At 44.2% G+C, this 72,089-nt stretch overlaps 3 protein-coding genes across 5 annotated transcripts in view; 2 read left to right on the plus strand and 1 right to left on the minus strand.

Annotated features, from left to right (window-relative positions):
* Positions 1 to 30,693: 30,693 nt before the first annotated feature.
* Positions 30,694 to 52,042, plus strand: eif5 (eukaryotic translation initiation factor 5). Its single transcript, XM_060917644.1, has 13 exons — positions 30,694 to 30,781; positions 31,031 to 31,238; positions 37,383 to 37,431; positions 37,526 to 37,662; positions 37,756 to 37,837; positions 37,947 to 38,119; positions 45,079 to 45,190; positions 47,146 to 47,267; positions 47,379 to 47,540; positions 47,709 to 47,870; positions 47,984 to 48,148; positions 48,259 to 48,399; positions 51,707 to 52,042. The coding sequence occupies exons 4-13, from the start codon at positions 37,591 to 37,593 to the stop codon at positions 51,803 to 51,805; spliced, it is 1,290 nt and encodes a 429-aa protein (XP_060773627.1). The 5' UTR covers positions 30,694 to 30,781; positions 31,031 to 31,238; positions 37,383 to 37,431; positions 37,526 to 37,590; the 3' UTR covers positions 51,806 to 52,042.
* Positions 52,043 to 52,405: 363 nt separating this feature from the next.
* enpp5 (ectonucleotide pyrophosphatase/phosphodiesterase 5) lies at positions 52,406 to 58,783 on the minus strand. 2 transcript variants are annotated; one of them, XM_060917641.1, is made up of 4 exons: positions 58,763 to 58,783; positions 55,215 to 56,074; positions 54,799 to 54,975; positions 52,406 to 54,640 (listed from the first exon to the last, which is right to left on the minus strand). In XM_060917641.1, exons 2-4 carry the CDS (start codon positions 56,047 to 56,049, stop codon positions 54,240 to 54,242), a joined length of 1,413 nt encoding a protein of 470 aa, XP_060773624.1. In that variant the 5' UTR covers positions 56,050 to 56,074; positions 58,763 to 58,783; the 3' UTR covers positions 52,406 to 54,239. The 2 variants fall into 2 exon arrangements, with proteins under 2 accessions (XP_060773624.1, XP_060773626.1); XM_060917643.1 differs by lacking the exon at positions 58,763 to 58,783 and adding an exon at positions 58,389 to 58,416.
* Positions 58,784 to 70,976: 12,193 nt separating this feature from the next.
* The window catches only part of fam167ab (family with sequence similarity 167 member Ab), a 14,464-nt gene continuing 13,351 nt past the window's right edge, over positions 70,977 to 72,089 (plus strand). Inside the window, exon 1 of one of the 2 annotated variants that reach the window (XM_060917646.1) lies at positions 70,977 to 71,065. The gene's annotated coding sequence lies outside the window, so the exon portion shown is untranslated. The remainder of the gene's footprint in view (positions 71,066 to 72,089) is intronic. The other variant, XM_060917645.1, reaches the window with a different exon arrangement.

Consider the following 72,089-nt stretch of genomic DNA (forward strand, 5'->3'; position numbering starts at 1 on the left):
CACGCTCCATCCTTCCCTCACTCGTGAACAAGATCCCAAGATACTTAAACTCCTCCACTTGAGGCAGGACTTCTCCACCAACCTGGAGAGGGCAAGCCACCCTTTTCCGGTCGAGAACCATGGCCTTGGACTTGGAGGTGCTGATTCTCATCCCAGCCACTTCACACTCAACTGCAAACCGCCCCAGTGCATGCTGAAGGTCCTGGTTTGAAGAAGCCAACAGGACAACATCATCCACAAAAAGCAGAGATGAAATCCTGTGGTTCCCAAACAGGATTCCTTCCAGTCCCTGGCTGCGCCTAGAAATTCTGTCCATAAAAATTATGAACAGAACCGGTGACAAAGGGCAGCCCTGCCGGAGTCCAACATGCACTGGGAACAGGTCTGACTTACTGCCGGCAATGCAAACCAGACTCCTGCTCCGTTCGTACAGGGACCGGACAGCCCTTAGCAAAGAGCCCCGAACCCCATACTCCCGAAGCACCCCCCACAGAATACCACGGGGGACACGGTCAAATGCCTTCTCCAGATCCACAAAGCACATGTGGACTGGTTGGGCAAACTCCCATGAACCCTCGAGCACCCTATGAAGGGTATAGAGCTGGTCCAGTGTTCCGCGACCAGAACGAAAACCACATTGTTCCTCCTGGATCCGAGGTTCGACTATTGGTCGAATTCTCCTCTCCAGTACCCTGGAGTAAACCTTCCCTGGGAGGCTGAGAAGTGTGATTCCCCTATAATTGGAGCACACTCTCTGGTCCCCTTTCTTAAAAAGAGGGACCACCACCCCAGTCTGCCACTCCAGAGGCACTGTCCCCGACCGCCATGTGATGTTGCAGAGGTGTGTCAACCAAGACAGCCCCACAACATCCAGAGACTTGAGATACTCAGGGCGGATCTCATCCACCCCCGGTGCCTTGCCACCGAGGAGCTTGCAAACCACCTCAGTGACTTCGGCTTGGGTAATGGACGAGTCCACCTCTGAGTCATCAGCCTCAGTCTCCTCAGTGGAAGACACGATGGTGGGATTGAGGAGATCCTCAAAGTATTCCTTCCACCGCCCGACAATGTCCCCAGTCGAGGTCAACAGCTCCCCACCCACACTGTGAACAGTGTTGGCAGAGTACTGCTTCCCCCTCCTGAGGAGCCGGACGGTTTGCCAGAATTTCTTCGAGGCCGACCAATAGTCCTTCTCCATGGCCTCCCCGAACTCCTCCCAGTTCTGAGTTTTTGCCTCCGCAACTGCCCGAGCTGCAGCACGCCTGGCCTGCCGATACCCATCAGCTGCCTCAGGAGTCCTGGAGGTCAACATGGCCCGATAGGACTCCTTCGTCAGCTTGACAGCATCCCTTACTTCCGGTGTCCACCACTGGGTTCGGGGATTGCCGCCACGACAGGCACCGGAGACCTTGCGGCCACAGCTCCGAACAGCTGCGTCCACAATGGAGGTAGAGAACATGGTCCACTCAGACTCAATGTCCCCCACCTCCCTCAGAAGCTGGGAAAAGCTCTCCCGGAGGTGGGAGTTAAAGACCTCCCCAACAGAGTGCTCGGCCAGACGTTCCCAGCAGACCCTCACCATACGTTTGGGCCTGCCAGGTCTGTCCAGCTTCCTCCTCCGCCAGCAGATCCAACTCACCACCAGGTGGTGATCAGTTGACAGCTCAGCCCCTCTCTTCACCCGAGTGTCCAAGACATAGGGCCGGAGATCAGATGAAACGACTACAAAGTCGATCATCGACCTCCGACCTAAGGTGTCCTGGTGCCACGTGCACTTATGGACACCCCTATGCTCGAACATGGTGTTCGTTATGGACAAACTGTGACTAGCACAGAAGTCCAATAACAAAACACCACTCGGGTTCAGATCGGGGAGGCCGTTCCTCCTAACCACGCCCCTCCGGGTGTCACTGTCATCGCCCATGTGAGCATTGAAGTCCCCCAGTAGCACAATGGAGTCCCCAGTCTGAGCACCCCTCAGTACCTCTCCCAGGGACTCCAAGAAGGCCAGATACTCTATACTGCTATTTGGCCCGTAGGCACAAACAACAGCAAGAGCCCTCTCCCCAATCCGAAGGCGCAGAGAGGCGACCCTCTCGTTCACTGGGGTAAACTCCAACACATGGCGGCTGAGCTGGGGATCTATAAGCAAGCCCACACCAGCCCGCCGCCTCTCACCACGGGCGACTCCAGAGAAGTGGAGAGTACAGCCCCTCTCAAGGAGCTGGGTTCCAGAGCCCAAGCTGTGCGTGGAAGTGAGCCCGACTATCTCTAGCCGGTACCTCTCAACCTCCCGCACAAGCTCAGGCTCTTTCCCCCCCAGTGAAGTGACATTCCATGTCCCAACAGCCAGCCGCTGTGTCCGGGGATCAGGTCGTCGAGGCCCCTGCCTTCGACTGCCACCCAATCCACAGTGCACCAATCCCCTACTGCTACCTCTGTGGGTGGTGAACCCACAGGAGGTCGGGCCCATGTCACCTCTTCGGGCTGAGCCCGGCCGGGCCCCATGGGCAAAGGCCTGGCCACCAAGCGCTCACATACGAGCCCCAACCCCGGGCCTGGCTCCAGGGTGGGGCCCGGCTGCGTCATACCGGGCAACGTCACGGTCCTTGATTTTTTCTCCATAGGGGTTTTGGTGAACTGCTCTTGGTCTGGCCTGTCACCTAGGACCTGTCTGCCTTGGGAAACCCTGACAGGGGCATAATGCCCCCAACAACATAGCTCCTAGGATCATTCAAGCACACAAACCCCTCCACCGCAATAAGGTGGCAGTTCTAGGAGGGGAAACTGTGTGTATTTATTTGTTGTGCTTAATATACTCGAAGTCACCCAATCTCCCAAAGAATTCAGAAAGGTGCATATAAGTTATGTAATACTGTAAGTGATCATAATAATTTAAGTGATTCACTTTGAATCATTCACTTTGAATGATTCACTTTGAGTGGTTCACTTGAATGGTTCAGGGGCAGCACAGTGGTGTAGTGGTTAGCGCTGTCGCCTCACAGCAAGAAGGTCCTGGGTTCGAGCCCCGGGGCCGGCGAGGGCCTTTCTGTGTGGAGTTTGCATGTTCTCCCCATGTCCGCGTGGGTTTCCTCCGGGTGCTCCGGTTTCCCCCACAGTCCAAAGACATGCAGGTTAGGTTAACTGGTGACTCTAAATTGACCGTAGGTGTGAATGTGAGTGTGAATGGTTGTCTGTGTCTATGTGTCAGCCCTGTGATGACCTGGCGACTTGTCCAGGGTGTACCCCGCCTTTCGCCCGTAGTCAGCTGGGATAGGCTCCAGCTTGCCTGCAACCCTGTAGAAGGATAAAGCGGCTAGAGATAATGAGATGAATGAGACTTGAATGATTCACTTGAATGATTCAATTTAAATGATTCAATTTAAACGATTCAAATGAGACTTATTCAATTTAATTATTAACCTTCAAATTTAATATGAGACTGATTTAATGAGATTGATCACTCAATTACCCAAATGCACCCACAGAGGGCTGGAGATTGTTCTGTCCCAGAAGGTGGAGGGTGAGGAATGTTCAGTGCTGTGCATCAGCTGCAAACTCTCACTGAGAGAAAATAAGTACAGCACCATCAAGAAAGTGTGCCTGGCCATCAAATGGGCAGTCCTCACCCTCCAGTACTACCTGCTGGGGCACCCTTTCACCCTCTGTTCAGATCACACCCCACTCCAGTGGCTCCACCACATGAAAGATGCCAATGCGCAGGACACCCATTGGTATCTAGCCCTTCAGCTTTTCAAATTTGAGGTGGTCCACAAGCTGGGGGTGCAGATGGTGGTGGCAAACTTTCTGTCCTGTCAGGGGGAGGAGTCCGCTGCAGGCCAGATGGCTCCCCAGCCTGAGTCAGGTGGTGGGGGTATGTGGCAGAGAGGGCATGGCCAAGCATCAGTTTGTGAATTGAGGGTGGGGCCAGAAAAGGTGAGTGGCAAAGTCATTACACCTGTTGTCAATTAATGTTTTGTGTGTGTGTATCTGTTGCAGTGATGACGAAGCAAGACAATTCTGTGGAATAACAGAATTCTTCAACATAACCTCAAACCATCAGAAACTTGGACACAGTTGGGTGTTTCAACAGGACAATGACCCCAAACCTACATCAAAGCTGGTTTTGGAATGGATAAAGGAGGTGAAGTCCTGACCGCAACCCAATCGAAAAATATGTGGACTGTACTCAAAAGTCAGATCCATACCATGAAACACACAAGTTGAATATATATATATATATATATATATATATATATACACAAACAACCCCGATTCCAAAAAAGTTGGGACAAAGTACAAATTGTAAATAAAAACGGAATGCAATGATGTGGAAATTTCAAAATTCCATATTTTATTCAGAATAGAACATAGCTGACATATCAAATGTTTAAACTGAGAAAATGTATAATTTAAAGAGAAAAATTAGGTGATTTTAAATTTCATGACAACAACACATCTCAAAAAAGTTGGGACAAGGCCATGTTTACCACTGCGAGACATCCCCTTTTCTCTTTACAACAGTCTGTAAACGTCTGGGGACTGAGGAGACAAGTTGCTCAAGTTTAGGGATAGGAATGTTAACCCGTTCTTGTCTAATGTAGGATTCTAGTTGCTCAACTGCCTTAGGTCTTTTTTGTCGTATCTTCCGTTTTATGATGCGCCAAATGTTTTCTATGGGTGAAAGATCTGGACTACAGGCTGGCCAGTTCAGTACCCGGACCCTTCTTCTACGCAGCCATGATGCTGTAATTGATGTAGTATGTGGTTTGGCATTGTCATGTTGGAAAATGCAAGGTCTTCCCTGAAAGAGACATTGTCTGGATGGGAGCATATGTTGCTCTAGAACCTGGATATACCTTTCAGCATTGATGGTGTCTTTCCAGATGTGTAAGCTGCCCATGCCACACACACTAATGCAACCCCATACCATCAGAGACGCAGGCTTCTGAACTGAGCGCTGATAACAACTTGGGTCGTCCTTCTCCTCTTTAGTCCGAATGACACGGCGTCCCTGATTTCCATAAAGAACTTCAAATTTTGATTCATCTGACCACAGAACAGTTTTCCACTTTGCCACAGTCCATTTTAAATGAGCCTTGGCCCAGAGAAGACGTCTGTGCTTCTGGATCATGTTTAGATACGGCTTCTTCTTTGAACTATAGAGTTTTAGCTGGCAACGGCGGATGGCACGGTGAATTGTGTTCACAGATAATGTTCTCTGGAAATATTCCTGAGCCCATTTTGTGATTTCCAATACAGAAGCATGCCTGTATGTGATGCAGTGCCGTCTAAGGGCCCGAAGATCACGGGCACCCAGTATGGTTTTCCGGCCTTGACCCTTACGCACAGAGATTCTTCCAGATTCTCTGAATCTTTTGATGATATTATGCAGTGTAGATGATGATATGTTCAAACTCTTTGCAATTTTACACTGTCGAACTCCTTTCTGATATTGCTCCACTATTTGTCGGCGCAGAATTAGAGGGATTGGTGATCCTCTTCCCATCTTTACTTCTGAGAGCTGCTACCACTCCAAGATGCTCTTTTTATACCCAGTCATATTAATGACCTATTGCCAATTGACCTAATGAGTTGCAATTTGGTCCTCCAGCTGTTCCTTTTTTGTACCTTTAACTTTTCCAGCCTCTTATTGCCCCTGTCCCAACTTTTTTGAGATGTGTTGCTGTCATGAAATTTCAAATGAGCCAATATTTGGCATGAAATTTCAAAATGTCTCACTTTTGACATTTGATATGTTGTCTATGTTCTATTGTGAATACAATATCAGTTTTTGAGATTTGTAAATTATTGCATTCCGTTTTTATTTACAATTTGTACTTTGTCCCAACTTTTTTGGAATCGTGTGTGTGTGTGTGTGTGTGTGTGTGTGTGTGTGTGTGTGTGTGTGTGTTATTTATTTTAATAAAAAGATATTATTCTCTAACCTTGGCCCAGATTTTTGGTGGACCTGAGCTCTTCATTTATCTTTGGGCCTTTGGCTTGCTATCCCCCAAGTAGTAACAAAACCAGTAACCCTATTCATTTATTGATTACTGCTTTTACTAGCAATATAACATCATACATGTCTTCTTTTTCTTTTATGGCAGTTATGCTTTAAGGCTCTGTAATTCATAAAGTTCATGCTGACATATTTCTTTTAAACTGCACTGAAGGTCCCAGGGGTGTTAGTTCTCCTGGAGATCTTCATTTAACCTACCTGATTACTAAGACCTTCATGGGATGCATTTACAGTAGTGGGGGCAGAAAAGGAAAAACACAAATCCTTGTATGACTGCTGCCCTTTAGCACAGGAGTTTTGCCATCCTGTTTTAGACCTAAAATGCATGGCCTTTCACTAGTGGGCTATTGTCTATTGTGCTATTCACTGGCTCGGTCAATAGTAAGCCTTTTCAGCCCTTCTGATTCCACAGGCAATCCTGAGAGTCTATGCTGCCTGTTTGTCCATAGCATTCTTGTGTCACTGTCCTTTGTGGTGCTGGCATGAAGCTTTTGTTTGGCAGAAGGATGAAAACATGTCTAGATCTTTCACTCTGTATGCCATCCTCTGCACTGGTTAGCTGGGTATTTAGGTCATCACAAAAAGTGGAATGTGCACTAAAAGAGAAACATGATCTGAAAATGTCCCTATTCAGAAGATTTCTTCTAATATAATCGTTTGGATTCAGAGAATCCAAAGAAATCTCTGTACGCAATGTTCAAGGCCAAAAACCAATATTGGGCACCCATGATCTTCATACCCTCAGGCAACACTGCATTAAAAACAGACATGATTCTGAAGTGGAAATCACTGCATGGGCTCAGGAACACTTCAGAGAACCATCGTCTGTGAGCACAGTTCATCACTGCATCCACAAATGCAAGTTAAAACCACATACAAACAATATCATAAGAAACACTATTGCCTTCTCTGGGCCCAAGCTCATTTACGATGGACTGAGGTGAAGTGGAAAATTGTCCTGTGGTCTGACGAATTGAAATTTGAAATTCTTTTTGGAAATCATGGACACCACATCCTCCAGGCTAAAGAGGAGTGGGACCATCTGGCTTGTTCTTCTTATACAGTTCAAAAGCCAGCATCTGTGATGATATGGGGGGCATTAGTGCACATGGCACGGGTAGCTTGCACATCTGTGAAGGCACCATTGATGCTGAATGATATATACAGGTTTTAGAGCAACATGCTGCCATATTAGATGATATCGTTTTCAGGGAAGGCCTTGTTTATTTCAGCAAGACAATGCCAAATTGCTTTCTGCACATATTACAACTGCATGGCTCTGTAGTAAAAGAGTCCGGATGCTAAACTGGCCTGCCTGCAATCCAGACCTATCTCCCATTGAAAACATTTGCCACATTATGAAACAAAAAAAAATACAACAAAGGAGACCCCGAACTGTTGAGGAACTGAAATTGTATATCAGGCAAGAATGGGACAACATTTCACTTTCAAAACTACAGCAATTGGTTTCCCCAGTTCCCAAACATTTACAGAGTGTTGTTAAAAGTAGAGGTGATGCAACACAGTGGTAAACATGCCCCTGTCCCAACTTTTTTGAAATGTGCTGCTGGCGTCAAATTTAAAATGAGCGTATATTTAAAAAAAAAAATTTCTCAGCTTCAACATTTGATATGCTGTTTTTGTACTATTTTCAATGAAAAATAGGATTTCCACGATTCACAGATTATTGCATTCTGGTTTTATTTACATTTTACACAGTGTCCCAACTTTTTTGTAAATGGGGTTGTACACTAGACATGCACGGGTCCACTGCAATGTAGGTCAAAGCAATTAAATGCTTGTTACTTTCCTTCATTCCTATCATAATTTTGGTATATTTAGATTTCATTATTTTATGGGCATAACATTTAGACTCATGTAACAAAGATGTGTATGCTTTCACAAAAGCTTGCTTTGTGTGTAAAGAGTTTGGCCAAGTTTAATGTCATATTTAGAACCACTGAAGATGTATTCTCCAATATATGGTACAGTCCCTTAAGAAGATACCTACTTCTCTTATCTTAATAAACTTCATTAGAATAAATACGGAGATGATTACAGGAAATCACATGCACTGATTGGTTGAAAAATTCAGACTATCTTGGCAAAATGGTGGCCAATTCCTTCATCATAGTAAGTGAGGAAGAATTACAAGTTATGAAAGAAAATGTTGTTCCTAAAAACACTAAACATGCCACAAAGTTTGGTCTAAAAACTATTCAAAGGTAAGGTGGAACTGTGATTTATTTTATATGATGATGATGATGATAGTTTATTTCGAACATGTAAACAAACAATATATAAATAAATAGATAACAAGAAAAACAAAACAGCATTTGCAACAAGAACACGTAAAAAGCCACTAAATTAGAAAATAAACCTTAAATAATATAGGTATTAATAATATATCAAAACAAAAGAAAACAAGACAAAAATACAAACAAGGACACATTAAGCTGTTTTGAGTTTACATGTCTGAAAAGGAGTGGGCTGAAGTAAAAACTTATTTAATCCCACCCCTCTACTTTAGTCAATATAAATTGATTATCGAGCTTCCTTATATATATATATACACACACATATATACATACATACACTGTATATTACTTATTACTTCAACTATTCAGATATCAATTCTCTATGACTATATCATATAATTAATTAATTATATATGTATATCCATATGTCTACACATAAGTTTACTACAAATACCACGCTCACAATGGAGAACAAAATAAAAACAAAACAAATAGATGAAGACTCAAAAGAGAAAAAAGAAAAAATACACAATAAACAGCTAGTTATGATTAATCCCCTTCATCCTTATACCCTGTGAAAATCAAATTTCTGTACATCTTTTTAAACTGCTTCATGTGTGGACATCCCTTGAGCTCCTCATTTAAACTGTTCCACCGCTTCACCCCACAAACAGAAATACAAAAACTTTTCTTGGTTGTGCACACCCTATAATTTTTAAATTTAAATAAACCCCTTAAATTATAACTCCCTTCTCTTTCATTGAACAGTTTTTGAATATTATGTGGTAGTTGATTATTGTTTGCTTTGAATAATATTTGTGCTGTTTGATAGTCCATCAGATCTGCAAATTTCAGTATTTCTGACTGCAAGAATAATGTATTTGTATGATCCCAATAACCAGCCTTGTGTATAATCCTTATTGCTCTTTTTTGGAGAATGAATAATGAATGTATTGTATTTTTGTAATTATTGCCCCATACCTCTGCGCAGTAACTTAAATAAGGTGAAACCAGGGAACAGTAAAGAATCCGGAGTGACTTGTGATCTAGAAACTGTTTGACTTTGTTTAATATTGCAATACGTCTTGATACTTTGGATTGTATGTTTTTTATATGTGGTTTCCAGCTGAGTTTTTCATCAGTAGTTGTTCCAAGAAATTTGATTTCCTTATCTCTTTCTATAATAACCCCATCTATTTGAATATTTATTTGTGTGTTTGTTTTGTTGTTAACAAATTATATTACTTTGTATTTGTTCAAGTTTAATGATAATTTGTTACTGTTGAACCATGTTATTAATTTACTTATTTCTGTTGTGATCTCCTGCAATAGTTCCATTAAATTATCACCAGAAAAGAGGATATTTGTATCGTCCACAAACAAGACAAGCTTCATTACTTTAGATACACTACATATGTCGTTGATATATAGTATAAAAAACTTTGGTCCTAACACTGACCCCTGGGGAACACCACAAGTTATGTCCAAACATGAGGAAGAACAATCTCCCAGCTTCACAAACTGTCTCCTGTTACTTAAGTAGCTTTTAACCCAGTTTAAAACTATACCCCTGATGCCATATTGTTCCAGTTTTTTTTATCAATGTCATGATTTATTGTATCAAATGCTTTTTTAAATCAATGAATATTCCAACTGCATGTTTTTTTCTGCTCTATGGAATTGGTGATTTCTTCAACTAATTCTATTAAAGCCAGTGATGTTGATCTATAAGCTCTAAATCCATATTGACTGTCACTAAGTAGTTTGTTTGTCAATAAATTTATCCAATCGGTTATTGAAAAGTTTTTCGAGAATTTTGGAGAATTGCGAAAGTAGTGAGACAAGTCTGTAGTTTGTGAAGTGGTGTTTGCTCCCAGTTTTGTACAGAGGAATGACTTTTGCTGTTTTCATTCTGTTTGGAAATGTATCAGTTAGAAATGACAAATTGCATTATGTGAATGGCTTGGATATTCCATCAATAACATTTTTCAATATCATCATGTCAATGTCATCACAGTCGGTAGATTTTTTGTTCATACATTTCCCAACAATATCAACAATTTCTTTTTCTTCCACTGCTATAAGGAACATTGAAAAAGAATTATTATCTATCAAATTGCCCAGATTTTCAACAGATGTTCCTGGATCCGGGATTTGTTCTGCTAAGATTGGTCCTACGTTTACAAAGTAATGGTTGAAACTATTAACTACCACATCCATATTATATTCATCTTTGTCATTATTAAGAAAGTACCTTGGATAATTTATATATCTTGACCCATTTTTTATAATACTGTTCAAAGTGCTCCAAATTACTTTGATATTATTTCTGTTATCGTTTAATAATTTCTTATAATATTCTTTCTTAGCAGCCCTTATAATATTAGTTAATTTATTTTTATATTTTTTATATCTATCCTCTGCCTCTTTAGTTTTCTGCTTTATGAACTCTCTATACAATGTATTTTTCTTTTTACAGGCATTTTGTAAACCCCTTGTAATCCATGGACATACTGTTTGACTTTTTTACTATATTGAACAATTGGGCAATTTTTATTATATAATGATATAAATATCCTCAAGAATTCCTCATATGCTTTATTTATGTATTTTAGTCAGTATATTTCATCCCAGTTTTGTGCCAGCAAGTCATTTCTAAAAGTATTAATTGATTCCTCTGATCTAAGTCGTCTGAAAAGTTTTCTGTTTTCTGGTTTATTATTCCCAAATTTTGTTTCATAAACTGAGAAAACTGGTAAATGATCACTGATATCATTTATCAATAGTCCACTTACTAAATTGTCATTAAAACTGTTAGTGAATATATTGTCTATGAGGGTGGCTCCGTGTGAGGTGATTCTGTTGGGTCTAGTAGTTTTAGGGGAAAAGGCCATACTGTACATTGTGTTGATAAAATTGTCTGTCATTTTGTGTTTATTTGGATTGAGCAGGTCAATATTGAAGTCTCCGCATATGAAGACTGTTTTGTGACTCACTTTTGAAAACATTTCCTCTATCCAGTTATTGAAGACCTCAATACTAGAATCTGGAGCTCTATATATACAACTAGCAATTACATTTTTTTGTTTCTCTCTTCAAATTTCAACTGTTATGCATTCCAGTGTGTTGTCAATTACTGCTGATATACTTTCCATCACATTGAATTTCAAGTCCCTATCCACCAATATGGCCACTCCCCCTCCACTCTTGTTTTGTCTATTTATGTAGTTGAATTCATAGCCCTCCAGCTCAAAGTCTGTGCCTTTGACATTATGTATCCAAGTTTCAGATATTGCTACGATGCTGAAAGGATGCGAAAACTGATGTAGATATTCCTTGATGAGATTGAAATTTGCATACATGCTTCTGCTATTGAAGTGGATAATTGAGAGTTTGCCATCTGCTTTAATGCTCCGATTGAACTGTTCATCAGTGTAATAATAGCAGTTGTTGTTAATAGCAGAGAAGAAATTATTGTCTGGGTCTATATCATATTCCAAATCCTGTGATTTGTGATCAGTGTACTCAAACGATTTTAGTTCCAGTAAATCCTGTTCTGTAATCCTCTGAGATGTGCAGCTTATGGTCCCACTCATGATGGTCACTGATACTTTTCCAGGTCCTCGATATTTTTAACAACCAATACTTTGGCCTCCTCAGGTGTACCGTTTAGCTTAATAAACACCTTGCAGTTTGTAGTCCAAGTGTTCTGAATTTTCCTCTGTTTCTTTAAGGCGCGTGCATTCCTGGCTATATCTGCATTTTGTTTGGTCAGATGCTCATTTATGTAGATGCTGGATCCCTTTATCTTGTACGCTTGCTTTAATAGTGTGGTCTTATGTTTCCTGTTGACAAACCTCATAATGATAGTCTGCTTGTCGCTGGTGTTCTTCCTTGGTAGCGGGTGGCAAGCCTCGATGTTATCGCAGTCCAGTTTTATATCTTTCAAAAGAAAGTATTTTATGAGATTCGGCATAGATACAGTGGTGCTTGAAAGTTTGTGAACCCTTTAGAATTTTCTATATTTCTGCATAAATATGACCTAAAACATCATCAGATTTTCACACAAGTCCTAAAATTAGATAAAGAGAACCCAGTTAAACAAATGAGACAAAAATATTATACTTGGTCATTTATTTATTGAGGAAAATGATCCAATATTAAATATCTGTGAGTGGCAAAAGTATGTGAACCTCTAGGGTTAGCAGTTAATTTGAAGGTGAAATTAGAGTCAGGTGTTTTCAATCAATGGGATGACAATCAGGTGTGAGTGGGCACCCTGTTTTATTTAAAGAACAGGGATCTATCAAAGTCTGATCTTCACAACACGTTTGTGGAAGTGTATCATGGCACGAACAAAGGAGATTTCTGAGGACCTCAGAAAAAGTGTTGTTGATGCTCATCAGGCTGGAAAAGGTTACAAAACCATCTCTAAAGAGTTTGGACTCCACCAATCCACAGTCAGACAGATTGTGTACAAATGGAGGAAATTCAAGACCATTGTTACCCTCCCCAGGAGTGGTCGACCAACAAAGATCATTCCAAGAGCAAGGCGTGTAATAGTCGGCGAGGTCACAAAGGACCCCAGGGTAACTTCTAAGCAACTGAAGGCCTCTCTCACATTGGCTAATGTTAATGTTCATGAGTCCACCATCAGGAGAACACTGAACAACAATGGTGTGCATGGCAGGGTTGCAAGGAGAAAGCCACTGCTCTCCAAAAAGAACATTGCTGCTCGTCTGCAGTTTGCTAAAGATCACGTGGACAAGCCAGAAGGCTATTGGAAAAATGCTTTGTGGACAGATGAGACCAAAATAGAACTTTTTGGTTTCAATGAGAAGCGTTATGTTTGGAGAAAGGAAAACACTGCATTCCAGCATAAGAACCTTATCCCATCTGTGAAACATGGTGGTGGTAGTGTCATGGTTTGGGCCTGTTTTGCTGCATCTGGGCCAGGACGGCTTGCCATCATTGATGGAACAGTGAATTCTGAATTATACCAGCGAATTCTAAAGGAAAATGTCAGGACATCTGTCCATGAACTGAATCTCAAGAGAAGGTGGGTCATGCAGCAAGACAATGACCCTAAGCACACAAGCCATCCTACCAAAGAATGGTTAAAGAAGAATGAAGTTAATGTTATGGAATGGCCAAGTCAAAGTCCTGACCTTAATCCAATTGAAATGTTGTGGAAGGACCTGAAGCGAGCAGTTCATGTGAGGAAACCCACCAACATCCCAGAGTTGAAGCTGTTCTGTACGGCGGAATGGGCTAAAATCCCTCCAAGCCGGTGTGCAGGACTGATCAACAGTTACCGGAAACGTTTAGTTGCAGTTATTGCTGCACAAGGGGGTCACACCAGATACTGAAAGCAAAGGTTCACATACTTTTGCCACTCACAGGTATGTAATATTGGATCATTTTCCCCAATAAATAAATGACCAAGTATAATATTTTTGTCTCATTTGTTTAACTGGGTTCTCTTTATCTACTTTTAGGATGTGTGTGAAAATCTGATGTTGTTTTAGGTCATATTTATGCAGAAATATAGAAATTTCTAAAGGGTTCACAAACTTTCAAGCACCACTGTAAGTGACAAGTCTGCATGCAGTACATTTGCATGCCACTTTTGAAGACTGAAATAAATAATTTTTTAAATATGATTTTTTTTTAAATAATCACCTGTATATTTATACCAAAACAATTATCCATCGCAGGCTCAGTGAATATCAGTGAATAACAGCCAAGACTTCATTTTGGTTATTATTAGCAATGCGGTGAGAGAAGCAAAATGACTGTACTCTGAGAAACTCCAACACCAGTTCTTTGCCACTCACTACGTTTACATGCACATAGAGAGAATCGAATTTCTGCCGTTGCTCGACTGAAATCGAAGTTCAAAATGCCATGTATACACCTTAATTCGGCTGAAATTGAACCGAACTTGATTTCTCGGAATCGAGCTACACGACCTAGTTTATGCGATTTCTGCCGAGCTACTTTGTGCATGTATACCCTATCGAGCTAGTTGTCGAGCTACTTCCGGGAGTGACGAGTGACGAGACCACAAGCGGGAAACACAACAGCCTCGGTCGGCATGACAACGAATCATGACAACGGCATGAATCTTTTCTTTTTGTGGCATTGTTTGCACTGTTAAAATTTAGCTCACTTACTGTATCACCAAATACATCTGTACAGCTGTTGCATAGCTGTGAATTGTGTACATAAACAAGTCATTGTATTCGTGTGTGTGTGTGTGTGTGTTTATACGTCCAACATCTGAAGAATGTCAATAAAAACAAAACAATTGAACTTTTTGTGTGTTTATTAAGACATAAGTTAAATTGTAAGCAAAAAAAAATTTTTTTGTAAGCAAAAAATGGACTTTAGAAAAATATTATTGTGCAAAATAAGTTGTCTTACAAAATAGTGGTCTGCGCCGGACAGTTTGTAGCCATAGTCTAAAAGGAAAAAAAAAGCCTAACAGCTTGAACACGGAACTGCTAGTGTTGCCAGATTGGGGGTTTTAAGTGCATTTTAGCGGATTTGAACATGTTTTGGGCTGGAAAACGTCAGCAGTATCTGGCAACACTATAAGCTCTTCTTCATGACGACAACCGGAAGTGTACCAACACGATGGGGCGTGTAGCGCCACGTGTGGCTCGGGTGCACAATGCAGCTTGCACAATAGCCCGATTTCACTTGTGCATGTAGGATTGGATTTCTCTGGCACCCCTGCTGGGACCCTTTGCTCGATTACCAACACCAGCTCGATTTGGACGTGCATGTAAACGTACTGAGTAATGACTGTATGTCTGCCTGGAAAGGGCTCAGACAGGTCACTAACTACAAACCTTCAGTCCTCCACTCTGTTAACGACTTGCGCCTGGCGAACCAACTGAATGAGTTCTACTGTGGCTTTGAAAGACAATGGGAATGTCCTGATAACATCCGCTGTGACTCCACACTCGAGCTTCAGCCCACCACCCCCACCTCCTCCATCTCTACTGCTGCCGGGGCCTCTCTATCCTTGACTTGCAAGTGACATCAAAGCAAAATAGAACCCTGGATGTCGGCCATGCTGGTGGATATACAAATGCGGGGTCAGACAACATTCGATACCAAACATAGTCACGCGTGCGCAACTCTCTTTGTTTTTCCACTGCTTTAAGCATTCTTTTAGCTATGCTATATCTTTGTGCTCTATATGGTTATGGTCACAACAGTACTCGTGACCGTGGCACGTTCCAATTTTTTAGAATTCCGTCCGTGATTCGGAAAGAGGGCGAAGAAACTCTGAGGCTTAGTACAGAGAGGAGACGAGGGGATCAGAACATTTCATCCAATGATCATTTCATCGAAAGCCTTTTTCAGACACACTATCAATTATTTTATATTTCAGGTATTCCAGTGTTCGCGAACGAAGCCCCTACGAGAGTGCTGCTCCACACCTAAAGATTTAATATGATCCAGCCGGCTTTAAAAATTAATAACTCAGCCAGGAGAGCTTGCAGCAAAGCCAGATTTTACAGGCACCCCCCTCTAAGCCTCCCTCTTTGAGAGAGCATGGTATTGGGTCGGTAGGACCGCGCCTTAACCTGGGATTCATGAACGAAGCCCCTATGAGAACATTGCTCCTCGCCTGAAGATTTCATATGATCCAGCCGGAAACATAGACATGCAAGCGAGCAGCATGCAATGACAAGGGAGTTAACTCATCCCAGGGTCAGCAAGTGGCACAGGCCAATGTGGTTACCCCCCTTAGTACACTCTTTAGTGTTAAAGCACATGTACTATGACACTCATTTGCTTTACAAAAATGTGTTTTGCTTCAGTCAAATTCCATTAAGAATTCCTCCTTTTTTCGAACAAACAAATACCTGAAATATAAAATAACTGATAGTGCGTATGAAAAAGGCTTTGGACGAAATGTCTTAACTATTGGACGAGAAGGCATTGGACGAAATGGTCATTGGACGAAATGGCCTGCATTTGTACTCGATGGTCAGTAGAAGCATCTTATCTTCAGAAAAGTCAGACTTTTTTAAATAATATGGGTCAAAACCACACATATCTATCTTCTCTTTGTATTGAATCTTTGCTCAATCGTTCAAATCATGGTAATACTGAGAAAATTCAGCATTGTTTACAGACACACTTTCAGCGGATGTCATCCTAATTGCTTTGTATATCCACCATCATGGCAGACGCTTATGACGTAGCACATTTTGATCACGTGGTTGCAAGTCATCTATAACTTCACACCTCAGAGGCCCATCCACCCACCACCACAGCCTCAACTCTCCCCATTCTGGAGAGGGATGTCAATAAGCTCTTTAAGAAGTTGAACCTCCACAAAGCAGAAGGTCTCACAATTTACCCTGAAGCACTGTGCTGATCAGCTGTCTCCGATGTTCACAGACATCTTCAACACCTCACTGGAGATGTGCCATGTGCCAGCCTGCTTCAAGGCCTCCACCATTATCCCTATCCCCAAAAAGCCAAGAATCACAGGATTAAATGACTACAGACCCATCACCCTGACTTCTGTGGTTATGAAATCCTTCGAGCACCTTGTGCTTTACCATCTTAAAGCCATCACTGACCCGCTCCTGGACTCCATGCAGTTCGCCTACAGATCCAATTGATCTGCAGATGATGCTGTCAGCATGGATCTTCACTTCATCCTCCAGCACCTGGACTCCCCAGGAACCTATGCTAGGATCTTGTTTGTGGATTTCAGTTCTGCCTTCAACACGATCATCCTGGCTTTTCTGCAGGACAAGCTCTCCTAGCTGAGCGTGCCTGACTCCATCTGCAGGTGGATGACTGACTTCCTGTCTGACAGGATGCAGCATGTGAAGCAGGGGAAACACATCTCTGACTCCTGAACCATCAGCATCGGATCCCCCCAAGGCTGCATCCTTTCTCCTCTACTCTTCTCCCTGTACACCAACAGCTGCATCTCCAGTCATCAGTCTGTCAAACTCCTGAAGTTTGCAGACGACACCACCCTCATTGGACTCATCTCTGATGAGGATGAGTCTGCCTACAGGTGGGAGATTGACCATCTAGTGTCCTGGTGCAGGCAGAACAACTTAGAGCTTAATGATCTAAAGACAGTGGAGATGATTGTAGACTTCAGAAGGAGCTCTGCCACACCCTATCCCATCACTCCGTTTGACTCCCCAGTAACTTCTGTGGAGTATTTCCGCTTCCTGGGCACTACAATCACCCAGAATCTTAAATGGGAGATAAATACCTGCTCTCTCACAAAGAAAGCACAGCAGAGGATGTACTTCCTGCAACAGTTGAAGAAGTTTGATCTGCCAAAGACAATGATGGTGCACTTTTACACCACCATCATTGAGTCCATCCTTACCTCCTCCATCACTGTCTAGTACGCTGTTGCCACTGCCAGGGACAAGGGCAGACTGCAGCACATCATTCACTCTGCTGAGAGGATGATTGGCTGCAACCTTCCATCTCTTCAGGACCTGTACAAGTCCAGGACCCTGAGAAGAGCAGAAAGGATTGTGGCCGACCCCTCTCACCCTAGACACAAACTTTTTGAATCACTCCTCTCTAGTAGGAGGCCATCATCCATTAGAACCAAAACCTCACACCATAAGGTCAGCTTTTTCCCCACTACAGCTGGCCTCATCAATAAGGTCAGAGACCCTCACTGACTCTAACCTCACATTTTAATCTGTAACATTAATGCACTTTGTCTCTGAACTGCGAATTTTGCACGTTCCAAGGTCATATCATACATCTTCATTCTATGAACCTTTATTGCACATTCCGGCACACACTGTACAACTTGGCTCTTTATTTAACCCACTGCATATATTCTCTTCCTCTCACACATTCATATCATGACTCTTCTCCATCTTCATCTCCATCATGTGACCGACACCACCGTGGTCGGCACGGTGGTGTAGTGGTTAGCACAGTTGCCTCACAGCAAGAAGGTTCTGGGTTCGCGACCGGCAGGGGCCTTTCTGTGCGGAGTTTGCATGTTCTCCCCATGTTTGCGTGGGTTTCCTCCAGGTGCTCCGGTTTCCCCCACAGTTCAAAGACATGTGGTTAGGTTAATATGGGACAGCCTTGAGCTGAGGTGCCCTTGAGTGAGGCATCTAACTCCCAAACATAGGCAATAAAGTTTTGTCTCTCTAAGTAGAATTGGGTATGGATGGTATGGACGTGTCCCTACCAATATCAAATGCCAGCTGATATGTCCCTACCAATATTTCTGATTGAAGAAAAAATAACTCACACTCCGTGTGCCGGTGGTGTAGTGGTTAGTGCTGTTGCCTCACAGCAAGAAGGTCCGGGTTCGAGCCCCGTGGCCAGCGAGGGCCTTTCTGTGAGGAGTTTGCATGTTGTCTGCGTGGGTTTCCTCCGGGTGCTCCGGTTTCCCCCACAGTCCAAAGACATGCAGGTTAGGTTAACTGGTGACTCTAAATTGACCGTAGGTGTGAATGGTTGTCTGTGTCTATGTGTCAGCCCTGTGATGACCTGGTGACTTGTCCAGGGTGTACCCCGCCTTTCGCCTGTAGTCAGCTGGGATAGGCTCCAGCTTGCCTGCGGCCCTGTAGAACAGGATAAAGCGGCTAGAGATAATGAGATGAGATGAGCCTCCGTCTTCTTGATCAGAAATCTTTGGTTACTCCCACCTATCTTTTGAAAAGGTCACTGTGGCAGCGGGGGCATGGTCAAGCACCGGTCTGTGACAGGAGGGCGGAGTCAGGGAAGGTAAGTGGCAGAATCACTTCACCTGAGAGCAATTAACCTGTGTTTGTGTGTCTTCCCACTGACCGCGCCCTATATGAGGAGGGAGAGCGAGAGCGGAAGTGGCTCATCCCTGAACCAGACGCCGGTTGTGTGTGTGTGTGTCTGTGCGAGAGCAATTATTGTTGTACTGAAAAGTGTGGCAATAAAGCCAAGTATTAAACCTGATCTCTGTCCTGCCGTCCTCTGTGCTCCACCCACACATAGGGAACTCCTACAGTGGTGCCGAAACCCGGGAAACGTGGAGCACCAACCCAGTAGCCCCATGGAATCCTCCCCGTTCGCCGACCTGGTCCACGCCCTCGCCACGGCTCAGCAAAGCCAGCACCAGGCGCTCGTCACACTCCGAAAGGAACAAGAGCGGCACTTCGAAGCCCTGGTGCTGGCCCAGCAGGAAGATCGCAAGGCGTTCCGGCATCTCCTCGCGTCGGCGGGGCCCACCAGTGCTCCGGCCGCGGGCCCATCTCCCCTCACTGTCACCAAGATGGGCCCGCAGGACGACCCCGAGGCGTTCCTCACGTTGTTCGAGCAGGTCGCCGAAGCCTCGGGGTGGCCGATGGAGCAGCGCGCGGCACGCCTCCTCCCCCTCCTGACGGGAGAGGCGCAGTTAGCCGCACTACAGCTCCCCGCCGACCGCCGGCTGGCCTACGCCGACCTTCGCCGGGCTGTCCTCCAGCGCGTGGGGCGCACGCCGGAGCAGCAGCGCCAGCGCTTCCGCGCGCTGCGGATGGAGGAAGTCGGCAGCCCGTTCGCATTCGGCCAGCAGCTCCAGGACGCCTGCTGGCGGTGGCTGAGGGCCGAAGATCGCGACACCGAGGGAATCATCGACCAGGTGGCGCTGGAACAGTTCATCGCCCGCCTACCCGCCGGAACCGCGGAGTGGGTCCAGTGCCACCGCCCGGAGTCGCTGGATCAGGCCGTAGGACTGGTGGAGGATCATCTGGCGGCTGTCCCGGTGGCAGGACAGCAGATGACATCATCTCTTCTCTCCTCTTCTCTCTCTCTCTCTCTCTCTCTCTCTCTCTCTCCCCCTCCTCCTGTGTCCCGTCCTCGCCCCATTCCCCCACCGCAGAGGCGGGGGCCGGCACCACCCCAGCCGGCCCGCCGCACCCATGGTGCCCTCCCGTTTCTCCCTTCTGTGTCTGTCTCTCCCCCACCTCAGGTGAGTGAGCCCCAGGTCACCGGTGCAAAGGGAAAGCCCGGGCCGGTTTGCTGGCGCTGCGGGGAACCGGGCCACCCTCAACAGCAGTGCACAGCAATGGAAGTGGGCACGGTGGTTCGGATCCCCGACGCGCCAGAGGCCGCCCTCGATCGGGCCGGAGCGTATCGCATACCGGTGAGTATCCAAGGGGCTACATATCAGGCGTTGGTGGATTCTGGTTGTAATCAGACCTCAATTCGCCAAAGCCTGGTTCAAAACGAGGCATTGGGGGGAGCACAAGGGGTGAAGGTGTTGTGTGTGCATGGGGATGTTCACTGCTACCCTTTGGTGTCGGTCCACATTATTTTCAGAGGGGAAAAATTTATAGTGAAGGCGGCGGTTAATCCTCGCCTTACCCACTCTTTAATTTTGGGGACTGATTGGCCGGGATTTCGGGGTTTAATGACGCGCCTAGTAGAGAGTGGGTCCTGCCAGTTGACAGGGGGAGGTCCCGGTGTCGCTTTGGCGGGAGCAGCTGTCACAGAGCCGTCTACGTCATCTCCGCGTCAGAGTGAGGAGCCGCCGGCTCCTTCTCTCTCTATTGGGGAATCCCTCGCGGATTTCCCATTAGAGCAGTCGCGAGACGAGACTCTGCGGCATGTGTTTGACCAAGTGAGAGTAATCGATGGTCAAACGCTCCCGCCGAACGCCACCCCGTCCTTCCCCTACTTCGCGATTATGAAGGATAGATTATACCGAGTGACGCAGGACACTCAAACTAAAGAGCGAGTCACGAAGCTTTTGATTCCAAAGAGCCGCCGGGAATTGGTATTCCAGGCGGCTCACTTTAATCCCATGGCTGGACACTTAGGGCAGGATAAAACACTAGCCCGAATAATGGCCCGATTCTATTGGCCGGGGATTCGCGGCGATGTCCGTAGGTGGTGTACGGCATGCCGCGAATGCCAGTTAGTAAATCCAGCGGCCATTCCAAAAGCGCCTTTGTGCCCTCTACCGTTAATCGAGACCCCGTTTGAGAGAATTGGGATGGATCTCGTCGGGCCATTAGATCAGTCAGCACGAGGGTACCGCTTTATATTAGTTCTGGTGGACTATGCAACGCGATACCCGGAAGCAGTGGCTCTGCGCAATATCTCAGCACGCAGTATTTCAGAGGCACTCTTCCGCGTCATCTCCCGAGTTGGAATCCCGAAAGAGATTCTGACTGACCAAGGCACTACGTTTATGTCACGAACACTGTGCGAACTGTATGGGTTATTGGGGATTAAGCCGATCCGCACCAGCGTATATCACCCACAAACGGACGGTTTAGTGGAATGGTTCAACCGCACCCTCAAAAATATTATTAAGAAATTCGTAAGTGAGGATGCACGTAATTGGGATAAGTGGCTCGAACCCTTGCTGTTCTTAGTGCGAGAGGTCCCCCAAGCCTCCACGGGGTTCTCCCCGTTCGAATTATTATATGGGCGTAAGCCGCGCAGCATCCTGGACGTGCTGCGGGAAAATTGGGAGGAGGGACCTTCACAAAGTAAGAACGAAATTCAGTACGTTATGGACCTGCGCGCAAAACTCCACACGCTCACCCACCTAACTCAGGAGAATTTGCGGCAGGCCCAGGAACGGCAAGCCCGCCTGTACAACAAGGGTACGCGCCTTAGAGAGTTCACACCGGGAGATAAAGTACTCGTACTGTTGCCCACGTCGAGCTCCAAATTGATCGCCAAGTGGCAAGGGCCCTTTGAGGTCACACGGCGAGTCGGGGACATCGACTATGAGGTGAGGCGAACAGACAGGGGTGGGGCGCTACAGATCTACCACCTCAATCTGCTGAAACTCTGGAACGAGGAGGTCCCTGTGGCGTTGGTGTCGGTAGTTCCGGAGAAGGCGGAGCTGGGGCTGGAGGTTCAAAAAGGGACATTGGCATCACGTACTTCTCTGATCCCCTGTGGAGACCACCTCTCCCCGACCCAACTCACGGAGGTCGCCCAGTTGCAGGCCGAGTTTTCGGATGTGTTCTCGCCCCTGCCCGGTCGCACTAACCTCATAGAACACCACATAGAGACGCCCCTGGGGGTGGTAGTGCGTAGCCGCCCTTACAGGCTACCCGAACACAAAAAAAAGGTGGTTCGGGAAGAACTTCAGGCCATGCTCGAAATGGGCATCGTCGAGGAGTCCCACAGTGACTGGAGCAGCCCGGTGGTCTTGGTTCCCAAGGCCGACGGCTCAGTCCAGTTCTGTGTGGACTATAGAAAAGTCAACACTGTGTCTAAATTCGACGCGTACCCAATGCCTCGTATTGATGAGCTGCTCGATCGACTAGGCACGGCTCGCTTTTACTCGACACTGGATTTGACGAAGGGATATTGGCAGATCCCCTTGACTCCATTATCCCGGGAGAAAACGGCCTTTTCCACACCGTTCGGCTTACACCAGTTCGTCACACTTCCGTTTGGGCTGTTTGGGGCGCCCGCTATGTTTCAGCGGCTGATGGACAGGGTCCTCCGGCCCCATGCCACCTATGCGGCCGCGTATTTAGACGATATTATCATTTATAGTAATGACTGGCAGCGGCACCTGCAACACCTGAGGGCCGTCCTTAGGTCGCTGAGGCGGGCGGGACTCACGGCCAACCCAAAGAAGTGTGCGATTGGGCGGGTGGAAGTACGGTATCTGGGCTTCCACTTGGGCAACGGGCAGGTGCGTCCCCAAATTAATAAGACAGCAGCGATTGCGGCCTGCCCGAGGCCCAAGACCAAAAAGGGGGTGAGACAGTTCCTGGGGCTGGCTGGCTACTATCGTAGGTTTATACCTAATTATTCGGACGTCACCAGCCCGCTGACTGACCTCACTAAAAAGGGGGCACCAAGTCCGGTCCAGTGGACGGAGCAGTGTCAGCGGGCTTTCTCTGAGGTAAAGGCTGCACTGTGTGGGGGGCCACTTTTGCACTCCCCTGACTTCTCTCTCCCTTTTATGTTACAGACGGATGCGTCGGACAGAGGGCTGGGGGCCGTTTTGTCCCAGCAGGTGGAGGGGGAGGACCGCCCGGTCCTTTACATCAGTCGGAAGCTGTCAGTGCGGGAGGGGCGCTACAGCACGATTGAGAAGGAGTGCCTGGTGATCAAGTGGGCGGTCCTCGCCCTCCGTTACTACCTGCTGGGGCGCCCTTTCACCCTCTGTTCGGACCACGCGCCCCTCCAGTGGCTCCACCGCATGAAGGATGCCAACGCGCGGATCACCCGTTGGTATCTGGCACTCCAACCCTTCAACTTCAAGGTGGTCCACAGGCCGGGGGTGCAGATGGTCGTGGCGGACTTCCTCTCCCGTCAAGGGGGGGGAGTCGGCTGCAGGCCGGACGGGCGCCCGGCCTGAGTTGGGCGGTGGGGGTATGTGGCAGCGGGGTCGTGGTCAAGCACCGGTCTGTGACAGGAGGGTGGAGTCAGGGAAGGTAAGTGGCAGAATCACTTCACCTGAGAGCAATTAACCTGTGTTTGTGTGTCTTCCCAGTGACCGCGCCCTATATGAGGAGGGAGAGCGAGAGCGGAAGTGGCTCATCCCTGAACCAGACGCCGGTTGTGTGTGTGTCTGTGCGAGAGCAATTATTGTTGTACTGAAAAGTGTGGCAATAAAGCCAAGTATTAAACCTGATCTCCGTCCTGCTGTCCTCTGTGCTCCACCCACACATAGGGAACTCCTACAGTCACATACCGAGTACACACGTATGCTGAACTGATTGGTTTTCAAGGGGGTTCATTTGAAAGCTGTAGGCGAGATGACAGGAGAGAAAAGAAAGCTGGACATTCGCAGCTATTTTTCAAAACAAACAACCAATCAGAATTCAAATACATTCTGTTGCCAAGTAAAATTGTAACCTTTCAACATGTCAAAAAAGTTCTAGAGCCCTCGTCCTGTTTTACCGTTAGATCAATCACATATCAGCTTAAATTAGCATTCTAAAACTAGTTAAAGATCACACAGAAGAGAGCCCACTCCCCCTGCCAGCCTAATGGAACGCAGTGTTTAAGGCTCTGTATGTGTTTTACTTCCATTTATGAGGGGAAAAGAACATACACCCTCCCGACAGTAAATGCGTTATTTGCTTATAAGACACATTTGCAAACTGGTAGAATGAGTTAATCATCACATGCAAGATTTGCAGTTAATCAAATGGATTGCATATTATTATTATTCATATTATTCATGAATTACTACAGTTCTGAACTTCAAATTTTAAAAGTCTGGACTTTGGAGAGATGATGAACTTTATTAATCACACGCTTGTGAAAGTCCTCTCTGCATTTGACCCATCTGAAGCAGTGAACATGCACACACACATACCCAGAGCAGTGGGCAGTCATGCTAACAGCACCCAGGGAGCATTTGGAAGCAAGGGCGTAGGTTGGTATTAACTTTTGGTGGAACACAACGGAGCAAAATATTGTGACCTTCTAATGTTGACCTGAAGTTGGCGCCACTGGGGGTTGGCATTGGATTTATGTCCCCACCAATGTTAATACCAAACCTACGCCCTTGTTCCCAAATGCTCCCCGGGTGCTGTTAGCATGACTGCCCACTGCTCTGGGTATGTGTGTGTGCGCATGTTCACTGCTTCAGATGAATCAAATGCAGAGAGGATTTTCACAAGCGTGTGATTAATAAAGTTCTTCTATTTTTGTACGTTCTGGGACATAGTGTACAGCTTGGACTTCAACAACTCATACACATACCCCTTAAATTTGTCCACTTTTCAAATGTGTGTATTTCATCCATCCATCCAGGGGTGCCGCCAGAAATTTTGGGCCCCATGAAAGATTAGAATTTTGGGCCCCCCAACTTTGCCCACCCTTGTCACAATTTTGATGCATTTAAATGAACTCCATGCTCAGTAGCCTTACAAATGTTACCCATAAAAGACAGGAAACATCTTATTATAAATTTATTTCAAAGTGGCATGGAGTGACATTTCAATTTGATCAATTACGTACGTATTTCTTCATATGTTGTAACCTCTATCCCTCTTTTATGTGTGCTGCGCTTTCTCCAGCTCCTCAATTTGAAACCAATGGTTTAGAACGTGTGAACATTCCACACACGTAACCATGTCAAACACTTGACTGGTGTCCGTTATTAGCAACACTTTAATCTACCAAACTGTATATGGCGCTCGCTCATTAAAAACTTCAATCCTAAAGCATTTATGGGTTGTATTGCTGCTTACCTCCTTCTCCAAAGGGGGGTTCAGTGGTTTGGTAGGGCGGAGGTCCCCCTGAGGCTGAATCTGTGCATATTTAGGGCACCCCATTAGTTATGAAACTGGTTATCAGCACTAGTTATTAGCACCAGCATAACGTAATATTTCATCTTGTTTATCACACAAGTCAGTTCAGTTATTAAAATGGAAAAAAATTTCACTGTACAAACTGTAAAAGTGTTCTCTTGATAGGCTAATCCAACCACGTTCATACTGTTCATTTACCATTCGCTAATATTTTGAACACACATGTGAGCGATAGCTACCTTTTTTTGGGAAAAACTGAGTGACCAGTTGCCTGCCTCTCCGGTCCCTCTCAACTTTCAGCTGCCTTTCTTTACGTTTTTGACAGCCACTCTTCATATTTAGTGATCATAGACTGTACGCACTCCACTGCTGGCTGGCTGCTGCGCCGCGACACAGCAGCAAGTAGCGTTGCACTCATAGATATAAACATAGAAGCCGCATTGAGCTGGTGGCCCCGTTGCTGGGATACGTCAGAGTATCCGCCATATTTGATGTGGCAAATCTTCCCCGTAAACCAATGCAAGTAAATGGACTGAACTTCATAAAGCCCCTTTCTACAATAATATTTAACTCGATGCCTTTTATTCACCCATTAAGACACACACGTATATATTTGGGAAACAAACAGGCATCAAAACAACATATATAACTTTTAATGTGATGGTTATAAATAGTGTGCGAAATACCCATCAATATTCTGTGGGAGGTGTGACCTAAATTTCCTCAACATGCAGCAGGCCTATACCGGAATCAAGCTATCGGAAACTTTTTTTTTTAAATTCCGCTGCTACTATCATAGGCTACTAATGATATCTACACATCAAGGCATGTTTTGGAGCTCAGCAGGGATCGTGTAGAATAATGTGCTGTGCTTACGCTGCTGAAGCCGTGCCGTGCCGTCTCCGCATCACTTTCATTAAATGCCGTGCAGATAGGCTATAAAATGTCTCCAAAACAATTTTTGCAATATACAGTGCTATATGGAAAAAAATTCAATTAAACCATATTACAATGGGATTGCTCCATGTGATTGCTTCACAGTCTGACATGCTTCCAATCTCTTCTATTTTTGAGTGTGCCATCACCATCTGACAGCTGGTGGTGAAATTGGTTGGGTGGGTTATGAAATAAATTATATTATATTCGTTGTTTGGAGACAGGTTTCACCGAGCGGCTATTATGCGCGAGACTTCATATTAGCCACAAAGTCAGAAAAATCTGTTCGTAAAATTATGTTATAATGACCAAATACAATGAAAAGTATTTTTCCAGTCTCACCTGTGAAAGGTAATCCCATGTGATCTCGTTTGGACGGTAAACCTGTTGGTACAGTTAAATGCAGCACATGAATGAGGCATCTTTATTCTCCACTTTGCCACATCCAATATGGCGGCGAGGATGACGTATGATTCTACGCGGAAGGCGGCGTCTATGTTTATATGTCTATGGTTGCACTGATCAGCACACAGATTTAACGCATCGCGCTTCTACCAGAACTGGACCGTACCATTTCGCAAAAGGGGGAGGGTTAAATGACAATATGTTGAAGAACTCAAGAAATAGATAACCTTGTTAAATTAGCTCATTTTACCAGATGGAATATTGCATTGTTGTTATTTCAAAAGTCTTATTAAAATCATTAAAAGCATATTATCAGCCCCTTAAAGGGCCCCATGGCAGTGCTGGGCCCCTAGAATTGTTCTAACCTTTCCCCCCCGGCGGTGCCCATGCATCCATCCATTATCTGCAGCCGCTTATCCTGTTCTACAAGGTCGCAGGCAAGCTGGAGCCTATCCCAGCTGACTATGGGTGAGGTACACCCTGGACAAGTTGCCAGGTTATCGCAGGGCCGACACATAGACACAAACAACCATTCGCACTCACACCTACGGTCAATTCTGGTGCCCTGTGTCTGGTTGGAGTCTCATCGCATCGCTCCTGTGGAGGGCGGCCCCATGTGGACAGTTGGGGGTCACGCCTGGAGGACGTTCTGGACTCTTGCAGTGGTGCTTTTGTGGCTGGGGACTGCAGTTGACTTGCTGACTTTAGGACTATAGTTGTCATGAACGGTTTTGCGCTCGGGTTTCCGTCGGTAGGGGGTTTATAGCATCAACAAAGCTGACTTTATGTTAGGACTGTTAATGTTATAGTCTTGTTGTCTGTTGTTGCCCAAATGAGGATGGGTTCCCTTTTGAGTCTGGTTCCTCTCGAGGTTTCTTCCTCATGTCGTCTGAGGGAGTTTTTCCTTGCCACCATCGCCACAGGCTTGCTCATTGGGGAAAGATTAGGGATAAAATCAGCTCATGTTTTGAGTCGTTCAAATTCTGTAAAGCTGCTTTGCGACAATGTTTATTGTTAAAAGCGCTATACAAATAAACTTGACTTCAGAGCCACCAATTAGCCGAACCTGCATGCCTTCAGACTATGAGGGAAACCAGAGCACCCGGACAGCATGCAACCTCCACACAGAAAGGAGGCCCTCATCGGCCGCTGGGCTCGAACGCAGGACCTTCTTGCTGTGAGGCGACAGTGCTAACCACTACACCACCCATGTGTGTTTCAGATTCTTCTCTTTTTTATTCTATGTACAGTATATAGCGGGGCGGTACGGTGGTGTAGTGGTTAGTGCTGTCGCCTCACAGCAAGAAGGTCCGGGTTCGAGCCCCGTGGCCGGCAAGGGCCTTTCTGTGCGGAGGTTGCATGTTGTCCACGTGGGTTTCCTCCGGGTGCTCCGGTTTCCCCCACAGTCCAAAGACATGCAGGTTAGGTTAACTGGTGACTAAATTGACCGTAGGTGTGAATGTGAGTGTGAATGGTTGTCTATGTGTCGGCCCTGTGATGACCTGGCGACTTGTCCAGGGTGAACCCCGCCTTTCGCCCGTAGTCAGCTGGGATAGGTTCCAGCTTGCCTGCGACCCTGTAGAACAGGATAAAGCGGCTAGAGAGAATGAGATGAGATGAGAAATTCCATAAAGCTGCTTTGCGACAATGTTTATTGTTAAAAGCGCTATACAAATAAACTTGACTTCAGAGCCACCAATTAGCCGAACCTGCATGCCTTCAGACTATGAGGGAAACCAGAGCACCCGGACAGCATGCAACCTCCACACAGAAAGGAGGCCCTCATCGGCCGCTGGGCTCGAACGCAGGACCTTCTTGCTGTGAGGCGACAGTGCTAACCACTACACCACCCATGTGTGTTTCAGATTCTTCTCTTTTTTATTCTATGTACAGTATATAGCGGGGCAGCACGGCGGTGTAGTGGTTAGTGCTGTCGCCTCACAGCAAGAAGGTCCGGGTTCGAGCCCCGTGGCCGGCAAGGGCCTTTCTGTGCGGAGTTTGCATGTTGTCCACGTGGGTTTCCTCAAGGTGCTCCGGATTCCCCCACAGTCCAAAGACATGCAGGTTAGGTTAACTGGTGACTAAATTGACCGTAGGTGTGAATGTGAGTGTGAATGGTTGTCTATGTGTCAGCCCTGTGATGACCTGGCGACTTGTCCAGGGTGTACCCCGCCTTTCGCCCGTAGTCAGCTGGGATAGGCTCCAGCTTGCCTGCAACCCTGTAGAACAGGATAAAGTGGCTAGAGATAATGAGATGAGATGAGATGAGATGAGAAATTCTGTAAAGCTGCTTTGTGACAATGTTTATTGTTAAAAGCGCTATACAAATAAACTTGACTTCAGAGCCACCAATTAGCCTAACCTGCATGCCTTCAGACTATGAGGGAAACCAGAGCACCCGGACAGCATGCAACCTCCACACAGAAAGGAGGCCCTCATCGGCCGCTGGGCTCGAACGCAGGACCTTCTTGCTGTGAGGCAACAGTGCTAACCACTACAACACCCATGTGTGTTTCAGATTCTTCTCTTTTTTATTCTATGTACAGTATATAGCGGGGCGGCACGGTGGTGTAGTGCTTAGTGCTGTCGCCTCACAGCAAGAAAGTCCGGGTTTGAGCCCCGTGGCCGGCAACAGCCTTTCTGTGCGGAGTTTGCATGTTGTCCACGTGGGTTTCCTCCGGGTGCTCCGGTTTCCCCCACAGTCCAAAGACATGCAGGTTAGGTTAACTGGTGACTAAATTGACCGTAGGTGTGAATGTGAGTGTGAATGGTTGTCTATGTGTCGGCCCTGTGATGACCTGGCGACTTGTCCAGGGTGTACCCCACCTTTCGCCCGTAGTCAGCTGGGATAGGTTCCAGCTTGCCTGCGACCCTGTAGAACAGGATAAAGCGGCTAGAGATAATGAGATGAGATGAGAAATTCTGTAAAGCTGCTTTGCGACAATGTTTATTGTTAAAAGCGCTATACAAATAAACTTGACTTCAGAGCCACCAATTAGCCGAACCTGCATGCCTTCAGACTATGAGGGAAACCAGAGCACCCGGACAGCATGTAACCTCCACACAGAAAGGAGGCCCTCATCGGCCGCTGGGCTCGAACGCAGGACCTTCTTGCTGTGAGGCAACAGTGCTAACCACTACAACACCCATGTGTGTTTCAGATTCTTCTCTTTTTTATTCTATGTACAGTATATAGCGGGGCGGCACGGTGGTGTAGTGCTTAGTGCTGTCGCCTCACAGCAAGAAGGTCCGGGTTTGAGCCCCGTGGCCGGCAAGGGCCTTTCTGTGCGGAGTTTGCATGTTGTCCACGTGGGTTTCCTCCGGGTGCTCCGGATTCCCCCACAGTCCAAAGACATGCAGGTTAGGTTAACTGGTGATTAAATTGACCGTAGGTGTGAATGTGAGTGTGAATGGTTGTCTGTGTCTATGTGTCAGCCCTGTGATGACCTGGCGACTTGTCCAGGGTGTACCCCGCCTTTCGCCCGTAGTCAGCTGGGATAGGCTCCAGCTTGCCTGCGACCCTGTAGAACAGGATAAAGCGGCTAGAGATAATGAGATGAGATGAGATGAAATGAGACATAGCTATCTTAACTGTTCTCACCAAAGCAAATTCCTTGTATGTGAGAACAGAATAAACTTGATTCTGGTCTTAAACCAATTTTAAATTATTAATTCGATTTATTTGAAGTTGATCTGCGTACTTGTCGAATTATTTTTTTTTAAAGCGTTTCGTTTACAATATTTTGTCAATGACGTCCCAGTTGAAAAAAAACACGTCACTCTTAAAGGACAACATTAAATGACTGACAGAAAAATGAACCAATGGTGTTAGCCCACAGTGATGAGGGGCGGAGTTAAATAACCAACCAACTTAACATTCGGAAGCACGCTGCTATAGAAACTGACTTGGGAGACGTGTTATAGAGGTAGGTGTAACGATGGCTACTTCTGTGTAAACAAGAAAGCAGGTAGAGCATGAAACTGAATTATTACAGAAGATTATATTTCGTTTTATAGCTTGCTAGAGTGAGAAGTAATAAGCTAATAGCAGTTACAAGCTAAGACGTCCTGCCATATGTTATAGCTTGGACTAGCCTGTTTTTAGTGCTAGCTTTGAGATTACCCTTTTTTTTTTTTACTCGAAAATCCAAATAGTTTAAATCTGTTTATTTCAGATTCCCGGTTTTGAGGGCGTCTCAGAGTTTGTTTTCAGGCTTCATCATTCCGCATCGTAAGGATTGCTCCAGGCTCTGCAGTGCTGCACAGTCAGTGCGACTGCTCATCCAAACACTTCATTCATCTCAGGGAGACCAGCGGTGTGTTTATGTCTTTGCTTTACGAAAACGCAGACTATTCGGACGTCAGGAGCTGCGGATGGGAAAGGTATACATGTGTTCCTTGACTGGAGAACTGAATTATTTGTGTTTCTTGCTCTGCGTCGCGCCTGTTCTGTCTAAAATGAGTTTATTCAAAATGGCGCCTTCATTCTTCCAGTTCGCACTTCTCTTCTGGACTGGATAACGGGAACCTAGTGACCTTATTTACATGTAATGTTTCACTTAGGGTTTTTTTTTTTTCTCCTCCAGCTTAACACAGATGCAGTTTTGCATGTTTGAGTACACTGGCATCTTTCAGATGTGTACAGTATGTGTGTGTATATAAGCAACATGTGGTCTCATGCAGAGTCCTTCTCTGCTTCTACGAGTTATTCCGTGTAATCTCGCGATATTTCGATTTATAATCGATATTAACTTGCCTCACGTGCTCAAGTACAGTATCAGTTGTAAGGCTGCCATTAGCACAGCTGCTGCTGCTGAAAGATAACAACTGGGTTTGAGTGGAAACGACACTAAAAACACACATTTTGGTGAAGTTGGAGCACTGGTCTGAATTGTAAAGCGGAATGTGTGTTTTGTCTCTTACTAGGCACTTTTTCCAACCTAAATCCAAGCATTACAAGTCAAGGCAAGCTTGAGTAAATGCACTAGAGGAGCAAGGCCCTTCCTTGTCGTCGTCCTCCTCCTTCTTTTCCCCCACGTTGATGTGGATAGGTTGAGCCAATGTGATTGAGGGCCCAACAGTGGCAGCTTGGCAGTGCTGAGACTCAAACCCCTAACCCTCTGATCAGTAGCCAAGAGCCTTAAAGGAACAGTCTACCGTACTTCCATAATGAAATATGTTCTTATCTGAATTGAGACGAGCTGCTCCGTACCTCTCCGAGCTTTGCGCGACCTCCCAGTCAGTCAGACGCGCTGTCACTCCTGTTAGCAATGTAGCTAGGCTCAGCATGGCCAATGGTATTTTTTGGGGCTGTAGTTAGATGCGACCAAACTCTTCCACGTTTTTCCTGTTTACATAGGTTTATATGACCAGTGACATGAAACAAAGTTCAGTTACACAAATTGAAACGTGGCGATTTTCTATGCTATGGAAAGTCCGCACTATAATGGCAGGCGTACTAACACCTTCTGCGCGCTTCGACAGCGCATTGATTACCTTCACTCCTGACTCCGTGACGGTATCAATGCGCTGTCGAAGCGCGCAGAAGGTGTTAGTACGCCTGCCGTTATAGTGCGGACTTTCCATAGCATAGAAAATCGCCACGTTTCAATTTTTTTTAACTGAACTTTGTTTCATGTCACTGGTCATATAAACCTATGTAAACAGGAAAAACGTGAAAGAGTTTGGTCGCATCTAACTACAGCCCCAAAAAAATACCGTCGGCCATACTGAGCGTAGCTACATTGCTAACAGGAGTAACAGCGCGTCTGACTGACTGGGAGGTCGCGCAAAGCTCGGAGAGGTACGGAGCAGCTCGTCTCAATTCAGAAAAGAACATATTTCATTATGGAAGTGCGGTGGACTGTTCTTTTAAAGTGCAATTTTTTTCTTTTATGTATGCATGTCCCTCCCTCCAGGGGCGGCACAGTGGTGTAGTGGTTAGCGCTGTCGCCCCACAGCAAGAAGGTCCGGGTTTGAGCCCCGTGGCCGGCGAGGGCCTTTCTGTGCGGAGTTTGCATGTTCTCCCCGTGTCCGCATGGGTTTCCTCTGGGTGCTCCGGTTTCCCCCACAGTCCAAAGACATGCAGGTTAGGTTAACTGGTGACTCTAAATCGGGGTGGGCAATTATTTTTTCCATGGGGCCCCATGAGAAACAGAAAATTTTGCGGAGGGCCGGACCATAAGGCTGAACTAAATTCTGCATAATAATTGTATTTCTTTATATAAAGCAATAAATATCATTGTTTTTACAAGCTGCTAAGACTGGTAAGAGTATGGAAAAAACGAGCTTGCCTTACAAAAAATGTCATTTATTCAATCAAATTTCCCAAAACAATGGTTAACAAAATGTGAATGTTTGTACCTTTTTTTTTTTTTTTTTTTTTCCAGTCACATTCACCCCAAAACACAAAGACATCAAAATATTGTCTTTCTACTCCAAATATCAAAAAAGATACATCAGATTATAATAATGATGCCCACATTTGTAGTCTAATCACCTCATTTGGTGTTTTTTATTTGTTCAGTGAGAGAAATCTAGTCTCTGTTGGTCTTTAACGAGTGCATCAAAGTCAGGTTGAATGAATGAGGTGGAGATGCGAAGCACAGCTGACAGATCATCAGTCGATTCGGTGTAGGTATCAGATCTACAGATCGGCTCGGGCTCCGGCGCCTGCTGGTGACGTCACACTTTGTGATTGGCTGGACCGTTTGAAGGATGACGTACAAGTTTGTGGTTGGTCTGGACAAATTACGGAAGTAGTTATCGCGGGATTAGGTTTCGTGGGATTTCATGTCATGTTCATGTCGCGCGCATTGCGTTTTTGTTGAACACAACTTCAAAATAAAAGCAGTGCACATTCATTCCATGCATGAGGTAAAATTAGAAAATACGTTTATTTTGTAATTTCTAATTAACCTTACGCGGGCCAGTCAGAATGAACCAAAGGGCCGGATGCGGCCCGCGGGACGGAAAATGCCCAGGTCTGCTCTAAATTGACCGTAGGTGTGAATGCGAGTATGAATAGTTGTCTGTGTCAGCCCTGTGATGACCTGGCGACTTGTCCAGGGTGTACCCCGCCTTTCGCCCGTAGTCAGCTGGGATAGGCTCCAGCTTGCCTGCGACCCTGTAGAACAGGATAAAGCGGCTAGAGATAATGAGACTGAGAGAAGAAACTTTTATTTTGTCACATGCACACTTGAAGCACAGTGAAATTTAACCCATCTGAAGCAGTGAACACATCCCAGAGCAGTGGGCAGCCACACTACAGCGCCCAGGGAGCAGTCAGGGGTTAGGTACCTTGCTCAAGGGCACTTCAGCCCAAGGCCACCTCATGTTAACCTAACTGCATGTCTTTGGACTGTGGGGGAAACCCATGGGGAGACTGTGCAAACTCGACACAGAAAGGCCCTCGCCAGCTGCTGGGTTCGAACCCGAAACCTTCTTGCTATGAGGCGACCGTGCTGCCAAGGTCATCTATCTACAGCAGGAAATAAAATAAAATGCGTCTGGAAAAATCCCAAGGGAGTCTGGAGCCAGATTCATGATGTTGCCTGCGGAAGCGCCAGCAGGCTGCGCGAGCTTGCACAGTTTCAGTGCACAGCCTGTGTAGACCAAGCGCTCTCATTTCTCTGTCGTTGTCCGGTCTTTTGAGAAATTGAGTACTAATCCCATCAAGATTGGTGTTGCTACACCCTCCTACGATACATCTGTTAACCATTTTAATAATTATGTGATAACGTTTAAGAAATTTGCAGAAAACCACCAGGTTGTTTTCTCATAAACAAACCAGCGCTGACGTAGGATTCGGAGGGAGGCGTCCCGCACGTGACGTTACGAAAATCAATGTTTCCCGGGAAATCCAAATGCCAAATTTTTTCAGAGGCGGACCAATTCGCCTCAAATGGCTTGATTTCAACTGAATTTTTCTGGTATTGCGCAAGGTAAAAAAAATTGCACAAAATGTGACCAGTATTTGACCAAAGTTTAATATAAAATAGAATTACATTGATCTTGCTCCTGAATTTACCCGTGATATGCACTTTAAGCCAGTATCTCAATAGGCTGCGACAGCTTGCGACAAATATTGAACGTCATTCGCGAGAGAGTTTCAAAAGTGTCTTGAAACATTTGTGGGGATTCTCAATTTCCTCGCATGAGTTGCTGAAACTTTGAACATGTTCAAAAAAACTAGTGCGACACAATTTCTCTCAAAATAGCCGCACATGCATCGCTGGTGTCGCAAAGCCATCACAAACCCTTCTCAAGTCAGTCTCCGTGAGACAGGAAGTGCGAGTTCAACCAGTATCTCACTGGGCTGCGACAGCCTGCGACTAGTTGAAGACACAATTGCGATTAAAATATGCGAATATCAATTCCGTGTGATTCCAATTGAAAATTGTCACCTAATTCGCATATTTTATCGCAATTGTTGTCTCCAACTAGTCGCAGGCTGTCGCAGCCCAGTGAGATACTGGCTTTAAACCACTGAGCCACTGTTTGTTTTTTGCGAATTGAATTTTTTGCCTTGTATGTGTTTCTTGCTCTGCGTCGCACCTGTTCTCTCTCTAAAATGAGTTTATTCAAAATGTTGCCTTCATTCTTCCAGTTCGCACTTCTCTTCTGGACTGGATAACAGGAGCCTAGTGACTTATTTACGTGTAATATTATTTCACTTGGGCGAGTGGCCTAGTGATTAGCGTGTCCACCTCTCGATCAGGAGATTGCAAGTTCTGCTCCCGGTCGGGTCATACCAAAGACATGAAAATGGTGCCTACTGCCATCTGGCAAGGCACGCCACAATGCAGATGCGAGTGGGGAGTCAAACTCTCGCAGTTTCCAGAGGACTAGCCCCCCCACTGTAACCTTAGGCCAAGTTTACATTAGACCGTATCTGTCTCGTTTTCTTCGCGGATGCACTGTCCGTTTACATTAAAACGCCGGGAAACGGGAATCCGCCAGGGTCCACGTATTCAATCCAGATCGTGTCTGGTCCGGTGCTGTGTAAACATTGAGAATACACGGATACGCTGTGCTGAGCTCTAGCTGGCGTCGTCATTGGACGACGTCACTGTGACATCCACCTTCCTGATTCGCTGGCGTTGGTCATGTGACGTGACTGCTGAAAAACGGCGCGGACTTCCGCCTTGTATCACCTTTCATTAAAGAGTATAAAAGTATGAAAATACTGCAAATACTGATGCAAATACTGCCCATTGTGTAGTTATGATTGTCTTTAGGCTTGCCATCCTTCCACTTGCAAGTGGTAAGTGACGCGCATGCCCGACATGCACTGAGATCACACACACAGCGGCTCAGTCCCAAATCACTGCTCGTGCGCTATACTTGCGCGCTCTGTGAGCTGCGCAGGGCCGGAGTGCGCACCCTCCAGAGGGCACTCGCTGTTCAGGGCGGAGTGATTTGGAGCGCAGGATGCCTGCGGAGCCGAGCGTTTCCGTGTATTGGCGTTGCTGTGTGCACGCGAATCGTGTATTGGCGTTGCTGTGTGCACACTAATCGTTTTAAAAACGTTAATCTGATGATCCGCTGATGCGGTCTAATGTAAACCCCACCTTAGCTATGTAATATAGGCGAGAGGCTGAAGGCTATGAAATGGAGATCGGCGCCGCCAAATGTGCCATGAAAGGTGCGGGAAGGGGATATATATAAAATGTACACTTTTTTTTTTTTTTTGGACTGTTTTGTTTTTACTTTGGTGAAGTTAAACCAGTCATCAGAGGGGAAATTAAAAGCAAATGTGTCTAAATTATATGGGGCTGATTTTCTTTCTAGCCCAGATTCCCATGGTTGTTCATTGATTTGTTGTGGGGAATGATTTCAGTCACATGCCTGCGGGGTTTGGTGTCCTTTGAGGCTAATTTATTTAATCACACATCACTGACACCTGCATAACAATGTCTTCGGCAGGCACAGGTATTATAAACATGAATCTAGTGGCTTACTTCTCCTTTGGAGTAGGTACAAGAAGTAAATAAACTAAACACCCTGTCCAATCAAAGTGCTGCCAGTTTGTCTTTCACTGAGGTTGTCGGTTCCTACATGTATGCGTAATAGTTTTGTCTATATGTGCAATGAGTCCTAGTGTTGTAAGGTGTAATGACTTCTTATTGATTGGTTGTAGAATTTTTTTTTTTTTTTTTTTTAGCCATCACTGCTAAACACCAGTAAATTTGCTTTGTTAGGAAATGTATTATTAAGCTCATGCTGTTTTTGTTTATATATAATTTGTATTTCCCCCTCCTCTTACCTAGTTCTTTCACCAGAGCGCTAGACTTTGCCTACACTGCCAATTTCCTATAACCAAAGAATAGTCATGGGAGTGATTTTAGACCAATACATTGATCTGATGCATCCGTGTGTGTAGTTTAATCTCATGTGCACGAGGGCAAAAAAAAATTAACCCATAGCCCAATATCAACACTGTGGAGATACCTGATCTACCTCTCTGCTCATTGTTGTTCTCCCCCCCCCCCCCCCCCCCCCCCCATTTCTCTCTTGTTTTTACAGAGCTGTTGGACAGCTGTTGAAACTTGCTTGGGGGGAGCTTAGTCTACAGGTTTGCCCCTTGGAGCCTCAGTGGCCAAACCATTTTCATGTCAGAGACAGAGTCTTCTTGCAGTTATTTATGTCATCCTTTCCTTTCTGGACAGAGAATACAAAAAATTGCCAATTCAAGATCTTTTCATCTCGCTGATAAATCCTATAGTAAGCCAAAATGTCCGTCAACGTCAACCGTAGCGTCACAGACCAGTTTTACCGGTACAAGATGCCTCGTTTGATTGCTAAGGTAGGAGTTAATTGTTTAAAAAAAAATCTCTGTTGTGGTTTTGAAAGATTATTTATATTGTGTTGTGGTTTTTTTTTGTTTTTTTTTTGCAAGGTGGAAGGCAAGGGAAATGGTATCAAGACTGTTATCGTCAACATGGTTGATGTTGCCAAGGCACTGAACAGGCCTCCTACTTGTGAGTACTGTTTTTAAACGAGGAGTTTTCTTTTTTTTTTCCTTTCTATAAAGCTTCAATGCAACTTAAGAAGAAAGGAAGTGCTAACACTTAATAATGCTGTCTCTAGATCCAACCAAGTTCTTCGGCTGTGAGTTGGGAGCCCAAACCCAATTTGATTCAAAGAATGACCGCTACATTGTCAATGGGTCTCATGAGGCAAACAAATTGCAAGACATGCTGGATGGATTCATTCGCAAGTTTGTGCTGTGTCCGGAGTGTGACAATCCTGAGACTGATTTGGTAAGTATGCTCAAAGTGCACTTGTGTATTTTGTAATGGCTGTAGAAGTAGGCACTTCTTTTTTTTTTTTTCCCCTTTATGTGAAGGTCCTTGTTGACGTTTGAATTACTTATAAAAGCTACCATTTTCTGAACATTTGGCCATTTCATTTGCACTGGTGAACCAGGACCCCTGTGTGTTTTGTACCTGTGTTCTGCCAATTTGCACATGTTGCTGAGTATGCAGGTTGCTGCAGGCTCATTCTCAGCATGTGACCACAAAGGGGTTTATTCCTGTGCGCCTGAGTGAAATTGCTGTTCATAAGAGCTGACATGACACACAAATTGTTCAAGAGCTTTTGTGGATATGGGTACAGGTTAGTAAGTGTCTCTAGAAACAGTAATTGAGTTGGTATGACTGACAATAGAGTGCATTGGTACAGACCCAACGGGTCTCCCCTTACTGTCTGTACAGAGGCTGTATTTAGTTTGAAAAACAGTGCCAGGTTTGTGTACATTTGTATTCGGGGGTGGTGGAGTCTAGCCTGGTTAGTTTTGCAGTTGTGCTGTCTGACTCCTGCATAGTCTGTTACGTTAGTCTGGCTAACGCGACAAAGCTCTCCGAGCTATTGGTCTGGCCAAGATATTAAGCCCAACCGTTTCCCAGAGCCCGTGGTTGACCCGCCTCCCTGAAATGCCTCAGTTTGCTACTGGTCGAAGCCAGAAAAGGCTGTGACGAAGCTTAAACCAATCACATCACTCTTTCCTCTGACATATGCGATGCGACTGGGCTAACTGGTAGATTAAACTCTTACCGAAGCCGGTCGGGAGCAAGACGAAAACGTCCTTCCTTTCAATAAATACCTCCAGGGCTGCTCTTTGCTCCGTTTTCAATGAGAACTTCCCGTTGAATGCTTTCAATACAGCATCTATGCGTAATAGATGCAGAAGCGTGAATGAAGCGCTTCCGGCATAGATTCTGTAAACAATCTATGGCTTCCGGTCGCAGTTCTGCTACGTCAGTGCCTTGAACACGCCTCTACCCAGGGCCGTTGGAGATGCTCAAAGTTGATTGGTTCCCGATTTTTCGGGAGCTTGGAAGAGCTGTAGATAGCTTGCCTGGCCAGACTAAGCTCGGAACAGCCCCTCGTGTTGCATCACACTTAGGATGGGTGGGCCCAGGCTACTGTTACGTGGCTGTCTGCTTTGACTGCAGTAGGTGCCTATTGCCTTCAGTCTGTGCTGCGTTTTGAATGTGCACTAACTGTGTAGGATGTGCTGCAAAATTAAGGGGATAAGATTAAGTTTTTAAGCTTTTCCCAGTTTCTAGCAACTTCTCGACATCAGAGTTCATTACGTTACATTAGTGGCATTTAGCAGACACACTCTCTTATCCAGAGCGACGTGCAACATGCCCGGAGCAGTTGGGGGTTAGGTGCCTTGCTCAAAGGCACTTTGGGAAATCGAATCGGCAACCTTTTGGTCCCAAAGCTGCTTCTCTAACCATTAGGCCATGGCTTCCCCCAGGAGGGGGAACTATTAAAATGATGTAGAGGTTTCTTTTGTGAATATAATCAACCTGTTATATCTGGAAAATGTCGGTCATCATTATTGGCTACACAATATCCAGTAAAGATTGACGATACAATTCCGGACCAACCTACCACATGAGCAAAACGCTAGGTGCTCTGCAGAAAACATCCGAGCACATTTTGTTGTACTCACTCAAATGTCTGGCAAAAGAGTAGTCTACAGAGATGCACCGATTGACCGGCTGCCGATCGGAATCGGCCGATTTTCACGTGATCGGCCATGACCGGCGACCGGCCGGTCAAAATTAAAATATGCCGATTTTCTGCCGATCAAAACTTGTGTATCACATAGAGATGAAAGTGGAAATACTCGTAATTCGCAACTAAAAGGCTGCAGCTCCACTGGCAGCTTGAACATGCTTTCTAGTCCGATTGTGTTGCGCTTGCGCAGAACAGTGTCAGTCCTGCGCGCCTAACGAGCTCCGGTGCGCGCGCCGTTAACAACAACGAAATTCACTATATTTGGATATCCACATATAGTGAAATTATTTTTGTGCCAGATATTGGATGTGAAAAGAAGAAAACGTTTGTGGTTGTGTGAATTTCCCATTACAGGAATGTTAGCCTATTACCAAACATCTAGTTAGATTTGTACAAAGAGAGAAAGAAAAAAATGCCTTTTTGTTTGTTTTACAGCCTTGGTTGCACTTGATTCCATTGGAAATTACTCTACAAATACACATTTGACAAAGATGATAGAATGGCTATGGTATAAGTATGACTGGAAATTATTTTTGTATTTTGATACTGAATGAAGAAATGGGTTGTTCTATAAGGCACAAGTTTTCAGATCTAAACAGGCTTATGAAAGTGTGTTCCATAGCAGTAGGCAAATAATATATGAGGGGGAAGTTGGTTTTGTGCCAGATATTGGATGGGAAAAGAAAAAAATGTTTGTGTGAATTTCCTATTTCAGGAATTAATATGTTAATACCAAACATGAAGAAAGATTTTACAAAGAACAATGTCTTTTTGTTTGTTTTCAACCTTTGAGGTGTTAAATTTATTACTGAAAATCTGGCAGAATGTTCTATTAAAGAAAAGATAAAAAGAAAATAGTTTGTGTGTGCTGTGAAGTGGTTTGAAAAAATGAAATCGGAATCGGCCAAAATCGGTATCGGCAGGTCACACTCCATGGAAAATCGGAAATCGGAATCGGCCCAAAAAATTGCAATCGGTGCATCTCTAGTAGTCTAAGGCCCAATTCTAATTTCTACCCCTTCCCCTCCGCCTTCCCCTTGGCCCTTCCCCTTGAAACTGAGCTACAAGGGATAGGGCTTGAAATTCAACCCTTACGTATTGGGATAGCCCTTCAACGATCGCATACGTCATCGCGTACCTCCGTCAGCGTTTACGTTAGCAAAACGCGACCAAATGCGTCATTGGCTGCGACCAGCCGCTACAGCCAGAGGCAGAACCAGAAATCTCTGCTGGCAGGGTGTGATTTGTTAACTAACACCACTGAATGGGATATCTTTGGCGCTTCGTGCACCACATCCGACAGAATGAGGTGTCAGAACACTCATGTAAACAATAAAAGCGAGAATAACAGAACAAAACGTACGCAGTCAAGCAACCGAAAACAATACTCACTCCCAAAGCTTTTTAGCAGCAGCTTGGATTTCAGAAATCGCTGCTCATTCTCAGCTCGAAAGCGAATCAAGCGGCGTGTTTCCTCTGGATAACAACTTAAAACACGTAAATAATGGAGAAAATACATTTATGACAATCTTTCGCCGTGGGAACCGCCATCTTTCTGAAATCCGCATGAAATCTCGCTGAAATCCGCATGGCATTGTGGGAAATCACTCAAACCCCTTCGTTCGGAGTCAGCTCCAGGAAAATCTCCGTTTGGAGGGGTACGGAAGCCCTCCCCCTTCCCCTACCCCTCCGCGTTAACTGGGATTGGGATACCCCTACCCCTTCACGTGAACGCGCAAAATGGAGGGGAAGGGCCAAGGGGTTGGTCCAAGGGGTGAAATGGGATTCGGCCTTATTTATACCCCTAATAAAATGAGACATGAGCCAACCAACATGTGAATCTGAAATGATTTGCGCAGGTGTTTGAACTCTCCATTATTAACAGAGGCTTCCTGGAAGCCCTGCCCCCTTCCTATCACACATTTCTCTCAGGGTGTGTGGGTTAATTTATCTAACATTTCCAGGTTTATATTTAACCTCCTCATTCCTGATATTTATTAGGGATGTCTCTCTGGAAATGGTCAAAATGGCTCTTTTGGATGAAGGGGAGGGATTTTGACACAAATTAGTGTAAAAAATTAACACGCTTTTACATCCATCCATAACCGCTTATCCTGTGCAGGGTCACAGGCAAGCTGGAGCCTATCCCAGCTGACTATGGGTGAGAGGCAGGGTACACCCTGGACAAGTCGCCAGATCATCACAGGGCTGACACAGGCAAACAACCATTCACACTCTCATTCACACCTACGGTCAATTTAGAGCCACCAGTTAACCTAACCTGCATGTCTTTGGACTGTGGGGGAAACCCACATAGTCACGGGGAGAACATGCAAACTCCACACAGAAAGGCCCTCGCTGGCCACTGGGCTCGAGCCCAGGACCTTCTTGCTGTGAGGCGACAGCGCTAACCACTACACCACTGTGCCACACAACAATTTCCATATAATGTTGATAATGATTAGAAAGTGACTAGATGCACTTTTTTCCCTTACTTTCTTTGCCTTGCATCAACAGAATATATTGGCCGTATGAGCACTAGACAACTGATTTTCTAAAAGGAATGTCTCAAAAGAGGTGTACTTTTGCATATTACTGAAGGAAAAAAGCCACGATCCAGATTTTATCAGGATTGCCACAGTTCCTGCCTGCACAGCTTGTAATTTTATGCCTCTCCTGCTCTCCTAAAAACTGAAATGGTGGAAATGCTGTTTTTTCTTTTTCCCCTTCCTGTCTCTTCTAAGCTAATGGTTCTGGACCATTAGACTTGTATACGAACAAGATCTTAAAAAGAAGAAATATTGCAGTCAGACATCTTTATTGCACAAGTCTTTATTTTTTAAGAGATTTTTATTTCTAGACATTCCACCTATGAAACCACTCACTCGTTTAATACTCCCTACTTACTATATATTGAACTCATTTGATTAAATGAAAAACGCTTTTGGGCACTAGTCCGTCGCACTGTTTACGTCATTACTGTCGCGCAACTAAAACGTGCCAGGTCAGTCAGCTGGTGGGTTTTCAAAATAATAAATACATGCATGTATTTTTGTGATAAATACAGATTATATTGAGTGTATTTCCTACATTAATAAATACAAAGTACTTTGTGTCGGCTGCGTCTTTAGTTCTTTTAAATCAAGGCTGAATACTTTCTTCTTTGCTACTGCCGCCTTCTATTAAATCAGATTTGAGGCTTTTGATTTTTCAGCGTGACCGCAATGCATGATGGGATATATTGCTTGGTTAGTGACCATCGGTTATACACTACTTTTCGTGATGCATTGTGGGATACTTTGAGTGCCCTATATAGAGGGATTTCACTGACGTCACCCGAAACCAGAAGTAAACAGACCCTGCGCCATATTGGAAGACCAACAAACTCGTGATTAGGGGGAAATAACGGCAGCGGTATGTGAACCCACAAGAATAAAGTGGAGTGGCAAACAACTTAAACAAACAAATCTGAGCTGTTTTATTTATGAATTATTGGCCCAACAGTAGACTTGAAAGAAATCTGTGTGAGACTTGGCAAAAAACTGTGGATATAATGGATAAGTCTGTGCATGATCTGTGGACACTTTGAGGTAAGCAAACGCAAGAAATTCAGATTTAAAACATGCTAAATTGGCCCCAAGTTGATAACTGTATGAGGAGCAAGCCTCCCAGACTTCAATTTAATAATTTAGGATGGTTTGGGGCTTGCTCTCCCTCCTATTATATAAATAAAGCATAGTTGTTGTGTAGGCATATATCATAAATACATATGTATAATTTGGATAAGTTAACCTATTATGGATACCTTAATAGTCATCTCATCTCATTATCTCTAGCCGCTTTATCCTTCTACAGGGTCGCAGGCAAGCTGGAGCCTATCCCAGCTGACTACGGGCGAAAGGCGGGGTACACCCTGGACAAGTCGCCAGGTCATCACAGGGCTGACACATCGACACAGACAACCATTCACACTCACATTCACACCTACGGTCAATTTAGAGTCATCAGTTAACCTAACCTGCATGTCTTTGGACTGTGGGGGAAACCGGAGCACCCGGAGGAAACCCACGCGGACACGGGGAGAACATGCAAACTCCGCACAGAAAGGCCCTCGCCGGCCCCGGGGCTCGAACCCAGGACCTTCTTGCTGTGAGGCGACAGCGCTAACCACTACACCACCGTGCCGCCTCTACCTTAATAGTAACAAGTATTAATTTTTCAACTGAAAAGATATATTATTAAAAGATATCAACAAGATTACCTTGGCCATAACTGTGTAGGTTATTCTTAACAGCTGTAATATCACGAACCAAGCCACTAACAACATAATTGTAAGCCTGTAGGCCTTCAAGTCATCAGCAGTGTAGGCACTGGGTGTAAACAACAAATAGTTTACAATGTCTGGGTAGCAAACAGATGGCAGAATTGGTGTCAGGTCCTCCTTATGTTTCCATTCTCCCTTGCCCAGAGTCTTATCATATGGGTCAAACCCATCAATCACAGCCAGTTTCTCCACATACAGTGCCCTTTCTGCAGCTGGTAATGTACTCACATAATCAGAATTATCATCCATCGTGTCACTTTACTCTCGCTCGTAGTTTGGTGTGTATCCAATATGGCGCCCTAACAAAATCTCGTGGCACAGTGACATCACGCGGTAGCCCTCTATAGGGTGTAATAATGCTCACTATACATTTCAGACAGCCCTACAAAACGGCGACCTCATTATATTGAGTAGAGGGGTGATTTCGGACACGGGGCTCGTGTGTGGTGGGGTCGTGTGCCGTCTCCCTCCCCCAGAGCTTTTTATAATTAATACTTTAGTTTTGTTAACACTGAAGTAAAACAAGTTTTATTTGGGGTTTAAACCTATTAAATTGATCTCCTTTTGGTGTGTGTGTGTGTGTGTGTGTGTGTATAGTGCATTTATACACATTAAAATGTTATTTTGAAGCATTGATGGTAGGAGTCCCCCCGCCGTAATCTTTCTTCAAAGGACATTGCAGAGCCTCTGGCTTTACATCACAGAGCCTACTTTGAGAACCATGAACATAATGATCCATGTTAGCTAAGCTCTCTACTCAAGTCACTCTTTGTGCTGCTGAAATCTTTCTCAGATGGTCTTTAATGGCTTGGATTTTGTGGAATTCTTTATTTAATATTCAACTCTACTCCGCTGTATCTTCAGCACATCAACGCCAAAAAGCAGACCATAGGAAACTCCTGCAAGGCCTGTGGATACCGAGGCATGCTGGACACCAGACACAAACTCTGTACCTTCATTCTCAAAAATCCACCTGGTAAGTTCAGAGGAGTGTATTGAATATTTCTTTTGATAGTACAACAGGCTTTTCCAAATGGTTGGGCAAACGACCCCAAATAGACATTAATATTCTTCGACCCCAAGCCTTGACCCCCACCCAACACTTTATTTCATTTCAGATTTATAATTTTGGACTCCTGTAATATTTCACCATTTTATTATGCATCAGTAACAAGTAATATTCCTTGCACCGGGTTGCCAGTCTGGTGAAAAGGTCAAACTTTGATTTCTTAACCCAGCTTTCAGAAGTGAAGGTGTGACTGAGTGCGTCTTGTTTCTGCTGTCACAGCCGGCTCCAGATAATACTTTGACTTTAATGCAGGCAAGAGCACTGACTCCAGCTTCGCACTAGAGATCTGAGCGAATTGCTGATGAATTGGCCTCAGCGTTTATAACAGCCGAGAAGTGACTCACAATAAATGTAGAACTTAAAAAAAAAAAGGAAGCAGAGACAGAAGATGGATTTTTCAACCATGTTATGAGTGTCAGTGTGCAGTTTGTCCGCCAGAGGCTACACTGTAACGACACTTTTGGCAACAATCAGCCGACCCAAGCACAGGTCAGGTGACAATGGTGTCTCATAGAAGGTGTTCAGCTATTTAAAAAGTCAGGTTCTGTTGTACATGCATTCATGGCATGAATGCACATCTTAATTTTTAGTGTTAAATTTTTTTTCTATATAAATAAGAAGTATTCGAAAGTGTTTGAGTTATGTTAAAGGTAGACTGCCTTTCAGACTAAGTGTAGGTCATGATTTTTCCCGACACCCAATTGTTTTTGCTTAGTGGACCGAAAGCTACTGAATTTGAATCACAGACTTGCAATTTTATTTTTTTTATTAATTTTTTTTTTAAATAGAACAATTAATGAATTTAGGGCCATGTGGCCCTAAATTCTGTTACTTTTTCCTGCTTCACCATGACCCAATTCAAGATACTATATCATGCATCACGTGGTGGACTTTCACTGTTCACACAAGGCATTGTGGGATACAAATTTGAAACAGGAGAGAAAAATGGAGGATGCGAGTGTGAATGAAACGTGAAAGACCATCTACAGTAGCGAAAAGAAGACATTATGTTGCGAAGGAAAGGAAACGCAAGACCAAACTAATAAATGTTAGCGGTCAGCGAGCACCTCGATGTGATCAGCTGTTCGTTTAGCGACAGAGTGATGTAACTGTGAGTGCACGGTCAAAGGTAAACCTGTAGATGGCAGTAATGCAACACTGTGGATGCCAGCTGCCATAAAACCCAGAAGGTAAGCCTGCGCATGCGCACACGGCCTTCCTCTGTCTGCTTGACTGTGCAAAGTGAGCGATTTCATGCATATTTGCTAGGGAATCCCCTCAAATTAAATAATTTCCCAGCTACAGAATGGCTTTGAGAGAGATTACAGAAATAAGCATATATCACAATGGCCATATTTCAGAGGGAACTACATTTCACCAGCTTTATGGAATCGAAAGGCCGTCTAGCTTTAACGTTGGATTATATGCTATGAGTTGAGGTGGATTAAACATGTATAGAGGCCTAATTCAAGTATACATGGTTAATTTTTTTTTTCTCATGTATATTTAGGCCTGCTTGACTATTTTTGTACTATTCACTATTTTAATCCATTTCTATTTCAACCAAGATATGTTTGTAACTCGTACTAACATTTTCAAAATGGTAGCGCGCACAATTCCTTCAGACAGATGCTGATGGTGACTGGAGTTACACGCCAAATGTTGTACACCCTTGGGGTTAATCATGTTAATGACTTTTTGTATTATTTTTACATTACTTTGATCAAGAACCCCATTTTAGTGGTTTAATGTTCTTTTTGATAATTACTTTGTGTACTGTTTTGATTTAAAAAATAAAAACTTATTAAAAATAGTTTACTGCAAAGAAACACATTTCTTTCTCCCCCTCTGTCCTGGAACAGAGAATGACGGTGGCTCTGTCAAGAAGGAAAAAGAAAAGAAGAACCGCAAAAAGGACAAAGAGAACAGTTCAGGCAGTGGGGAGGCTGGAAACCAGAAGGACATAGATGCCCCTGATGCTGTGGTGAGTACAGTCTAATACAGTCCTGATCCAAGTCTAAAATATTTGATTAAAGTGGTGTGTAGCATGTTTTTAAGCATGCATCAGCTAACTTTGGCGTGTGGCTGTTGGTAGGATGGAAATGATGATGACGAAGATTGGGCTGAAGAGACCACAGAGGAGGCACAGCGTCGCCGGATGGAGGAGATCAGTGAGCATGCTAAGGGTCTCACGCTGAGCGACGATTTGGAGAAAAGCCTGGAGGAAAGGGTCAACCTGTTCTACAATTTTGTGAAGGTGAGCTTCATGACCTGAGCTTTGGAGTACTGGTTCTTAAACCAGCCATCATGTGCAAAGCAAAAATCTTTTCAGTTGTCCTAGTTTATTTTTGCTTAACAGTTGGGACAAGTTTTCAGTGTGTTTGTGATGAAGTTGGATGTTTTGCTATTTGCTCCTTCCTGACAGCAAAAGAAGGAGCAGGGAGCGATTGACTCGGCTGATAAGGAAATCCTGGCTGAAGCAGAGCGGCTTGAGGTGAGGGCCATGGGACCGCTGATCCTGAGCGAGCTGCTCTTCGACGAGAACATCCGTGAACAGATTAAGAAATACAAGCGCCACTTCCTTCGAGTGAGTCCATCTGTGGCTGTCTTTTGTATCAAATTGGACGTTTACTACTAGGCTGGCGATGGTGACGTCGTGAACGTCTTCCGTAACTTGCACTGCTTTCTTTTTATCATCAGTTTTGCCACAATGATAAAAAGACTCAGAAGTACCTCCTGGGTGGCATTGAGTGTCTGGTGAAGCTCCATCAGAGTCAGCTGCTGCCTCGTGTCCCCATCATTCTCAAAGACCTGTATGATGCGGACCTGCTGGAAGAAGACGTCATACTCGCATGGGCCGAGAAGGTAGACGTGACGTGAACCATCGGTGCTAGGATGGTGTTGCTGATTTGACGCTACAGTATACTGTTACAAAACTAGTTTCAGTTTTATCTTAATTAAGATGCGTGTTCCAGGTCTCCAAAAAGTATGTATCGAAAGAACTCGCTAAGGAGATCCATGCCAAGGCTGAGCCTTTTGTGAAATGGTTGAAGGAGGCCGAGGAAGAGAGCGAGGGCAGTGATGAGGAAGATAAGGAAGATGGTGACAACGTGGAGGTAATTACTGGGTTCTTTAAGTGCATTTCGGAGAAGGTTTAGCTCCTAGAATAGAATGGTTTTGTATGTAGTGTGACTCTGAAGGAAGAGTTGCATTACATACAAGATCTGTCTAATTTTAAGAAAGCTCATCTCATCTCATTACCTCTAGCTGCTTTATCCTGTTCTACAGGGTCGCAGGCAAGCTGGAGTCTGTCCCAGCTGACTACGGGCGAAAGGCGGGGTACACCCTGGACAAGTCGCCAGGTCATTACAGGGCTGACACATAGACACAACCATTCACACTCACATTCACACCTACGGTCAATTTAGTCACCAGTTAACCTAACCTGCATGTCTTTGTACTGTGGGGGAAACCGGAGCACCCGGAGGAAACCCACGGGGAGAACATGCAAACTCCGCACAGAAAGGCCCTCGTTGGCCACGGGGCTCGAACCCGGACCTTCTTGATGTGAGGCGACAGCACTAACCACTACACCACTGTGCCGCCCCTTTAAGAAAGCTGATTAAAATAACTTTTTTTACAGACATCACACCAGGAGAGAAATGCTTTTGTTTACTCTTGGCTTCCATTGTGGTCTGTGTTAATGTTCACTAGTCCTGTTTTTTTCTTTTGTAAATTTATTCTTGTTACCATAATTAGGGCTGAACGATATATCGTTATCGTATCTATATCTAGATATGAACATTCAAGATATTAATATCGAAAAAGCAACGATATAGATTTCCCCTCCCCGCGCTCGCCCTGCATGTACAGCTCTGGCAGTCACAACAAACATCATTTTTACGGTTGCACTTGAATGCACCGCTAAGGCCAGCCAACCACAAACCTTATTTCATGCTTGCTGTGGATCGACAGCTGAAGCCAACCAATGCCAAACGTATGAGGGCGGGAGTGAGGGAGACGGAGACTGACGTGCGCGCACGCTACAGACAGCGGGGAAATTAAAAAGAAAAAAAATGCGTCCGGAAGATAATGCGGCTGGTGGCAGTGCAGAACCTGACTTGGTGCCAAAACATAAATCATCCTCCATTATTTGGAGGTATTTTGGATTCAAAAAGGACGATGTTAACCAGAGTGAGGTGTTGTGCAGGTCATGCTTAGCAAAAATTGCGACGAAGCAAGGTAGCACAACAAACATGTTTCACCACCTGAAACAACACCATCGCGTGCTGCACGAAGAGTGTATGACGGTGAGAGAAACACTGGGGACTTCTCAGTCATCCCAAAATAAGCCAAAGCAAAGTTTGATTGCTGATGCATTCAGCAGAGATGCCTACTAGTACGGATTGGCCGTCTTTTGTACGGAAAAGTTACGTAAATACGATGTTACGGCAAACAGCGTTATTCTGTACGGAATTATTATAAAGTCTTAAATTCCAGTGAGTTGTTTTTAAATGTCCAAGCGACTTTTTCAATCCATGCGCGATTCACGGCCATTTATTTTTATGACGACCATACATGCTGTGCGTGACATGCACAGATACCGCACATTTGTTTGCGCTATTTTTGCTCGGCATCACACACGCATGGTGCTGCTTCTCAGTAGTGGAAATGAAACGCTCAGTATCGGGACAAGTGAAACGCAGGTCTCAGGTGTTCCTCCCACGATATACGGTAGAATGGCCGTGCATTACACCCAGTCAAAAGGGCAATGGATACGCACACTGCAAACTGTGTAGAACTGACATTAACATCACTCGTGGTGGTCGCGATGACTGCAGGCGGCATGTCAACTCCAAAAAACATATGGAGTATGCTGAAATGGCGAGTCAGGCGGAAAGTAAATCTGGGGGTGTCCAGCAGTTTTTTACGAAATCTGTGGATGAAAAGACACGGAACGTGACCCGTGCTGAAGCGGTGATGGTTGACCTGTGCTTGGAGTTGAACTTGCCAATTAGTGCCATGAAATGTGAGTTAAACTTATTCAGTTTCTTTTTACATGTCTGATTTTTATTCACTGAAATATCAAACACTGGCTGTACTTCTTTAATTCAAAGTCTTTTCAGTGTTGCAAGTGCAAATGTCCATGTAGTATGATCCAAAACAGAATTTTATGATTAGTGCTGTTGGGATTGTGGCAAAAAATTGATCATTCCACTGTTTTAAATACAATTGTAAATGTCATTTTATTCAATGTCTCTTCTGAAGCATTATGCTGAAGTATTTATATATTGGGACATTAAGATAACGATGTCGGACTCTCTTTGGCATGAAATAAGAATTTTTTTTTTTTTTTTTTTTTTTTTTTTTTTAATTAGAATCCGTTAACAGGTAGAACATTTTGCCAGGCAATATAATATAATACTTTTGAGGAGTTACATTCAATACCAATGATTGGTAGTCAACCGTAATGTCTGCAAACAGGGAACACTATTGTATTTATAAAAATGTGATATTGTATGCTGTAGAAGTTTGTTGAGTGGAAATTCAGTTGAGATGGCTGCTCGCGTTTTGTTTATTCAGTTCGCACAAAACAGTACTTTTTAATAATTTAAATGTTAAACATACTGGTATATACATCTTTTATAATGGAAATGCGCATAAATTAATGTTACTGAAAGTCATTCCAAAATACTGAAAAATGTTTTCAAGAATACTGAAATTCAAAATTTGGGGTAGGCATCTCTGGTTCAATAGCGTTACACCGTACGAGTCGACATCCACCAGACATAAAGAAGTTACAGACGCTATAACATGCCACATTGCAAAAGACATGGTACCGGTGTATACAACCTCAAAAGAGGGCTTTAAAAAAAATGGTTCAGATGCTGGATAAGCGTTATAAAATACCATCCCGAACACATTTTAATTAAGTGGCCATTCTGAAACTCTATAATGAGTGTAAAATGAATGTTGAATCCGAGCTCCGTGAAATTGATCGTTTCGCCACAACCACGGACCTACTGTTAAAGCAGAGCTGCAGTAAAATGTTTGATTTGTAATTTATTTATTCATAATTTAATGACTGGCAGTGGGTTCTTAAAAATAAAACTGCATTTTCCACATTTTTTTGTATTATGTTTTTATTTTTCTGAAAAATGCTTGGTTTTCACCGAACCTGTAGTCCTATCGTATCGAGATACGAAATTTTGTCCATATCGTTCAGCCCTGATAATATCGAATTCTATTATTTTTGATATTAGTTTTGCTATTTTTTGCGCCTTTTTTTTTTTTTGGCCATGTTCATACTGTGTTCTTGTATGTACTGCATTTTAACCAAATAAATCAAAATGGCTTTGGAGATTTGCTCATGCTTCAATGTTTGGGTTTTTTTTTTTTTTTTTTTTTCCGTCTCCTCTCCAGGTGGTGTATTCTTCCTCTGCACGTGAACTGAAGATGGAAACCACAAAGCCAGAAAAGGCTGATAAGGAGGAGGAGGATATTGATATTGATGCCATTTAAAAAAAAAAAAATTTTAATGAAGCTGCCTCTTGAGTCTTTGCAATGCTGCTCCTTGTTAAAGTTTCTGCTCCTCAGCTATAGGCCTGCGTCAGTGCTCTGCTAGAAAGCCTTATTTTAGTCACTTTGAATTTGTCGCCATTGTATTTATATGCATGAAATTCTTTGGATTATAGGGCGCTTGAGTTATGCCCCTTCCCCTTGTATTTTTGAGATTATTAAAGGATGTTTGCCAGTGAATGTTTTCTGTGCTTCTGTTAACCTTCTGCTGTGAGTAAAGTGTGAAGCTTGAAACCTGCAGCTGGACAAGGTGATGACGCTGGTTTCCTGCATGCATGATGAAGCCATCAACGAGGCGTTAGCAGGAAAACGCGAACGTTCACTGTGGCACTACATGTCTGTATGTCATGTAAATGTCATTGCTTTGTATCAGTACAATAACAATACAGTGACGGGAGGTGAGTGTGCATCTTGCACCAGTCTTTAATTAAAATCTAGACCATGTAGGACAGCAGTTAAATAATAACTTTAAACACTACAATATAATTTCACATAAGAAGGGCAAATATCACCATCATGGGCTTTTTTTTTTTTTTTTTTTCTCCCCCATCCCCCTCGTCCCCGCCCAGTTTTAGCCACAGCATAAAAGCATAACATTTTACAAGCAACATGTGTACCAACTAAATGTACCACCAATAATTACATCAGTGTTTAAACACTTTTTTTTTTTTTTGTTCCTTTTTTTTTTTTTAACACCTGTAAAAGTGAAATCACAGTGGTTCTCCCCAGTTGGGGTCTCATGTAAAATTGAGTCTAAAATTAGAAAATCAATACCACTAATTTAAGTTTCACATGTTTTGTAGCTAAAGTATTTTGGCACGTACTTTAAAAATACTAAAACCATGGGAAAATATTGTGCAAAATGCAACTGATCTAAAACCATACCATTCCCTTACACTTTCTACAAATCCTGATTAGCTTGTAGTAATCTTAGTGCAACACCGAGGCAGATTAAATACCTACTTTATGCAAATAAACACACAAAAAAACATTATGCCAGCAATACAAACAAAACAAAGCATGTAGCCATTGCACTGTACTTGATTAAAGAAATCTCAATGAATGAAACACAAAGTATAAAAAGCAGTTAGCTAAGATGCCAATGCCCTTGTCCTAAAGAGAACTATCACTTGTTAAACATTCAATAAATACAGAATGGAGCACTGTCTCTGGCTCTTTTTTTTTTTCCCTTTCCCAGAAGAAAAGGTTTCTTGTATCTTTAAAAGGGTAAAAGTTTTTGTTTTTAAATCAATTTTTTTTCCTGTTTTTTTTTCCTTTAAAGTGAGACTGCCTTTTGATTTCATAAAATCAGTGAAATTTAGTTCTCTCTGAAATTTGGTCATTGTGATGTTTATTTCTGTAATATCTTTCAAAATATCAGGCCATTCTCTTGCTGGGAAGTTATTTAATTTGAGGAGCTTCCCGAGCAAATAACGTGCATGAAATCGCTTGCTTCACGCAGTCAGGCAGACCGAGGAAGTCCGTGTGCGCAGGTTTACCTTTGACCGTGCACTGACAGTCACATCATTCTGTCGCTAAACAAACAGCTGATCACACCGAGGTGCTCGCTGACCGCTAACATTTATTAGTTTGGTTCTGCATTTCCTTTCCTTCGCAACATAATGTCTTTTCTTCTTGCTTTCCGTTACTGTTGTCGGTCTTTCACGTTTCGTTCGCACACTCGCGTCCTCCGTTTTTCTCTCATTTCGAATTTGTTTCCCCATAATGCCTTGCGCAAATGGGGAAAGCCCACCACGTGATGCATGGCATAGTATCTTGAATTGGGTCGTGGTGAAGCAGGAAAAAATAGCTGAGAATTTAGGGCCACATGGCCCTAAATTCATTAATTATTCTATTTTTTAAAAAACTAATAAAATTGGACGTCTGATTTGACTTCAGTAGCTTTCGGTCCACTAAACAAAAATCATTGGGTGTCAGGGAAAATTCTTTTTATGACCTATACTTGAAAAATCTGAAAGGCAGTCTACCTTTTAAGTATATAGGCCACAGGATTTCGGAAATTGAAAATGCTCAGTTTTATCAGCAGAGGACTTTGAATGATTGTTCAGACTGTTTGCCTGTAGCTTCTCTTGTTGTATTGCTCTACAGTTGCTAAACCTTGGCATAGCACCAGTGATATTGGATTCGATTTGGTAGTTGTCCTCTCTTTCGCTGATTTACAAATTAATGTGACCTTCTCTCTCGGGTTTAATTTTAAATATTTGAAAATGACAGAGAGTAAAAATTGGCTCTGAAGCACCAGAGAGTGGAGCAATGCTACATGCTTCCAAGAGCCTCCCACTAGAGACTGTAGTGTTACTGCAAGCTTTCCCTTCTCTAAATAAAATAACGTAATAATGAGAAACACTGTTTTTCATTAAAGGCGCAATTCTTCCTGCAGTAAGGGCTGTGAAATCTCCCTGTTGGTCAGAGGCAATGGGGGCAGTTGCCTCTGTGTCAACTGCTTCACGAACGTAATGAGGAATCCCAAGACGAGGCCGCTGCCCAGGACAGTGCCCACAACCCAGGCACACGAGGGCTCCTTGCGTACGGACAGAGGTACAGGTCTAGCTGTGAACGTCTCCACCAGCAGATCGCGCACACTCATCAGGGAGCCGTTGTTGGGCAGTGCTTGAATGCCCAGAACACTACACATAAGAGGGTAGAGGTCCACTGAGCGCATCGAGGCCTTAGTGTAACCTGTACGGAATAATGGGCCACGGGCAACAAACACAGGGTGCATGCTGGGGAGGTGGTTATCATAGCCATGGTTGCCCACTGTGAATAATGAAAAGCAGCACAGAATAATCAGTTATGATCCAACAGTCGAAATAAGCATAAGCTGTTTTAAAGCCTCTACCTGAGAGTTAAAATTTAAACTCTCTGCAAAATTATTCAGCACATAACAGTAGAATATTAATCCCATTTATACTCACTCATAAAGGGTCCAGTTTTGTTCTGTACGATGGTCCAGCCTTCTTTGACCTCAATAATAATCGGCATTATTCTTAGGTTGTGTTTATAGTGGAAATGATCAGGAATGTCTTCTCGCTTGTACACCATCATGTTAGGATTTGCATTCGCCAACAAATTATACACTTCATCAAATTTATCTGAGAAAAAAAAAATCAATCACTACAGCGGCAAATGATGTTATGTAATATCAGAAGCGAAATTGTTTTTCCCCATAATTATAAAACTGCCAGATAAGTGCATAACTTTGTTTAAAGTAAAGAATTCAGTTCTGTTTGAAAACGCTCAGACTTGTTTGTGCCAGCAACCCAAAATTGTACGTTTTGGATACAAGCTTAGGTATAAAATCTGTGAATGTCTCATTCTTCTAAAAATGTACCTTCTTTAGGTAGAATGCCCACCACTGGGCTCTTGTCTATCCATGTGTAGAGATCTCGACTCACATAAGTGTCCAGCTCAATGATTTTGTCACGTGACAGCTGTGTCATACCATGGTCACTTGTGACAATGAGATTGATTTTGTCATAAAGCCCAGCTCTCTTGAGCTCGTCTCGGAGAAAGCCCAGTTTGACATCAATGTCCTCAATGATCACGTCGATAAGCGGGCTCTCGGGCCCCAGGTTGTGGCCGCTCTCGTCAGGCTCTTCCCAATACAGCACCCCAAAATTAATCGCCTCTGGTCCTGAGAACCAGCTGATCAGCTTCTCTACACGCATCTCAAAAGGCATGGAGGCATTGTATGGCATGTAACGGGTCGGGTATATTCCACCAATGGACACATCTGATCCAGGCCACATGGCAGCCCCGCTCCTCCATCCAGCCATCTGATTGGTTACCCACAGTGGAACAGCCTCCGTCCACCATCGAGAGTCGTACACTTCCGGCCCCTCCATGGAGAAGGAGCGATTCATAACTGGGTCGTACATTTCATTTGCTACAATGCCATGACTCTCTGCGTGCAAGCCTGTCACTAAAGTGTAGTGGTTAGGAAAGGTCTTGGTGATGTAGGTGTTCTCCATACGCTCAACCTGCACTCCCTCGTCTATCAGGGCACGGAAGTTGGGTGTGGGAACCCTGTTCACGTAGTCCCAGCGGAAACCATCAAACGACACGAGCAGCAGCTTGGGATGCTCCTCTTGGTGTGAGAGAGGGGGGAGCAGCAAGGCTAGAAGGCAGCTCAGCAAATACATCTTCCTCATTAACACAAAGTTCATGTTGCACTTTGATACCAGATACAACCTACAGAAAGAAAATAATTCATGAGGCATACCTAATGACTTTTCTCTAACCAAGAAGTTTTACATTTTCAAAATGACAGCAGGGGCGGCACAGTGGTGTAGTGGTTAGCGCTGTCGCCTCACAGCAAGAAGGTCCGGGTTCGAGCCCCGTGGCCGGCGAGGGCCTTTCTGTGCGGAGTTTGCATGTTCTCCCTGTGTCTGCGTGGGTTTCCTCCGGGTGCTCCGGTTTCCCCCACAGTCCAAAGACATGCAGGTTAGGTTAACTGGTGACTCTAAATTGACCGTAGGTGTGAATGTGAGTGTGAATGGTTGTCTGTGTCTATGTGTCAGCCCTGTGATGACCTGGCGACTTGTCCAGGGTGTACCCCGCCTTTCGCCCGTAGTCAGCTGGGATAGGCTCCAGCTTGCCTGCGACCCTGTAGAAGGATAAAGCGGCTAGAGATAATGAGATGAGATGACAGCAATATCAGAGCACTGAAATTAGCATCAGCTGATACTTGGGCAACCATGCCCTAAAGGTTACAGAAGGAACCTTGGGCCCAAAGGGTTGCTGGTTTGATTCCTTGGACCAGCAGGAAAATCCATGGCTGAAGTGCCCTTGAGCAAGATGCCTAACCCTCAACTGCTCTCCAGTGCTGGGTGTGTGTGCATGTGCTCATTGGATAGTGATCTGACGTACTTGGCAATAAACATGATTCTGATACCAACTTCCACACAGCAACGGAGGTGAAATTTCCAATTATGCTACTACAAACACAAAATTAAGAAAGCAATCTAATATTTAACAGATTTTTAAAAATCCATCCATTATCTGTAACCGCTTATCCTGTGCAGGGTCACAGGCAAGCTGGAGCCTAGCCCAGCTGACTATGGGTGAGAGGCAGGTGTGAACAACCATTCACACTCACATTCACACCTACGGTCAATTTAGAGCCACCAGTTAACCTAACCTGCATGTCTTTGGACTGTGGGGGAAACCAGAGCACCCGGAGGAAACCCACACAGGCTCGGGGAGAACATGCAAACTCCGCACAGAAAGGCCCCCGTCAGCCACTGGGCTCGAACCCAGAAGCTTCTTGCTGTGAGGCGACAGCGCTAACCACTACACCACCGTGCTGCCCATTTTTTAAACCCATCCATCCAACCATTATCTCTAGCCGCTTATCCTGTCCTACAGGGTCGCAGGCAAGCTAGAGCCTATCCCAGCTCCCTATGGGCGAGAGGCAGGGTACACAAGTCGCCAGGTTATCACAGGGCTGACACAGAAACAAACAACCATTCACACCTTCGGTCAATTTAGAGCCATGCATGTCTTTGGACTGTAGGGGAAACCGGAGCAGACACGGGGAGAACATGCAAACTCCACACAGAAATGCCCTCGTCGGCCACTGGGCTCGAACCCAGGACCTTCTTGCTGTGAGGTAGTAGTGCTAACCACTACACCCCCGTGCTGCCCTGAAATATTTATTTTTAAATATTTAATTTAGGCGGCACGGTGGTGTAGTGGTTAGCGCCGTCGCCTCACAGCAAGAAGGTCCTGGGTTCATGGCCGGTGAGGGCCTTTCTGTGCGGAGTTTGCATGTTGTCCGCGTGGGTTTCCTCCGGGTGCTCCGGTTTCCCCCACAGTCCAAAGACATGCAGGTTAGGTTAACTGGTGGCTCTAAATTGACCGTAGGTGTGAATGGTTGTCTGTGCCTATGTGTCAGCCCTGTGATGACCTGGCGACTTGTCCAGGGTGTACCCCGCCTTTCGCCCGTAGTCAGCTGGGATAGGCTCCAGCTTGCCTGCGACCCTGTAGAACAGGATAAAGCAGCTACAGATAATGTGATGGGTTTTTATTTAATTTAATTTTTAATCATTTTTTGACAGGACAAAATAAATAAATATTTGGGTTTTTATAAAACTCAATGCTTGGTTTTCTGAATATCTCTGATGACAAAATTAACCTAAGTGATGCATACACCATATATTTTCTTGATTTCAAATATTTTTTTTTTCTGATATAGGACCAAGTCAACTAATTAAAAAAAAAAAAAGGTTTAAAGACTGCTGACCCTAAAATAGTGTTTCATCTGCCAAGAATAGTTCAGACACTAATTAGTGCCACCATGCATGAATGTCATTTCTCAGGGTTCTCTAACAGGTGCACATGAATCTCATGGAGAAAATCAATATAAACAAGGCCGAAACGACAGGAATCGGTGTGTAATGAACACCTGTGTACATGAAATCACATGCAAATGAAGACAGCACAATTATTAAAGCACAGTCGATTAAAATGGGCTTTAGTATAAACCGATGACATCATACAGTACCATGGAGCTCAGCACTGGCAGATTCGCCTGCAACTGCTGCTGCTATTATTATTATTATTATTATTATTATATCTTCTACAGACGTGTTTGCAGTTATGCAAAAATGACTGAAGTACTCCTGTAACAGAAATATCCGGAGATGATCATCCTTGATCAATCCTCGAGGATTTACTCAACCCCACACTGGCTGAATTGTCACCGAGGCTTCTGCCTGCGACACACAGCTGTATAACAGCAGCACAGGGCTGAAGAGACATCACACACATTTCCTTCAAAATCTAAACAGCGTCTAAATGTCACTGTCATGCTTCCTGCAATAATAATAATAATAATAATAATAATAATATAGGAACACCATACAGTGAGCACCTTACCTCTCAACAGTAGCTTACAGTCTGGCTATGAAAAAAAAAAAACAGAACCTGATGATGTCGTAAACAGGAAGTCCCGCCCACGGAAACTTATTAGCATAATTCATGTTCAGAAACAGCCAGAGACATTAAATATTTAGGTCCCAGACCATTTCTGGGGGATGTATAAATGAAAGCAAAATTTAACCTATATGATTAAAAAAAAAATTTAAATGACAGTATCAATAACATTACACTATAAATATCTCATCTCATCTCATTATCTCTAGCCGCTTTATCCTTCTACAGGGTCGCAGGCAAGCTGGAGCCTATCCCAGCTGACTACGGGCGAAAGGCGGGGTACACCCTGGACAAGTCGCCAGGTCATCACAGGGCTGACACATAGACACAACCATTCACACTCACATTCACACCTACGGTCAATTTAGAGTCACCAGTTAACCTAACCTGCATGTCTTTGGACTGTGGGGGAAACCGGAGCACCCGGAGGAAACCCACGCGGACACGGGGAGAACATGCAAACTCCGCACAGAAAGGCCCTCGCCGGCCACGGGGCTCGAACCCGGACCTTCTTGCTGTGAGGCAACAGCGCTAACCACTACACCACCGTGCCACCCCCACTATGAATATATTGTTTTTAATGCAAAGAAGCCACAATTTCTTTTTGAACTTGAAAATGAGTCAAGCTTCTTACCTTATCTATGATGATGATGGTAATAATAACAAGTGTTGCCAGGCAAAACAAACCTCACCCGGTAGCACTCACGATGAATATGGTACTCTATGGGTACATGTGGCTGCTGCTTATAAATAAAATTATTTTCTGATGCCATGTCCATACAGTAAATATAGCATATACAGTGGTGCTTGAAAGTTTGTGAACCCTTTAGAATTTTCTATATTTCTGCATAAATATGACCTAAAACATCATCAGGTTTTCACACAAGTCCTAAAAGTGGATAAAGAGAACCCAGTTAAACAAATGAGACAAAACTATTACAACCCCGATTCCAAAAAAGCTGGGACAAAGTACAAATTGTAAATAAAAACAGAATGCAATGATGTGGAAGTTTCAGAATTCCATATTTTATTCAGAATAGAACATAGATGACATATCAAATGTTTAAACTGAGAAAATGTATCATTTAAAGAGAAAAATTAGGTGATTTTACATTTCATGACAACAACACATCTCAAAAAAGTTGGGACAAGGCCATGTTTACCACTGTGAGACATCCCCTTTTCTCTTTACAACAGTCTGTAAACGTCTGGGGACTGAGGAGACAGTATGCTCAAGTTTAGGGATAGGAATGTTAACCCATTCTTGTCTAATGTAGGATTCTAGTTGCTCGACTGTCTTTGGTCTTTTTTGTCGTATCTTCCGTTTTATGATGCGCCAAATGTTTTCTATGGGTGAAAGATCTGGACTGCAGGCTGGCCAGTTCAGTACCCGGACCCTTCTTCTACGCAGCCATGATGCTGTAATTGATGCAGTATGTGGTTTGGCATTGTCATGTTGGAAAATGCAAGGTCTTCCCTGAAAGAGACATCGTCTGGATGGGAGCATATGTTGCTCTAGAACCTGGATATACCTTTCAGCATTGATGGTGTCTTTCCAGATGTGTAAGCTGCCCATGCCACACACACTAATGCAACCCCATACCATCAGAGATGCAGGCTTCTGAACTGAGTGCTGATAACAACTTGGGTCGTCCTTCTCCTCTTTAGTCCGAATGACACGGCGTCCCTGATTTCCATAAAGAACTTCAAATTTTGATTCGTCTGACCACAGAACAGTTTTCCACTTTGCCACAGTCCATTTTAAATGAGCCTTGGCCCAGAGAAGATGTCTGCACTTCTGGATCATGTTTAGATACGGCTTCTTCTTTGAACTATAGAGTTTTAGCTGGCAACAGCGGATGGCACGGTGAATTGTGTTCACAGATAATGTTCTCTGGAAATATTCCTGAGCCCATTTTGTGATTTCCAATACAGAAGCATGCCTGTATGTGATGCAGTGCCGTCTAAGGGCCCAAAGATCACGGGCACCCAGTATGGTTTTCCGGCCTTGACCATTACGCACAGAGATTCTTCCAGATTCTCTGAATCTTTTGATGATATTATGCACTGTAGATGATGATATGTTCAAACTCTTTGCAATTTTACACTGTCGAACTCCTTTCTGATATTGCTCCACTATTTGTCGGCGCAGAATTAGGGGGATTGGTGATCCTCTTCCCATCTTTACTTCTGAGAGCCGCTGCCACTCCAAGATGCTCTTTTTATACCCAGTCATGTTAATGACCTATTGCTAATTGAGCTAATGAGTTGCAATTTGGTCCTCCAGCTGTTCCTTTTTTGTACCTTTAACTTTTCCAGCCTCTTATTGCCCCTGTCCCAATTTTTTTTGAGATGTGTTGCTGTCATGAAATTTCAAATGAGCCAATATTTGGCATGAAATTTCAAAATGTCTCACTTTCGACATTTGATATGTTGTCTATGTTCTATTGTGAATACAATATCAGTTTTTGAGATTTGTAAATTATTGTATTCCGTTTTTATTTACAATTTGTACTTTGTCCCAACTTTTTTGGAATTGGGGTTGTATACTTGGTCATTTATTTATTGAGGAAAATGATCCAGTATTACATATCTGTGAGTTGCAAAAGTATGTGAACCTTTGCTTTCAGTATCTGGTGTGACCCCCTTGTGCAGCAATAACTGCAACTAAACATTTGCGGTAACTGTTGATCAGTCCTGCACACCGGCTTGGAGGAATTTTAGCCCATTCCTCCATACAGAACAGCTTCAACTCTGGGATGTTGGTGGGTTTCCTCACATGAACTGCTCACTTCAGGTCCTTCCACAATATTTTGATTAGATTAAGTTCAGGACTTTGACTTGGCCATTCCAAAACATTAACTTTATTCTTCTTTAATCATTCTTTGGTAGAACGACTTGTGTGCTTATGGTCATTGTCTTGCTGCATGACCCACCTTCTCTTGAGATTCAGTTCATGGACAGATGTCCTGACATTTTCCTTTAGAATTCGCTGGGATAATTCAGAATTCATTGTTCCATCAATGATGGCAAGCCATCCTGGCCCAGATGCAGCAAAACAGGCCCAAACCATGATACTACCACCATCATGTTTCACAGATGGGATAAGGTTCTTATGCTGGAATGCAGTGTTTTTCCTTTCTCCAAACATAATGCTTCTTATTTAAACCAAAAAGTTCTATTTTGGCCTCATCCATCCACAAAACATTTTTCCAGTAGCCTTCTGGCTTGTCCACATGATCTTTAGCAAACTGCAGATGAGCAGCAATGCTCTTTTTGGAGAGCAGTGGCTTTCTCCTTGCAACCCTGCCATGCACACCATTGTTGTCCAGTGTTCTCCTGATGGTGGACTCATGAAGCCAATGTGAGAGAGGCTGTCAGTTGCTTAGAAGTTACCCTGGGGTCCTTTGTGACCTCACCGACTATTACACGCCTTGCTCTTGGAGTGATCTTTGTAGGTCAACCACTCCTGGGGAGGGTAACAATGGTCTTGAATTTCCTCCATTTGTACACAATCTGTCTGACTGTGGATTGGTGGAGTCCAAACTCTTTAGAGATGGTTTTGTAACCTTTTCCAACCTGATGAGCATCAACAACGCTTTTTCTGAGGTCCTCAGAAATCTCCTTTGTTCGTGCCATGATACACTTCCACAAACGTGTGTTGTGAAGATCAGACTTTGATAGATCCCTGTTCTTTAAATAAAACAGGGTGCCCACTCACACCTGATTGTCATCCCATTGATTGAAAACACCTGACTCTAATTTCACCTTCAAATTAACTGCTAATCCTAGAGGTTCACATACTTTTGCCACTCACAGATATTTAATATTAGATCATTTTCCTCAATAAATAAATGACCAAGTATAATATTTTTGTCTCATTTGTTTAACTGGGTTCTCTTTATCTACTTTTAGGACTTGTGTGAAAATCTGATGATGTTTTAGGTCATATTTATGCAGAAATATAGAAAATTCTAAAGGGTTTACAAACTTTCAAGCACCATTGTACTTGCATTCTTTGAAATCAGTAGTGATTATCAACTTTGGAAAGGGTTCGTCTTCCTCAGGGCTGACCATCCCAGCAAGATTGCCCTTGAGTTATATGCATTATTCTGAAGTAAGTCCTGACCAAGCTGAGTCCACGGTAAAACAGTGGTAATCCAGAGAGGTCCAGTTCCTTAGTGTTCATTAAAAACAAACACTTATCCTTCTACTCAAGGCACTAGCCACTATGTCATTGTGCTATAAGAATGTAACAGTCGCGCACTGCGCTTGCGCATACACGTGTTCTGATTAAAATGACCGGTGAGTGTATACAATTCGGTTCACCATTCAAAATAAATGGACTAGACCAGTGGTTCTCAACCGGGGGGGCGCGCCCCCCTGGTGGGGCGCGGAGGTACTCCAGGGGGGTCGCGAGTAGGCTTCATGTATGGAGGAAAAAAAAAATCTGGGGCTAACAGGCTATAGTAGCTAAGCAGATGCAACACATTTACCCATGTCAAAATGCAGGACATTGGACTATTACATACAAATCAATACTATTATAAAATCTATCATCAATCTATCATAAAATCTTGTGTGTGTGGCCGCATCAGTCGGGGGAACTGTGATATGTTCCCAAGCCTTGCAGACTTTATCAGTAATGCAGGCACTTCCCACGATTTCTCATCTGTCTTTCAAGCAGCGTCAGAGCACCTGTCGGTAAAGGCCCGGTCACACAGCACTCCGCGTCTATATCACGTACAAAAAGATACAAAAATCTGGTGGACGTGGTCGTAAGTGGTAATTTTTGGTCAATTTTGGCTTTGCCGTGCTTTGTACGGGGTATGGCCGTCGGCGGCTGTTTCACTGCCATAGCACTGCCAAATCACGGGTAACCGCGGCTCAGCGTCGTTGGAAGAGCGGCTTGCTGCGCATATAAAAGCGGTAGGATATGTTGAGCCTGTATCAGTTGGTTCTGTTGGTGCTGGAGCATTAAGATGAGGACATCACAGCGTTGAGGGTTCATGTTCACCCCTTGACATCTAGACTGCAAGTGCCGAGGTCTCAGAAAATTACGGTATTTACATGCCGCAAATCAGAAGTGATGCAGAAGTGATTAGACAGTGATCAATCGAATTTAGAACTTGTTTGAGACGTCGTTTAACGGGCTTAGACAGTGCTATGTACGCGGAAAAATCCATTTCTCAGTGATAAGCCGCTAAACACACGCTATATCCCGTGATACCAACGCGTAACACCCGTCCGATGACCGTGCTCTGCCCGTGATAGACCGCCAAACTTTCGCGTCTTACCACTTCTCCCCAAGATTTAATAACGGCCGGGACACTGATTATCACGTGTTTTTCACATGTGTTGCACGTCTTTACCACGTGTGCCGGCCGTGGTTGTCCGCGGTCTAAAGTTTTGAGCAGTCCAAAACTTTTTGCCACGTCCGACGCCGTTCCGATTTTCCCCTGCGTCCTGTCACGTCTGTATATCGACTGTAACACGTCTTAACTTCGACATCAACACGAACAATATCGTCTGCTTCACGGGAGAGCACTTTTTGACGGGTTTTGGCCGTGATAAAGTCGTAAAGCGCTGTGTGACTGGGCCTTAATGAGAAAACAGTTTGCGGCATACTTCACAGAGGATTATCGCTCTTTTGCGTGGGTTCGAGATCCATTTGTGTGTACTGCTGACGAACTTCCAGTTGACATGCAGGAACAGCTTATTGAGCTGAAGAGTGACAGTAGACTTAAGGCAGTCTTCACCTCATGCCCTCTTTCGACATTCTGGGCAGCATTGATGCAGGAGTACCCGCAACTGTGTGACGTAGCCTTGAAACTGCTCATCCCATTCGCATCGACCTACTTGTGTGAGGCAGGATTTTCAAAAATGACTGCGCTCAAAACGAAATATCGCAATCGTGCGCAAATTGAGGATGACTTGAGACTGTGCTTGTCAAACATTTCGCCAAGAATCGAGGATCTTTGTAAGGCAAAGCAGGCTCAGGTCTCGCATTAACGCAAATGCAGATCACAAAGGCACAGTAAAAAGTAAAACCTAAATTCAGGCCTGGTCCCAATTCCCAATGATATCAATAGCCAGCTAATGATAAGCCTAATAAAATACCTAATAAAAACACTAATAATAATAATAATAATAATAATAATAATAATAATAATAATAATGATGATGCCTATTAATAATAATAGCATAATAATAATAATAATATCAACAACCAACAACAGCAATAATAATAATAATAATAATAATAATAGGCCTAATAATAATAATAATGCCTGAAAGAACATAAGTCTTGTACTACTGCCAACAGCTTAGTAATGATAATAGGCCATAATAATAATAATAATAATAATAATAATAATAATTATAATAATTATAATTATAATAATGCCCGAAAGCAGATTAGAAATGTGGTGCTACTGCCAATTATAACAATAGCCTAATAATGATAATAGGCCTATGTAATTCTATGGAATGGATAATGCTACTACTGCTGCTACTACTACTACTACTACTACTACTACTACTACTACTAATAATAATAATAATAATAATAATCTAGCCCAGGGCTAGCTATCTATCTATCTATCTATCTATCTATCTATCTATCTATCTATCTATCTATCTATCGGTCGATATAAGGTGCTGTAGGTCGGGTGGCGTCACTGCGGGTGAGTGTGTTTGGGGGGGGGATGGGGGCAGGGCGAGAAGAGGGGCCCCCAACTGCAATGAACCAGCTTTGGTGGGGCCCAGGTTGCAAAAGGTTGAGAACCCCTGGACTAGACTAAAGAAATTGCTTTCAGACATGTTTATGCTTATTACAGAGGGAAAGTGCGTTCCACTGAGCTCTAGCGCCAGGCCATTTCCGGGAAATAGGAGTTTCGGTCATGGTGACAGCGTGTGTATGTCAGCCTCGGTTCGGAGGTTTCAGTTTCAAAAACTGTAAGAGGTAAGAGTAGAATAATATAAAGTACAGACACTTGGTATATTTTACTTCTGTGATTTTTAAATTGTTTATTTTTGGATTACGCTTCATTTTTGTGGCTACTGCCTCATAGAGTAAATATATATACTATATTTACTGTAGGGACATGGTATCAGAAAACAATTTTATTTATAAGTACCCATAGGGTACCTTTTTTTTTTTTGCGATATCTTCCTTCATAGTCATCATAAGTGCTACCGGGCGAGGTTTGTTTTGCCTGGCAACACTTGTTTTGTTACAGTAGTACATCTGACATGCATCATAAATATGTGGAATATTTTAGTCACAACAATTTTATAAACTTAAGAAAAAATTCATATATATATATATTTTTTTTTTACCTCAAACTTGTTGTGGTTAACTTCCTATTTGATGCTGACCTCACAACAAAGTCTTTTTTTTTGTCTTATATCTACCCAAACAGCAGAATGGACAAAGACTTGCACAGCTGTACAGTAGATCTACAGCATTTCATCTCATCTCATTATCTCTAGCTGCTTTATCCTGTTCTACAGGGTTGCAGGCAAGCTGGAGCCTATCCCAGCTGACTACGGGCGAAAGGCGGGGTACACCTTGGACAAGTCGGCAGGTCATCACAGGGCTGACACATAGACACAGACAACCATTCACACTCACATTCACACCTACGGTCAATTTAGAGTCACCAGTTAGCCTAACCTGCATGTCTTTGGACTGTGGGGGAAACCAGAGCACCCGGAGGAAACCCATGCGGACACGGGGAGAACATGCAAACTCCACACAGAAAGGCCCTCGCCGGCCACGGGGCTCGAACCCGGACCTTCTTGCTGTGAGGCAACAGCGCTAACCACTACACCACCATGCTGCCCCCTACAGCATTTCAGCTTGAGTTTATTTTAAAAACTCCTCACTGTCCAGGGAAACATGCATGGAGAGCAGCAGCCTGTGGAATTTTTTCACACTGTGGGACGCTGGAGATTGGGTAAGTGTTTGTTTTTAATGAACACTAAGGAACTGGACAACTCTGGATTACCACTGTTTTACCGTGGACTCAGCTTGGTCAGGGCTTACTTCAGAATAATGCATATAATGCAAGGGCAATCTTGCTGGGATGGTCAGCCCTGAGGAAGACGAACCCTTTCCAAAGTTGGTAATCACTACTGATTTCAAAGAATGTGCAAGTATCCTTCTAGAAAGCAAGAGGAACTTGAGCAAAAAATGAAATGAGGCCACTGGTAAGCAGAACTTGAGTGAACGTGTGCAACGTCCTTGAATTGTGCAGTGATGTAAAACCAGAAAACGACCATTAACTAAAAAAGCTGGTGACCTTCAAGGGCAAACTTGCATGGCACTGTTGAGTTAAACCATTAAACTTTTATCGCAATTTTAAATTCAAAGGCTTTAGCCTTTGGGTTTAAAATTGCGATAAAAGTTTCATGGCATTTAATTTAATGGCAAGAGCATTCTTTTGGCTGAGACACTGACAGTGTTTCATGATTTTACACACTCTTTTAGGCAAATAAATTTACATTTGAGTTGCATTCATTGTATTTACAGAACCATTTTAAATCTGTTAACGATAATTTTGGTTTTAAATGTGTGAGAAAGGTCCAAGTTCCAGTTGGGACATGCCAAAAAAAAAAAAAAAAGCCAATATGCTTGAACAAGCAAAAACAGGAAATACAAAATGCTTGGACTTGGAAAAGTTTAAGTAAATATGGTGCTACAGGGAGAGAGCGTGTTCTGTGTCTAATGCTGAACTTACCATTGCATGACAGGTTGGATGACAAAAAAGAACAACCTTTGAGTAAATAAGCATTTTCTATCCTTTAACTATACCACTTATCAATCAGGGTTGAAGGGGAAGGTGGAGCCGATCCCAAAGTCAGTACACCCTGGGCAGGTTACCAATCTATCGCAGGGTTAACACAGAGATGAACAACCATTCACACTCACATCTATGGGCAATTTAGAATAGCCAGCTGACCAAATCCATATGTTTCTGGGAGGAAACTCGTGCAGACACAGGGAGAACAGGCAAACTCCACACAGAAAGGCCTCCAGTCAACCATGAGATTCGAAACCAAAACTTTCTTGCTGTGAGACAACAATGAAAACGATTGCGCTTTTTTATTTGTAAAAAGATTTCAACGTACATTTTACCTGGTGGATAATTTCATCCCCATGAACCCTACACAGCTGCACCTTTTTCTAAGAATTGTTACCTGGGAGGGCCATCCAGAGTTACGACATAATTAGAAACCTTCCTTATAACTGCATGTACTCCTAGTAGATGTACTTCTGTGTCGTCAAAATTAAGGTTTGGAATGTTTTCAAATTTATAAGCAGTAGTCCCAAACGCTGCAGCTGCATCCACCAGGACACTGTACATTAATAGTTGCTGTTTGTCCTTTTGACCAGAAGATGACAGTGTTTCACGAAATTATTATTATTATTATCCATCCATTTTCTGTAACCACTTATCCTGTGCAGGGTTACGGGCGAGCTGGAGCCTATCCCAGCTGACTATGGGTGAGAGGTGGGGTACACCCTGGACAAGTCGCCAGGTCATCACAGGGCTGACACATGGAGACAAATAACTATTCACACTCACATTCACACCTACGGTCAATTCAGAGCCACCAATTAGCCTAACCTGCGTGTCTTTGGACTGTGGGGGAAACCGGAGCACCCGGAGGAAACCCACACAGACACGGAGAGAACATGCAAACTCTGCACAGAAAGGCCCTCGCTGGCCGCGAACCCAGGACCTTCTTGCTGTGAGGCGACGGTGCTAACCACTACACCACCGTGCCGCCTATTATTATCATCAGTAGTAATAGTAGTAGTAGAAGAAGAAGATTTGTTTGTAAAATTAGCAAGTTTTTGGAGACATTGTGATGCTTATTTGGGCTCAAAGACAATGTTTTATTTGCAAGAAACAATGATGATGATGATCTTCTTCTTTTGGCTGCTCCTGATTAGGGGTCGCCACAGCGGATCTTTCGTCTCCATTGCTCCCTGTCCTCCGCATCCTTCTCTACCACACCTGCCACTTTCATGTCCTCTCTCACCACATCCATGTATCTCCTCTTTGGCCTTCCTCGTTTTCGTGTGCCTGGCAGCTCCATCCTCAACATTCTCCTTCCCCCATGCTCTGCATCTCTTCTCAGGATGTGCCCATACCATCTCAGTCTCATCTCTCTTAGCTTCATTCCCAAGCTCTCCACATGTGCTGTCCCTCTGATGTGCTCGTTCCTTATCCTGTCCAACCTCCCATCGCAAACCTTAACATCCTCAACTCCGCCACCTCCAACTTTGCCTCCTGTCTCTTCGTTAAGGGTACGGTCTCCAATCCGTACATCACAGCTGGTCTCACTACTGTCTTATACATCTTACCTTTCACTTTTGCTGGGACTTTCCTATCACAAACGACTCCCGAAATCCTTCTCCAACTGCTCCATCTTGCCTGCACTCTCTTTCTCACCTCACTATCGCAGCCCCCATTTTCCTGCACAGTTGACGCCAGGTACTTGAATTCACCAACTTTCTTTACGTCTGCTCCTTGCATCTTCACTACACTCTCATCCCCATTCTCACTGATGCACATGTATTCTGTTTTACTACTGCTCACCTTCATTCCTCTAGCTCTTCAAACCTAGCTCAACCTCCTTTCTACTTTCACCACATACGAGTTTTGATCACATTTTACATTTTACATTATCTGTAGCCACTTATCCTGTTCTACAGAGTCACAGGCAAGCTGGAGCCTATCCCAGCTGACTATGGGCAAGAGGTGGGGTACACCCTGGACAAGTCACCAGGTTATCACAGGGATGACACAGAGACAAACAACCATTTACACTCACGGTCAATTTAGAGCTACAGATTAACCTAACCTGCATGTCTTTGGACTGTGGGGGAAACCGGAGCACCCGGAGGAAACCCACGCAGACACGGGGAGAACATGCAAACTCCACACAGAAAGGCCCTCTTCAGCCACTGGGCTTGAACCCGGGACCTTCTCGCTGTGAGGCAACAGTGCTAATCACTACTCCACCATGCTGCCCTACAAAGATTATCTCATCTCATTCATCTCTAGCCACTTTATCCTGTTCTACAGGGTCGCAGGCAAGCTGGAGCCTATCCCAGCTGACTACGGGCGAAAGGCGGGGTACACCCTGGACAAATCGCCAGGTCATCACAGGGCTGACACATAGACACAGACAACCATTCACACTCACATTCACACCTACAGTCAATTTAGAGTCTCCAGTTAACCTAACCTGCATGTCTTTGGACTGTGGGGGAAACCGGAGCACCCGGAGGAAACCCATGCGGACACGGGGAGAACATGCAAACTCCACACAGAAAGGCCCTCAAAGCTTTATACCCACAAAGATTATCTCATCTCATCTCATTATCTCTAGCCGCTTTATCCTTCTACAGGGTCGCAGGCAAGCTGGAGCCTATCCCAGCTGACTACGGGCGAAAGGCGGGGTACACCCTGGACAAGTCGCCAGGTCATCACAGGGCTGACACATAGACACAGACAACCATTCACACTCACACCTACAGTCAATTTAGAGTCACCAGTTAACCTAACCTGCATGTCTTTGGACTGTGGGGGAAACCGGAGCACCCAGAGGAAACCCATGCGGACACGGGGAGAACATGCAAACTCCGCACAGAAAGGCCCTCAAAGCTTTATACCCACAAAGATTATCATTATCGTTATTTCTCTAACATACAGATTGAAAAAAGAAATAATGATAATCTTTGTAAAATGTTGTAAAAACTTGACATGATTGGGAGAGTTCACAGAATATGGAAGTGGGTTTTGGAGCACAATTTAATTGTATTTTTGTAGAAAGAATGCAAGAAAGAAATAAGAGGGAAGGATAGATAGATAGACATGCCTGCATTATAAATACACACCATGGTTCTGTTGCACTACTGGGTATTGGAGACTAGAATAGTTGCACCTGTGTGTGTAGGTCCCCTACAGAGGGAGCACTTGGGTGTAGGTCACTGTGCTCACTGTCTCCACTGAACCGTGTCATGGGGGAAATGTGAAGTTAAACCACAGCCTGGCTGCTGTGCAAACTATGAGGATGTGATCAGATACTTTGCTGTCTCCGTGGTAACCAGAAACTGACGCAACACCTCCCCCTTCTCATTCAAAAACCACAGTGGAAAGTCGGAGCAGCGCGAGTGATCGAGTGCGCAACTCTTTCCTTTCCTTCGTCTCCAGAGCCATATAAGCGGTAAGTCTCTTTTAACAGCATTAGAGGCAACGATGACACTCATTTCAACAATTTAGGGGCAGCAGGGGGGCACAGGAAACTGAGCTGTGTCTTTTTTTTGGTCGTTAAAATAAAAATTACAAATATTTTTACGAAGCCTTTCCAGTTTAGATCAATTCCAACGCGTTCATAATGCTGCGCGCGCTCTGACGTTTCCAGATGTTTTAGATGTTCGCTGTGAAGTTTGCGACATGTGCGGGATTTAAAGATGAAGTTATGATACAGACCTGATGCATGTTAAGTATACTCCAGGCAGTTTGCTCTGAGGATTTTTTGTTTGTTTGTTTGTTTGTTTAGATCTAAGTGACAGAGCATAATTTCTTTGGGATAATTACTTAATAAACAACTAAGACAATTAAAAAAAAACAATACTAATCAGAATATATTTTATTTTCATAATAAACGCTTCATTTTCAGAAATGGGTTTTACTTGGAGACCTCTCGGATAAGGAAACTAGAGAATCTAAAGTTTCCTTATCAGAGATCTGTTTGTTTGGTTCTACAAAGAACCTTTAATGGGTCCACCAGAGAGACAAGCCAATGAACCCTTCAGGGTTCTTTACTCGACTTTTCTAATCATGTCACAGGAGTAAGGCATCTAAAATGAGTCTTTATCACCAAATAGTGCATTTACGGTAGAGGATACGGTGGTGTAGTGGTTAGCACTGTCATCTCACAGCAAGAAAGTTCCAGGTTTGAGCTCAGTGACCGGCGAGGGCCTTTCTGTGCGGAGTTTGCATGTTCTTCCCGTGTCTGTGTGGGTTTCCTCCGGGTGCTCCGGTTTCCCCTACAGTCCAAAGACATGCAGGGTATGTTAATTGGTGGCTCTAAATTGACCGTAGGTGTGAATGTGAGTGTGAATGGTTGTCTGTGTCTATGTGTCAGCCCTGTGATGACCTGGCGACTTGTCCAGGGTGTACCCTGCCTCTCGCCCATAGTCAGCTGGGATAGGCTCCAGCTTGCCTGCGACCCTGTAGAACAGGAT

The sequence above is a fragment of the Neoarius graeffei genome, chromosome 3 (genome assembly GCF_027579695.1).
Source record: "Neoarius graeffei isolate fNeoGra1 chromosome 3, fNeoGra1.pri, whole genome shotgun sequence".
NCBI classification, from domain to species: domain Eukaryota; kingdom Metazoa; phylum Chordata; class Actinopteri; order Siluriformes; family Ariidae; genus Neoarius; species Neoarius graeffei.

What these genes read in the sequence shown, in the direction of transcription:
- enpp5 (XM_060917641.1), bottom strand. Translation starts at nt 56,049, where the DNA reads ATGAACTTTGTGTTAATGAGGAAGATGTATTTGCTGAGCTGCCTTCTA. An exon ending in GGGCATTCTACCTAAAGAAG is followed by an intron (nt 54,976 to 55,214) that starts GTACATTTTTAG and finishes TTTTTTTCTCAG; the next exon opens with ATAAATTTGATGAAGTGTAT. An exon ending in CAAAACTGGACCCTTTATGA is followed by an intron (nt 54,641 to 54,798) that starts GTGAGTATAAAT and finishes CATTATTCACAG; the next exon opens with TGGGCAACCATGGCTATGAT.
- eif5 (XM_060917644.1), top strand. Translation starts at nt 37,591, where the DNA reads ATGTCCGTCAACGTCAACCGTAGCGTCACAGACCAGTTTTACCGGTAC. An exon ending in TACTCGCATGGGCCGAGAAG is followed by an intron (nt 48,149 to 48,258) that starts GTAGACGTGACG and finishes TGCGTGTTCCAG; the next exon opens with GTCTCCAAAAAGTATGTATC. An exon ending in AAGATGGTGACAACGTGGAG is followed by an intron (nt 48,400 to 51,706) that starts GTAATTACTGGG and finishes TCTCCTCTCCAG; the next exon opens with GTGGTGTATTCTTCCTCTGC.